We start from the raw sequence: 72,089 nt of genomic DNA, 5'->3' as shown, positions 1-72,089 counted from the left end.
TGGAGTGGCTTCTGAAGTGAGTGGGAGGGGAGAAAAGGAGATGGTCGTGTAGACGACAGTGTAGAGAAGTTTGGTTTTGAAAGGAGGTGGGGAGAGATGAGGGCATAGCTGTCATGGGAAGGAGAGAACACCAGGGCATACTGAAATGTCAGTAGAGAGAGTCCAGCGGAGAATGAACATTTCATACACATGCCCAGGCAAAAGAAGGGCTAGGTCTTGCATAGGAGGAGAGATGGCTTTTGTGAGAGGGAAAGAGGGAACAGGACGAGTGGAGTTGCATGTAGATTTGTGGGTTTAGTGGCTACGGGTCACCGGAGTTCTTGTCTGATGACTCCAGTTTCCCATTCTCAGTTAAGAGTGAGCGGGGTGGGAGGCTGTACGAGATCTGAGGAGACAGAAACATAAGGACACCTCACCACCCCTTTGAATTCCCTTGGCTTTACTTGCCTCTTATTCCAGCCACTGCTACAGCAACCAGCTCTGCCTGGACTCTGAACAGCTTCATGTGGTGGCCACCACGTAGTACCTGCCCTCAAGCCTGTGCCAGGTGCCAGGTCTGGAGTGGATTTTACCCTACTTACAAGCTCAGAAGTTAGCCTACTACTGTTTCACGGATGCTGGCAGAAGACCTGAGATTCCTGGGTCAGAGAAAAAGGACCTTATCACTCATGTCACAACAGGAAGACTGAGCATTATTATGAGGTGAGTTCTCCTTGCCAAGGAGAAAAGAAAAGAGAGCAGCAATACTTAAAATGAAGTTGTTCTTGAACATCTATGAGAATCTTCTTGGGAGACATTTTGAAGGAGGCTGAGATCCTATGTGAACAAGTGAGGGGTGACCTGCCAGTAAAATTTTGTTAAGTGCTAAGTGACCTCATTTGCACCTGCAGGCTGATAAGGCCTGCAACATTCAGGTGACACTTAATGTCTATGGTGTACAGGCGAGACAGCAAGACTAGGGTTCTTTTTCTTTTAAATTTTTTTAAAGATAGGCACCTGAGCTAACAACTGTTGCCAATCTTCTTCTTCTTTTTCCCTTCTTTTTCTCCCCAAATCACCCCAGTACATAGTTGTGTATTTTCAGTTGTGGGTCATTCTAGTTGTGGCATGTGGGATGTTGCCTCAGCATGGCCTGATGAGCAATGCCATGTCCTCGCCCAGGATCTGAACCGGTAAAACCCTGGGCCACTGAAGCGGAGCACACGAACTTAACCACTGGGCCACGGGGCCGGCTGCATAGACTAGGGGTCTAGAATCTGATAGATATGGGTTCAGATTTTGCTTCTATCTGTGTAGTCCTAACCTCTCTGAGTGTTGTCTCAATTGTAAAACAGAGGCAATAAAATCTTCCTCACAGAGCTGTTGAGAAGATTCTTCATATAGCATATGTGTGGTGGATAAGTTTTTGAAATATTAAACAATATTTTACCCTGTCCTTGAGTGATTTGCTCCTTTCCACATTTAGTCACCTGGGCTATTTGACATTTATTCCTTCAGGAAAGGTTCACCTAGGAAAAAACAGAGGAAGAATTCGGTTCTAGGCTTTTGAGGCTCAAAATCTAGCCCCCAGAGAGAACTCGACACAAGAACAATAGATTTGTAAGAATATCTGAAGTTGAGTAAAGGGGATCAGAATATGCCACCCCAAAAATAGGCCACTTAGTATAAAGATTATTTTAAGCTGAAGACATTGGGGATTCAACAGACACAGAGAAATAGCCTTCCTGGAGCTTCCCTCATGTGACCAAAAGCAACAATGTCTAGGAAATAATGCTGCTATAAATTCTTCTTCAGGAAGATCTACTCCCAGAAGGAGAACAGGAATAAAACCTACCCCAAATTCCTCCCTCAGGGAAATTTTATGGCACTGAAGGAGACAGAAAGACCACTCATACCTGTACAGACAAACGTTATTACAACTTTCTTGTCTCCTGTTTGCTGTCCTGATAACCAAAAAAACTTTTATCTTTCCAAAACGTCACTTATCTTCCTGTAAGTGCCTTTCTCACCCCTCTCCTTTGCCTATTAATATGGCATATAAGCCCCATATGCTCACCCCTCCTCTGAGTTACCCATCACTGGGTTCTCCTGCATATATGTATGTTGCATGTGTAAATAAACTCTTTTTTTTTCTCCTGTTAATCTATCGGTTTAATTTGCATGGCCCCAGCAACTGAACTAAGAGGGTAGAGGAAAAAGTTTCTTCATTCCCTACATCAGTAAGACAGGATTCCCTGTTCTCAGACAAATAAATAATCTCTGGGCTGGCAGAGAGGGAGATAAAGGAGAGGCATTACAAGTTCAGGTGCTGTATGTGTCCCTAGAGAGGGAGACCCAGTGCCCCAGACCCCTGCATGTTCAAAAACAACATGGAAACAGAGCAGACAACCTTAGAGCTTCCCTTGCCCCACTGTGGGATGGGAGCAGTGGGACATTTCCTGTATGCTCAAGGGTAAACAGACATGTAGCCCAGAGGGACTTTGGACCCAAAAGAGTCCTGCAGATGGAAACAAGGAGGGAACTCCATGGTGCTTGGGGGGCCACTAAGCACCAGAAAGACTATGCCAATATGTCAAAGATGCTGGTGTGGATAGATGACAACCAAGAACCACATACATCCCTGGCAGGGCCTAATGCAAGACCCCTAGAACTTCGCACAACTCAGATAAAGCATGAGGAAACCAACTTAAGTGAAGCTAAATTTTGCCACACCAGGTGACAGGGACTCACAGTAGAGATTAAATTGAATTATAGATGAGTAAAGCTGTTGTACAACTACTTCTGGTTCAAGATTAGTATCAGCTATTTGTGGGGTTCATCCAGGATGTCTTAGAATTCTGGGGTAGCTCATAACTTCTTGAAGATTGAATATTAACCCTAGACTAGGATTAGAGTCGAGTCATCCTGAGACCAAGGCCGTGACCCGGTTGGAAATTCAGTGCGTAGAGCTGATGTGACCCCTCAGAAGTCTCTGCTGATTCAGCAATAGCAGTGGACAGTGATGAGACCAAGCACGAAAGAGTCCTACAGAATGGTCCAATTCCCTAGACAGACACAGGGTGATGGAAACAAGAGGGTGAAGTCACTCTTGTTAGAGTTTGCATTCATGATTAAATTTACTAAATCAGAATGAGTGAGGTCATCGTAATGGATTGAATTGTGCCCCCTAAAAAAAGGTATGTTGAAGTCCTATCCCGCAGTACCTCAGAATGTGACCTTATTTGGAAATAAGGTCATTGCAAATATAATTAGTTAAGATGAGGTCATATTGAATTATGGCAGGCCCTTGGTCCAGTATCGCTGGTGTCCTTTTAAGAAGATGGCCATATGAAAACACAGAGACACATAGGAAGACAGCCACCTGATGACAGGGGCAGAGGTTGGAGTTACATAGCTGTAAACCAAGGAATGTGAAGGATTGCCCATGACACCAAAAGCTAAGAGAAAGGCAGAGGATAGATTCTCCCCTAGAAACTTCAAGAGCACATGATCCTGCTGACACCTTGCTGTTTGCCTTCTGGCCTCCAGAACTGTGAGAGAATACATTTCTGTTGTTTAAGCCACCCAGTTTGTGATAATTTGTTTCAGCAGCCCTAGGAAACTAGCACAGTCATTATAAAGCCCCTATCTCAGGGTGAATTTCTAAAAGACTGTGCCACTTTTTAGGAAAGGAAGAGTAATTTCAATGACACAAAATTCAGTTGCCAAAGTAGAGAGTTTCTCAAAACCCTTCCAAAGCTGGTGCACCTCTTAATCTGCTGTAAAAATGGTAAAAATGGCCAAGATGCGTGGGAAGAGACTGAATTTTGGAGGCTAACGCTCATCTCTACAGCACTGTCCAGCCCCCAGCGGAGGGATTATTTAGGACCTTAAGGTTGCTGCTAAGAGTTTAGGGAAATGCAAGCATTTCTCTCTCTCATTACTACTTTGTGGTAAAAATGGACAATTCCTAAATTCACAAAAAGAACTTACGACTATAAATGCAGAAGCTAAGTCAGACCTTGGGGAGGATACTGACTTTCAGAAGCCAGAAAATAACCAGAGTCCCCACAATATCTAGTTTGGTTGGTACAGATTTTCCCTCTTAGGTAGATAGCCAAGGCCTGTATTGTCTGAGACCATATGTAAACCAGCCTATATTGTCTGAGAAGGAAGATGGCAGATGGTATGGTTTAAACATTAGGCTCCTGCTGCCTTTAAACTGAATTAGTGGCTCTGCCCTTCCTTCTGGGTGTGCAAGACCCATCAGAGGATTCACCCAACACAGAGGAAGGCTGCATCCCTGGGGAGTGGAGGGAATGGAACCAATATTCCGGGAGGAAGACTCTTTAGAAGATAGCAAAGAGGTATCATCCACATGGATGCAGGTGAGCATATCACCCTGCGTCCAGGCTTACCTAAGAACCCAACTTGCCCAGAGGGAATGTGTTATCTATTGCCGCCTACAAATTACTCCAAAACTTAGTGACTTAAAATGACAATAAAATGACATTTATTATCTCACATAGCTTTTGTGGGTCAGGAATGTGGGGTGGTATAGCTATGTGGTTCTGGATAGGGCTCTCATCCAACTATAGTCAAGATATCAGTTGGGGCTGCAATCATCAAAGACTTGACTGGGACGGGCGAGTGAGTGCTGGCTGTTGGCAGGAGGCCTCAGTTCCTTGGCACAAGGGTCTCTCCACAGAACTGCTTGAGTGTCTTCATAACATGGCAGCTGGTTTCCCCCAGAGCAAGTGATCTAAGAGGGAACAAGGTGGAAGCTGCTATATCTTTTATGACCTCATCTTGGAAGTCTCATGCAGTCATGTCTACCATGTTCTTTTCCTTAGAAGCCAGTCATTAAATCTGGCTCACACTAAAAAGGAGAGGAATTAGGCACCATTTTTTGAAGGGAGACTTGTCAAATAATTTGTAGAGATTTTTTGTATTTCCATGGTATCTGTTGTAATTTTTCCTCTTTCATTTCTAATTTTATTTATTTGAGCCTTCTCTCTTTTTTTCTTAGTGAGTCTGGTTAAGGGTTTGTCAATTGTGTTTATCTTCTCATAGAACCAGCTCTTAGTTTCATTGATCCTTTCTACTGTTTTTTTGGTTTCTTTCTTTTTTTTTTTAAGGCTTCTTATCCTTAAATTCTATTTTTTTCTTAAGATTGGCCCTGAGCTAACATCTGTTGCCAATCTTTTTTTTCTTCTTCCCCACAAAGCCCCCCAGTACGTAGTTGTATATTCTAGTTGTAGGTCCTTCTGGTTCTGCTATGTTGGACGCCATCTCTGCATGGCCTGATGAGTGGTGCCATGTCTGCACCCAGGATCTGAACTGGTGAAATTCTGGGCCGCCAAAGTGGAGTGCACCAACTTAATCACTCAGCTACGGGACCAGCCCTTAAGCAAAGATTCTATCTCTTCACCTCTAGGAAAGACTTTCCACAAGGTGGGGCACCATAGACTCACATCCTATCAGCTCAGCTACCCTATCAGTACATGCCTGACTATCCTTGGACTTCTCAGTTATGTGAGCCAATGAATTCCTTTTTAGTCCCTTAAGCCAATTTGAATTTGGTTTCTGTCACTTGCAAGAAGTGTTCTAAAATTGAGTTTATCAAAGAGTTTGACACAAACAAGGATAATGATAACCAATGAGATTATCCCTTCAAAACTTTGGATGTAAGAGGAGGTAGTACAAGCAGAAGCTGAAAGAACATGCAGAGAAGGCAGCAATTCAGGCCATGATGAAAAGGAACTTACTCTTGACACACTATCTTGGCCTCTGTTCTTTACCTCTTCCATCTCTTCTCTACCTTACACCTTCTGCTTAGTCAGAGTTTCTACTTATTCACGACTTCACCTTATTCTTGGTCTCACCAGTATCATGGTGTGGATTGCTACTTGGCTACAGGGCTGGCTTCTATTTTTTTTGTTTCAATTTCATGTATTTCTGCTCTAATTTTTATTATTTACCTCCTTCTGCCGACTTTGGGCTTTGTTTGTTCTTCCTTTTCTAATTCTGTTAGGCATGGTTTAAGATTGCTTATTTGAGATTTTTCTTGTTTGTTAAGGTGGGCCTGTATTGCTATGAATTTCCCTCCTAGGACCACTTTTGCTGCATCCCATATGAGTTGGCATGGTATATTTTCATTTTCCTTTGTCTCCAGATATTCTTTGATTTCTCCTTTAATTTCTTAAATGATCCATTGGTTGTTCAGTAGCACGTTGTTTAGTCTCCACATGTTTGTCACTTTCCCAGTTATTTTCTTGTAGTTGATTTTCTAGTTTCATGGAATTATGGTTGGAAAAGACGCTTGATATGATTTCAATCTTCTTAAATTTATTGAGGCTTGGGGGCTGGCCTGGTGGCGCAGTGGTTAAGTGGCCTGGGATTCGCTGATTCGGATCCCAGGTGTGGACATGGCACTGCTTGGCAAGCCATGCTGTGATAGGCATCTCACATATAAAGTAGAGGAAGATGGGCATGGATATTAGCTCAGGGCCAGTCTTCCTCAGCAAAAAGAGGAGGATTGGCAGGAGTTAGCTCAGGGGTAATCTCCCTCAAAAAAAAAAGATTTATTGAGGCTTGCCTTGTTTCCCAACATGTGGCCTATCTTTGAGAATGTTCCATGTGCACTTGAGAAGAATGTCTATCCTGCTGATTTTGGATGGAGTGTTCTATATATATCTATTAAGTCCATCTGGTCTAGTTTTTTGTTTAATTCTACCGCTATTTCCTTGTTGACTTTCTGTCTGGTTGATCTATCCATTGATGACAGTTAAGGTCCCCTACTATTATTGTTATGCTGTTAATGTCTACTTTTATGTCAATTAATAGTTGCTTTATGTACTTTGGTGCTCCTGTGTTAGGTGCATATATATTTGTAATTGTTATTTCCTCTTGGTGGAGTGTCCCTCTTATCATTATATACTTCCCCTCTTTGTCTCTCATTGTCTTTTTTATCTTCAAGTCTACTTTGATAGAAGTATGGCAACACTTGCTTTCTTTTGTTTGCCATTAGCTTGAAGTATCATCTTCCATCCCCTCACTCTAAGCCTGTATTTGTCTTTAGAGCAGAGGTGTGTTTCCTGGGGGCAGTATGTTGTTGGGTCTTGTTTTTTAATCCATCCAGCCACTCTGTGTCTTTTGATTAGGAAATTCAATCCATTTACATTGAGAGTGATTATTGATGTATGAGGGCTTAATGCTTCCATTTTATTGTTTGTTTTCCAGTTGTTTTGTATTTCCCTTGTTTCTCATCTGATGTATTTCAGACTGCCAATTCAGTTTAGTGGCTCTCTATGATGGTTTTCTCATTACTTATCACTTGTGTCTTTGTTCTGATTTTTTGTTTAGTGATTACCATGATGCTTGTATAAAAGATCTTGTAGATGAGATAGTCCATTCTCTGATAGCCTCTAATTCCCTTAGTCTAAGCAGGTTTCATCCTTTTCCTCTTCTCTTTCTAAGTTGTTCTTGTCACACATTATTCCATTATGTGTTGTGAATTTCTGGTTAAAATGAAGTGATTATACTTATTTTTGATGTTTTTCCTTCCTTTTATCTTTAGAGTTATAATTAAGTGTTTGCTAATCTGTTCTGAGAGTTGCAATTTTCTGATTTTTGACTTCCTATTTATCTCCTTGCTGAAGTATTTGTAAACACTTTATTTTTTTTTCAGGTATGAGTGCCTTCTTTTTAATTTTTTTTGTTTGTAGCAATTATTATTATTTTTTATTTTCATAATAGTTTACATCAATGTGAGATTTCAGTTGTACATTATTTCTTGACTGTCACCACATAAGTGCTCCCCTTCACCCCCTGTGCCCACTCTCCACCCCCTTTCCCCTGGTAACCACTGAACTGTTTTCTTTCTTCACGTATTTGTTTATATTCCACATATCAGTGAAATCTTCTGGTGCTTGTCTTTCTCAGACTGGTTTATTTCGCTTAGCATAATTCCCTCCAGGTCCTTCCATGTTATTGCAAATGGGATAAACTTGTCTTTTTTTCTGGCTGAGTAGTATTCCATTGTATATATATATATATATACCACACCTTCTTCATCCAATCATCAGTCAATGGGCACTTGGGTTGCTTCCATGTCTTGGCTATTGTGAATAATGCTGCAATGAACATAGGGGTGCACATGCTATCTTGGATTGTTGATTTCAAGTTGTTTGGGTAGATATCCAGTAGTGGGATAGCTGGGTCTTATGGTAGTTCTATTTTTAGTTTTTTGAGGAATCTCCATATTGTTTTCCATAGTGGCTGCACCAGTTTGTGTTCCCACCAGCAGTGTACGAGGGTTCCCTTCTCTCCACACCCTCTCCAACATTTGTTACTTTTAGTCTTAGTGATTATAGCCATTTTAACAGGCGTAAGGTGGTATCTTAGTGTAGTTTTGATTTGCATTTCCCTGATGATTAGTGATGTTGGACATCTTTTCATGTGTTTATGGGCCATCTGTATATCTTCTTTGGAAAAATGTCTGTTCATCTCCTCCGCCCATGTTTTGATCAGGCTGTGTTATTTTTTTATTGTTCAGTTGTGTGAGTTCCTTATGTATTACAGAGATTAACCCCTTGTCAGATATATGATTTGAAAATATTTTCTCCCAATTGGTGGGTTGTCTCTTTGTTTTGATTCTAGTTTCTTTTGCCTTGCAGAAGCTCTTTACTCTGATGAATTCCCACTTGCTTATTTTTTCTTTTGTTTCCCTTGTCTGAGAGGACATGGTATTTGAAAATATCCTTTTTAGTTCAGTGTCAAAGAGTGCACTACCAATATCATCTTCCAGGAGTTTTATAGCTTCAGGATGTATCTTCAAGTCTTTGATCCATTTTGAGTTTATTTTCGTGTATGATGTGAGATAATGGTCTACCTTCATTCTTTTGCATGTGGCTGTCCAGTTTTCCCAACACCATTTCTTGAAAAGACTATCTTTTTTCCATTGTATGTTTTTGGCAACTTTATTGAAGATTAGCTGTCCGTAGATGTATGGTTTTATTTCTTGGCTTTCAGTTCTGTTCCATTGATCTGTGTGCCTGTTTTTGTACAAGTACATGCTGTTTTGACCACTATGGCTTTGTAGCACAATTCGAAGTCAGGGATTGTGATACCTCAAACTTTGTTCTTTTTTCTCAGGATTGCCTTAGAATTCGGGGTCTTTGGTTGCCCCATATGAATTTTAGTATTCTTTGCTCTATTACTGTGAAGAATGTCATTGGGATTCTGATAGGAATTGCATTGAATCTGTAGATTGCTTTGGGCAGTATGGACATTTTAACTATGTTTATTCTTCCAATCCACGAGCAAGGAATCTCTTTATGTCATTATCCATTTCATTCAATAATGTCTTATAGTTTTCATGGTATAAATCCTTCACCTCCTTGGTTAAATTTATTCCTAGGTACTTTATTCTTTTAGTTGCAATTGCAAATAGAATTGTATTCTTGAGTTCTCTTTCTCTAAGTTCATTATTGCAGTATAGAAAAGCAACTGATTTTTGTAAGTTGATTCTGTACCCTGCAACTTTACTGTAGTTGTTAATTATTTCTATTAGTTTTCTGATGGATCTTTTGGAGTTTTCTATACATAAGATCATGTCGTCTGCAAACAGTGCGAGTTTCAATTCTTTACTCCCTATTTGGATTCCTTCTATTCCTTTCTCTTGCCTGATTGCTCTGGCCAAAACCTCCAGTACTATGTTGAATAAGAGTGGTAATAGTGGGCATCCTTGTCTTGTTCCTGTTCTCATGGGTATGGCACTCAGTTTTTGCCCATTGAGTATGATGTTGGCTGTGGGTTTGTCATATATGGCCTTTATTATGTTGAGGTAATTTCCTTCTATCCCCATTTTGTTAAGGGTTTTTACCATAAATGGCTGTTGGATCTTGTCAAATGCTTTGTCTGCATCTATTGAGATGATCATATGATTTTATTCCTCAATTTGTTTATGTGGTGTATCACGTTGATAGAGTTGTGGATGTTGAACTATCCCTGTGTCTCTGGTATGAATCCCACTTGCTCATGATGTATGATCCTTTTGATGTATTGCTGAATTCCGGTTGCTAAAATTTTGTAGAGGATTTTTGCATCTATGTTCATCAGCAATATTGACCTGTAGTTCTCCTTTTTCGTGCTGTCCTTGTCAGTCTTTGGTATCAGAGTGATGCTGGCCTCATAGAATGTGTTAGGAAGTGTTTGATCCTCCCTAATTTTTTGGAATAGCTTGAAAAGGATAGGTATTAAGTCCTCTCTGAAAGTTTGGTAGAATTCCCCAGGACAGCCATCTGGTCCTGGGGTTTTATTCTTTGGGATGCTTTTGATTGCTGTTTCAATCTCTTTCCTTCTGATTAGTCTATTCAGATTGTCTGTTTGTTCTTGACTCAGCTTTGGGAGGCTGCAAGAGTCTTAAGAATTTATCCATTCCCTCTAGGTTATCCATTTTGTTGGCATATAGTTTTTTGTAGTATTCTCTTATAATCTGTTGTATTTCTGTGGAGTCTGTTGTTATTTCTCCTCTTTCATTTCTGATTTTGTTTATTTGAGCTTTCTCTCTTTTTTTCTTTGTAAGTCTTGCTAGGGGTTTGTCAATTTTATTTATCTTCTCGAAGAACCAGCTCTTTGTTTCATTGATCCTTTCTACTGCCTTTTTTGTTTCAATAGCATTTATTCCTGCTCTGATTTTTATTATTTCTCTCCTTCTGCTGACTTTGGGCTTTGTTTGTTCTTCTTTTTCTAATTCAGTTAGGTTTAATTTGAGATTACTTATTTGGGATTTTTCTTGTTTGTTAAGGTGTGCATGTATTGTGATGAATTTCCCTCAATACAGCTTTTGCTGCATCCCATATGACCTGGTATGGTATGTTATCATTTTCATTTGTCTCCAGATATTTTTTTATTTCTCCTTTAATTTCTTCAATGACCGATTGCTTGTTCAATAGAATGCTGTTTAGTCTCCATATCTCTGTCCCTTTCTCAGCTTTTTTCTTGCAATTAATTTCTAGATTTATAGCATTATGATCAGAAAAGATGCTTGTTATTATTTCAATTTTTAAAAATATTTTATAGAGGCTTGCTTTTTTTCCCAAGATATGGTCTAACCTTGAGAATGTTCTGAATTATTTTCTTCTTGATGGAGTCTCCCTTTGATCATTATATACTGCCCCTCTTTGTCTCGCTTTACCTGCCTTATCTTGAAGTCTACTTTATCTGATATAAGTATTGTTATACCTGCTTTCTTTTGTTTGCCATTAGCTTGTAGTATCGTCTTCCACCTCTTCATTCTGAGCCTGTGTTTGTCATTGGAGCTGTGTTTCCTGGAGGCAGCAAATTGTTGGATCTTGTTCTTTAATTCTTCTTGTTACTCTGTCTTTTTATTGGAGAATTCAATCCATTTACGTTTAGGGTGATTATTGATGTATGAGAGCTTAATGCTGACGTTATATCACTCATTTTCTCATTTTCCTGTATTTCCTTAGTTTCTCATCCTGTTTGTTTTGGTACACCCATTGACTTATGTAGTTTTTCATGATGTGTTTCTTTGTTTTTTCCTTATTTATTTTTTGTGTCTTTGTTGCTTTCTGGTTAGTGGTTACCCTTAGGTTGGTATTCAGAATCTTGTGTATAAGATAGTCCATTTTCTGATGGCCTCTTATTTCCTTAGTCTAAACTGATTCAGTCCCTTTCCTCCTCCCCTCCTAAGTTGTTTTTCTCTTATCTTATTCCATCCTGTATTGTGAGTTTGTGTTTAAAGTGACAAGATTGTCTTTGTTTTCGGTGTTTTCCTTCCCTTTAGCCTAATGCTATAGTTGAATATTTGCTATCCTATTCTGATTCTGTCTATCTATTTAGCTCCTTACTCTGTGTTTTGTGACCTTTTTCTCCCTTTTTCTCTTTTTTCAGGTATGAGGGCCTTCTTGAGGATTTCTTGTAGGGGGGTTCTCGTGGCTATGAAGTCCCTTAGCCTTTGTTTGTCTGAGAAAGATTTAGTTTCTCCCTCATATCTGAAGGATATTTTTGCTGGATAGAGTATTCTTGGCTGAAGATTCTTGTCTTTTAAAGTTTTGAATATGTCCTTCTATTCTCTCCTTGTTTGTAAGGTTTCTGCAGAGAAATCCACTGAAAGCCTGATAGGGGTTCCTTTGTAGGTTATTTTCTTCTGCCTTGCTGCCCTGAGTGTTCTCTCCTTCTCATTCATTTCTGCCAGTTTTATTACTATACGTTTTGCAATAGGTCTTTTTACATTGACAAATCTAGGAGATCTTCAAGGTTCTACCACACATATTTCCCTCTCTCCCTAGATTTTGGAAATTCTCTGCTATTATTTCTTTGAAGATGCTTTCTGCTCCATTCTCCTTCTCTTTACTTTCTTGAATACCTATAATTCTTATGTTGCATTTCCTCATTGAGTCGGATATTTCTTGGAGACTTTCTTCATTTCTTTTCAGTCTTAGTTCTCTCTCCTCCTCTCTCTGGAGCATTTCAACATATCTATCTTCAATTATGCTGATTTGCTCCTCTATGATGTCCACTCGAGCATTGAGGGAATTTGTATTTTGATTTATCTCTTCCATTATGTCTTGCATCTCTAATATTTCTTATTGATTCCTTTTATAGTTTCAATCTCTTCTGTGAAGTAGCTCCTGACCTCGTTGAATTGTTTCTCCATGTTCTCTTTTATCTCATTGAGTTTTTTGATGATAGCTATTTTGAATTCATTGTCATTTAGTTTACATATTTCTATGTCCTCAGGACTGAGTTCTTGGTGCTTGTCATTTTCTCTCTGGTCTGGAGATTTGATGTAGTGTCTGATCTTGGAAGGTCGGCTCTTTCTCATTCTGATATTATTTGGTTGCAGTTATAATCTGTTGCCACTGGGTGGGGGGTCAAGAGCCGCATATTCTGAGCCCCCGACCTTCAGCCGAGATGGGGTGGGGCGGGTGGGGTGAGGGGTGCTTTCTCCTGCGTGCAGTCCAGGATTTCTCAATCAGCTCTCTCTATCTGGTCTCCTGGGGTCTTGGCTTGATGAGGTCACCCCGTGCAAAAGCTTTCACCTTGTTAGAGGACTTCCCTCTAGGCTGCAAGTGCCTGTGGGAGTCCTGGGTGATCCTGCAAATGTGTGACCCCTCCCCCACTCTTTCCCTCACGGATCCTCCCACTGCAATGACTGCAGTCTTTAGGGGAGGGAGTGAGGTTCTCTCTTACCCTGTTCCAGCTTCTCCGAGTGGGGCTCCAGCCTCTCTGTCCTCTGTTGTGTGGCTGTCTGTCTCTCTGAGGTTTTTGTGTTGTTACCTTGCCGTCTGTTGGAGTATGGTTGCCCCTTTTTGTTGTATGTTGGAGGGGAGAGAGTCCTGGGCAAGTTCACTGCGTCATGATGCTGATGTCACGTGGTATGAGTGCCTTCGTGATCAAATCTTGTAGGGAGGGGTCTTGTGGCGATGAATTCCCTCAGCTTTTGTTTATCTGGGAAGGTTTTTATTTCTCCTTCATATCTGAAGGATATTTTAACTGGATAGAGTATTCTAGGCTGAAAGGTTTTGTCTTTCAGTATTTTCAATATATCATTCCACTCTCTCCTAGCCTGTAAAGTCTCTTCTGAGAAATCTGCTGAAAGCCTGATAGAGGTTCCCTTGTAGGTTATTTTATTCTGCCTTGCTGCCCTTAATATTTTTTCGTTGTCATTGACTTTTGCCAGCTTTACTAATATATGCCTTGGAGAAGGCCTTTTTACATTGCTGTAATTAGGAGTTCTATTGGCTTCATTTACATGTAATTCCAGCTCCATCTCCAGGTTTGGGAAGTTCTCAGTTATTATTTCTTTGAACAAGCTCTCTGCTTCTTTCTCCTTCTTCTCCCTCTGGAATACCTGTAATCCTTATGTTGCATTTCCTAATTGAGTTGGATATTTCTCAGAGAATTTCTTCATTTCTTTTTGTTTTAGTTCTCTCTCCTCCATCTGAAGCATTAGCGTATTCTTATCCTCTAGGTTGCTAATTCTACCCTCCATAATATCAGCTCTGTTATTTAAGGACTTGAGATTTTTCTTTATCTCATCCATTGTGTTTTTCATCTCCAGCAATACTGATTGGTTTTTCTTTATGGTTTCTATCTCTTTTGTGAAGAATTCCTTCTGTTCATTAATTTTGTTCCTGATTTCATTGAACTGTCTTTCTGAATTCTCCTGTAACTTGTTGAGTTTTTTTTTTTTTTTTTATGACGGCTGTTTTGAATTCTCTGTCATTTAGACTGTAGATTTCTGTGTCTTCAGGACTGATTTCTGGGCATTTGTCTTTCTCCTTTTGGTTTGGAGTATTAAGATATTTCTTCATACCATTTGATAGAGTGGATTTTTGCCATCGCATAATGATATTATCTTCTTGCAGGTTCCACCTGCCACCACTGGGGGGGCAGGCAGGAGCTGTGTAATCTGAACCCACCACAATCCTTGTCAGCTGTGCCTGTCCGAGCCTGGGCTACTTCTTGGGATCTCAGCAGCCCTGTGGGGTCTGCCCTGAATGGAAAAGCAATTGCACAAGAGCTAAGGGCTGCTACTGCCTGCTCCCACAGTCCTACTGAATCACACTGCCCCATTTGGGGCCCACTGTGGTACTGTGGGCATTTGTGGGAGCTGGGAGCTCATTCACCTGGGCTGCAGATGGCTGTCGTCTGCTGCTAGGTCTGCTCCTAGGTCACACCAGCTGTTGTGCTTGATGGGGGGGAGCCTCCCCACTGGGTCCAAGCCAGAGCCACCCCCTGGGACTGTGTGGGACTGTGGGCTCTCCCACTGAACCAGAGAGTGATCACGTGGGGGCTCAGATCTGCTGCTGCCTGCTGATAGTCCTGCTGAGTCATACTGCCCCCTTCAGGGCTGCAGCAGTGCTATGGGCATTTGAGGCAACTGGGAGCTTATTTGCCTAGTCTCAGCCATCTTCTCCTATGTTGCAGCAGCCTTTGTGCTTGGTGGGCAGGGCCTCCCCAATGGGTCCAACCCTGAACCACTCTCTGTGGACCATGCAGCCCTGTGGACTCTACCACCTGACAGGGAAGTGATCACATGGGGGCTCAGTGCTGCTGTCACCTGTTTCCACAGTCATGCCAAGTCATGCTCCCAAACTTGGGGCTGCACCAATGCTATGAGCGCTCCAGCTGGGAGAGCAGTTGCATGCTTGTACTGGGCTGCCTGGGGGCCGGAGAGTGCTCATCTATCTCCACAACCTCCCCAGGTGTGTAGTCCACCCACCTTCAGATGTATAGCTGCTCAGGTCTCTCAGGCATCCTCATGTGCTGTATGGGTATCCTCCGCTCATCAATGAATGTCATTTACTTGTAGTTTGAAGGGGGAGAGACAAAGGGAACAGCTCACTCCACCATGTTTCTGATGTCACTCCTTGATATTTTGTAAAACCTCTACAGATAGTGTCAGGAATGTGGCCCTGAGCTGCTCTGTAAAAGGGAGTCCCTGTCCTGTGGAATCTAATTTGGGACAAACAGCCAGGTCTCATCATCATGAAGCTCATGGACTTTTGGATGAGAAGTAATTTTCTTTGCAATTATGCCCTAAAACACAATCATGGCCAATGATAAAAATGCAGAAATCTACTGGGGGTTTCTGGGAAAGTTTTTCCTTTGCCTTTCTCCTTTCTTCCTACCTCAAATGTGGGTGTGGTGGCTGGAGCTGCATAAGCTATCTTGCAAACATGAGCAAAAGGCCAAGAGTTATCAGCCATGACTTCACTGAACCAGTGCCAGCCTGCCTACCCCTGGACATCTTGTGATGTAAGAGAAACAATTCTCTATTATTTAAGTCACTGGTATTCAAGTTTCTGTTATTGACAACCAAAACTATTCCTAACTAATGCCAGACATAGTAGAAAGCAGGATAAAGAAAAAGAGTTAATTCTTAGCTTTTGAATTTCAAATCTTAGGCCTCAGGGTGGTTAACAATAACAACAACAAAACAACCTCAGGATGAGGGTCGATAGATTTGGAAGATTAATTGATGACTACCTGACTCCTAGACTACATAAAGATTCCCTGGTCTGGAAAGAATAAAAGTTAAATTGAGTTATGGAAAAATAAAATTACATTTCTTGTTACATGAGTTCCCGCACTAAGATTTATACTTACTACATGGAAACTCTCATTTGACTGAAAATGTTATTCCTTTCTTACTTTTTGATTTTTCTCACTATCACTCTAAACAAGACTCATGGTCATTCTCTGAAAATTCACTTTTTCCTAGACTTCTTGATAGCGCCACCCTTCTCTCCTTTCCTGTGCTTGAAGACTTGAGGGTGTCCTTCACTCTTTCCTCCTCTTCATCTCCTATGTCTGATCTGTTATTTCTTGACCTTTCCCTTCTATTTCTCTTTCTCTCTCTACCCCAATTTCCCTCTCCCTCTCTCTTAGTCTCCTTTTCTCTCACTCTCTCCCTTCCCTCTTACTCCACGTGCCTCCTTCACTCCTTTCCTCTTCTCCCCTCTTCGACGGCCCTCCCTCTTTCTTTCTGAAGTCTTCCACTATTGGGACTGTTGTTGTCTTTAGTACATTAACTCCTCACCACACTAGAGCTGCAGCTTCAGCAAAGCTGATCTGTAGAGGGAGGTATTTGGATAGACTGTCCCACAAAAAACAACTAAAAATGCTGGATACTGCAGTAGTCTCCCCTTATCCATGGGGGATATGTTCCAAGACCCCCAGTGGATGCCTGAAACAGTGGATAGTACTGAACCTTATATGTCCTATGTTTTTTTCCTACACATATGTACCTGTGATAAAGTTTGATTTATAAATTAGGCAGAGTAAGAGTTTAAGAACAATAACTAATAATAAAATAGAACAACTATAACAATATACTCTAATAAAAGTTACCATAGATCTTAGAAACCTTAGCATATGATTTTTTTTCTTCTCTTATTAAGTCAAGAATTTTCACCTTTCACATAATGGGAAGCACTTTGTGGCTTTTCTTTAGCATATCTGAATTACCAGCATTGCTACTCTTGTGCTTTGGGGCCATTATTAAGTAAACTAAGGGTTGCTTGAACACAAGCACTGCAATACCATGTCAGTCGATCTGATAAGTAAGACGGCTACTAAGTGACTAACGGGCAGGTAGCGTATGCAGCATGGATATCTGGACAAAGGGAAGATTCACGTCCCAGGCGGGATGGAGCAGGATGGTGTGAGATTTTATCATGCTACTCAGAAGGGCATGCAATTTAAAACTTATGAATTATTTATTTCTGGAATTTTCCACTTAATATTTTCGAACTGGGGAAAGCAAAACTGTGGATAAGGGGAGGCTACTGTATTTTAAAAACAAACAAAACTGCTTAAAACCATTGGAGAGCTGACAAATGATAGTAAGAAATTGTTGGGCCAAAGTCAAACAGAGAGTAGATCTCAAAGAGGAAAAGGGAGTGCTGAAGTCTCCTTTCTTTGAGGGCAAATGCCAAATCTGACAAACTTGGATCACAATTGTATAGCCCCTTGGGATGTGGAGTAAAGAAGTCAAAGGCCAGGGCCACATAAAGTGGGGAGTTGTATTTATTCCACTTGGGCTGCCATAACAAAATACCACAGACTTGGCAGCTTAAACAACAGAAATTTATTGTCTCACAGTTCTGGAGGGTAGAAGTCAAAGACCAAGGTGTTGGCAGTTCTGGTTTAATTCTGAGGTCTCTCTCCTTGGCTTGGAGATGGCTGCTTTTTCCTTGCATCCTCACATGGTCTTCAGTCTGTGATGAGCATCCCTGGTGTCTCCTTTGTGTCCACATTTCCTCTCCTTACAAAACACCAGCCAGATTGGATTATGGCCCACCTTAACGGCCTCATTTTAATTTGATCACCTCTTTAAAGGCCCTATCTCCAAATTCAGGCACATTCTGATGTATTAAGGGTTAGAGCTTCAACGTATGAATTTGGCATGGAGGGGGACACAATTCAGTCCATAAAAGGAATGTAGTATGAAACATTATCCATAACACTAGGACCCCTCTGGTAAGGGAGAGAAAACTAGGAATAAATAATCCTGTCTCCATGGGGCTGCATGGAAGTTCGCCTTCATGATGGGTAATGGAGAGTGGGGGCTGTCCCTGAGAAGCTGTAGCCCCAGGCCAGCTCTCACAGGTTGACTTGCAGCCCAAATTCATATCAGCTGTGTGGTTGAGAAGGCCTCATTTTATGAATTTAGTTTAAATTGGTCCCAGTATAGTAGTGCCCCTAAATGGTTGGCAGGAACAAAGGTAAATCCCCTCTAGAAAAATGCCCCTTCATCTTAGACCTCAAAAAATTCCCATAAATAATTTTGCAAAAAATAAGTACCTTACAGTAAAAAAATAAAATAAGCACACACACAAAAATCCAGGCACCGTATATGAGAAGAGGTATAAACAATAAACAGAATGAACAGATATGAAAAGACTTTAGATATTGGAATTATCAGACATGGATTAAAAAATAGCCATGATTGGGGGCCAGCCCTGTGGTCGAGTGGTTAAGTTCGCAGGCTCCACCTTCGCAGCCCAGAGTTTCGCCAGTTTGGATTCTGGGCGTGGACATGGCACCACTCTTCAGGCCACGGTGAGGCGGCGTCCCATATGCCACAGCTAGAAGGACCCACAACTAAAAAAATATACATCTATATATTGGGGGGATTTGGGGAGAAAAAAGCAGGAAAAAATAGCTATGATTATCATATTTAAAGAAATAAAATACTAGCTTGAAAGTATCTGCAAGGAACAAAAAAATAGTTTTTTAAAAAATAACTAAGCCAGATTTGAAATATAAATAGAATTTACAGAAATGAAAAATACAATAATTAAAATTTTTTCAGCTATTTTATACAAGTTTCAAACATACAGAAAAGTTGAAAGAAGAGTGTAATGAATGCCTATATACTACTACCTAGATTCAACAGTTGTTAACATTTTATCATAGCTATTTTATATATTTTTTAATTTGCTGAAGCATTTAAAAGAAAGTTGCAGACATCGTGATATTTTATCCCTAAACACGTTGGAATGCATCTCTGAGAAATAAGAACACTTTTCATAACCACAATGTCATTATCACATCTAAGAAAATTAATAATTTCTTTATTGGGTCCATATTAAAATTTTCAGTTTCCCCAAAAATGTCTTTTATAGCTGTTTTTTGTTCTTGTTTTTTTTACAACTAGGATCCAATCAAGGCTTTGCATTTGGTTGTAATGTCTTTTTACTCTCTTTTCTTCTACAACAATCCCCCCGCCTACAAATCCCCTGCCTTCCCACCCTCCCAACCTCCCCTCACCCACTCATGACATTGACTATTTTTTTTGTGAGGAAGATTGGTCCTGAGCTAACATCTGTGCCAATCTTCCTCTATTTTGTATGTGGGAAGCCACCATAGCATAGCTTGATGAGTGGTATGTAGGTCCATGCCTGGGATCCAAACTTGTGGGCCCCAGGCTGCCAAAGCAGAGTGTGCAAACTTAACCATAATGCCACCAGGCCGACCCTGACATTGACACTTTGAATAGACCAAGACAGTTATCTTGTGAATAGCCATATTCTTGATTTGCCTGAGTGCTTCCTCATAGTGTCCTTTAACTTGTTTCTTGATCTCCTATTTCTTTTCTTTTTTTTTTTTTTTAAAGATTTTATTTTTTCCTTTTTCTCCCCAAAGCCCCCCCGGTACATAGTTGTGTATTCTTCGTTGTGGGTTCTTCTAGTTGTGGCATGTGGGACGCTGCCTCAGCGTGGTCTGATGAGCAGTGCCATGTCCGCGCCCAGGATTCGAACTAACGAAACACTGGGCCGCCTGCAGCGGAGCGCACGAACTTAACCACTCGGCCACGGGGCCAGCCCTTGATCTCCTATTTCTTGTAGTCTAGAAATTAGGCCTAGAAACTGGATTAGATTCAGGGTAACAATTTTGCCAAGAATATGTCATAAGTGATGCTGTGTACCTCCTAACACATCACATTAGGAATATAGAATATCAGGTTGTCCTATTCTTAGTAATATTAAGTTTGATCATTCAGTTAAGGTGATGATTGCCAGACATCTTCTCAATATTGAAATCTAAAAATCCCTGGACAGTTTATCAGCTTCTTATAAAGTGAAACATATATTCACCATATGACCCCAAAATTCTACAGCTAGGTATTTTCCCAAGAGACATGAAAACTTATGTTCACACAAAAACTTATACATGAGTTTATAGCAGCTTTACTCATAACTGCCCCTATCTGGAAACAACCCAAATGTCCTTCAACTGGTGAAGGGATAAACAGACTGTGGTACATCCTTACAGTGGAATCCTACTCAGCAATACAAAGGAATGAAATACTGATACATATAACAACAAGGATGAACCTTAAATGCATTATGCTAAGTGCAAGAAATAGACTCTAAAGGGTACATCCTGTATAATTCCATTTATATAACATCCTGGAAATAGCAAAACCCAAAGGAACAGAAAACTCTAACCCTAAACCAAAATACCAACTTTTAAATCTCATATTGGGAGATGTAAGTTTCCAGTGACCCACATACTCTTACACCACTTTCCTGGTATCAAGGAACCTGGAAAAATTAAATCACTCAGAAGGATTCTGGGTAACGGGAGAATCAGAAGGAAGGGAAGTGGAGGGATATTTCATCACGCTCAGAGTGAAGCTTTATGAATGGAGCAAATTCTGTTGATTGCCTGGTTAACATCCATTCCCCTCCCCCTTTCTTCCTAAAAGCACCAGACTCTAGGGAAGTATCCATCTTCCTCCACAAAGCCATATGCTTTACTCAACCAGTTATGTTTATCTCACATCGCTTGGCAGGCATCCCTTTATTAGGAAGAGAATAGTGACTCAATTTAGACGGATGAATTTTGAAGGAAAGTCTCCCAAGGGACTTCTAGAAAATGTTTCCTTTCTCGATTAAAAAAAAAAGAAGACCTGGCAGAAGCGATAAATTGGCTCTTCTTCATCTGGATGTTACTGTATCTGAATGCGATGCTTGGAACTGATGCAGCTATTTTGCTACCAGCTTAGGACAAAGCTCAGACAGATGAAGGAAAGTCCAGAGAGAAGCAGAGCTGGGGCCCTGTGGTACTGGGCACAGAGCCTGCCCTAATTCTTCTTCTTATTTAAGCCAGCTGACTTGGGGTTTTCTGATATCCACAATATCCTAAACAACTGAATGCTGGTCCCACAATGTAATATTACCTTTTTGGTGGCAATAATACTGGGCCCGCCTGAAAGAGGCTGAAAAAAATAACAGATATTTTTATCCTTTGGATTTCCTTTTTATAGTTGCTGTGCACACCACTCCTCAACCCTTTTGTCGGTTCATTTTTATTTGGGTTCAAATCCCAGTCTCAGCCCTTACGTTACAGGCATTTCTAATTTTAATGTAGTCAAATTTATTACCTTTGCCTTTATAGATTGTGATTTCATGTCTTCTTTAAGAAGTCTTTCCCATCCTTGAGCAGGACTTGCGTCATACACAATTTCAGGGCTTTCCAATCACCTTGTGTTCTACGTGAATGGCGCCCCCTGGAGCACAAAGTTCGCAGCATCCCTTCCTTAAGTTGTGCAAAGCATTTCTACCTGGAGCCGTCAGGATAAGCCCCTATATTTTCTTCTGAAAGTTATAAAATTTTGCTACTCTTATTTAAAATTTTTAATAAATCTAATTTAAAAATAAAATTAAAACATGTATCTGGTAAGGGGTTGGGATCCAATTTTATTTGGTCCCTGGGCCATTGATTGGTTAGTCCATCTGTTCCTCCCCTGATTTGTAACATCACTTCTGTCAGTGTCTATAGATGTTTGTGTCTGTTTCTGGACTCTATTCTGTACTCTATTTGTCTATCCCCCACCAATACCACACAGCCTTAGTTATTATACCTGTATAATAATTCTTGATATCTAGTAGGGCAAAACTTTCACCTCGTTCTTCTACTTCAAAAGTGTCTTGACTATTGTTGATCCTTTGTTCTTGAATTTTAAAATCATCTTATTAAAATACTTGAGAAACATTGTGGGATTTCAATTGGAATTATATTGACTTTATTCATTAATGTAAAGAAACTGGCATCTCTATAATACTGAGTCTCCTCATACATGAACATAGTAGATGTCTTCATTTAACGCCTATCAAAGTTTTATCATTTTCTTCATAAGAGCTTGTACATTTTTGTTAAATCTATGCTTAAGTACTTTACATTTTTAGTTGTTATTGGGACATTTTTTAAACAAACTATTTCCTGCTCATGTTTAGGAATATAGTTTTAAAATACATATATTGGTTTTATATCCAGAAATGTACCTGAACTCTTTTATTGGTTCTAAAATTTGTCTGTTGGTTCTCTTAGATTTTCTATGTAAATAATCACATAGTCTATAATAATATTTTTTCCTTCTTTTAAAATTCTTTTATATATTCTTTCTTGTCTTACTGCTAAGGCTAGGACTTCTAGTATATTGCTGAATAGAAATAGTGATAGAGTGCATACTTATCTTGTTCCTGACTTTAAATGTTTTATTACTAAGTAGAGTGCTGTTTACTCTGTTTTTGGTAAATATACTTTATTAGGTTAAGGAAAAATCTTTCTGTACCTAGATCATTAAGAGTTTGTTGTGGTGGTGGTGGTGGTTTTGTGAAGGAGTATTGATTTTTATGTATCTGGGCAAGTGAATCAAATGGTTTCTCTGATTTAATTTGTTCTACTATTATGAATTACATTGAAAGATCTTTCTATTGTAAAATTATGCTTGCATTCCTGAGATAAATCCAATTAAAAATAAATATATACATGTATATATGTACACATGTATGTGTGTGTCTGGATTTCTAAATTTTGGTTTAGTTTAATATTTTTGTTTCGGTAACTTTAAGTGAGGCTGAGCTTTCATTTACTGTTTTGTTTGGTTTTGATGTTAAGGTCACGCTAGCCTCACAGGAGGAGCTATTTGTCCCCTTTCTTTCTCAGGAATAATTTGTATAAGTTTGGGATCATCTATTTCTTAATTTTTTTTGGTAAAAATCACCTGTAAAATCATCTGGGTCTGCTTATTTGTGTGCTGTATTCAGTTTCACTAATCATCATAAGTCTACTCATAGTTGAGTCAGTTTTGGTAAATTACATTTTCCAGGAAACTTCCATTTATCTATTTCCTAATTCATTGGCATAAAATTGTTCATAATATTCTTTTATTTTTAAAATCACTGCTGTGTCTGCTATGTTCCTTTTTTCATTCTTAATATTGTTTGTCTTTTTTGTTGTTGTTGTTAATCTAATTTGTCAAAGGATTTAAATTTTACTTGTAATTTCAGAGAACCAGCTTTTGGTTTCATGAATCCTCTCTTTTGTATTTTGTTTTCTTTCATTGATTTCTGCATTTTCCCCTTCAAATTTTGCTCAGTTTACTCTGCTATTTCTTTATTAACTTCTTGATTAGATGTTGAGCTCCTTATTTTCTAGTCTTCTCTAAGATAACCATTTAAGATAACATATTTTTCCTTAAGGTACTGTTAAAACTGCATACACAAGTTTTGATACATATTTCCAAGACCATTCAGTTTTAAATATTTTCTACTTTCCATTTGTGCCTATCAACTTCCCTTTGCCCCTCCAGACCTGCTCACTGCCTCTTCTCTCCACCCTGCTCTCTGCCGCATAGGCTGCCTGTACAGACTACATCAATGGGCTGCTGTGCCCTCTGCTTCTGGTTGGGTGCTGCCAGTGGGGATTCCTGGCAGGAGATAGAAGAGAAGGAGGAGAGTGAGGTCAGGGTATTAATTTCCTTGGTCTCCTCTCTGTGCGATTGCCTCAGGCTGGTTACATCCCTTTACAGAAGGTCACTGCTTCTTGAAAGGTGGCCTGCTCTACAAATAGATTTGCTCTCTTCTGGGATTCCAGTAACTCCGCTCTCTCCTTGTCCCTTTGGACCTAGAGGCTGCGACTGTTCCACAGTGGCTACTCCCAGATCCTCCACTGTCCCTTGATTCCCATATGTCCTACCCACACATTTAAAATTTGTTCCTTTATAAAGCATTTTGAGTGACTGTTACCTGTTGGGACCCTGAATGATATACTATTTTAATTTTGTCTTTGGTCCCTGAGTTATTGAGAAGATTGCTTTTAACTTTCCAAGTATATGAGTCCTTTTTAAAGTTATTCTTTTTAAACTAATTTCTAATATAACTGCTTTGTATTTAGAGAATATTTTCTATATTATAATGATTCTTTGACATTTGTTGAGACTTGCTTTGTGGCCAGTTTTTATTTTGTTCCACATGTGCTTGAATAGAATGAGTACTTTCCATATCTTTACTGCTTTTGCCTGAGAGAAGGGGGCGGTATAATTGAATATTTGTCAAATTTCTTCATATACACTTCAGACCATATTATTAGGTGCAAATGGATTTAGAATTATTTTATCTTCCTGGTGATTTGTTCTTTTTGTTATCATTATTATAGTGACCCTCTTTATCTCTAATGATACGTTTTGCTTTAAAGTCTATTTTGTCGAAATTAATATAGCCACTCGAGCTTTCAATTCCTTAATACCACCTCTGTATATCTTTTTTACTTTTCCCTTCAAATTTTCTTTATCCTCATGTTTGAGATATGTCTTGTGGCAATAGCATATAGTTGGATTTTTTAAAAAACTATATTATCTAATTATCTGTTTTTTAAACAAAAGAAATATTGCCATTTTAATTTATAATCAAAGTATAGTACATTTACCTAGGGTTCAAGGCATTTGGATTCCAGGCTCTACCCTACTGTTGTGTGATGTTGAACAACTCTCTCAAACTCTCTGAATCTCAGGAGAGTCATGGTAAAATACAAGTGTTGAATCAGATTATCTTGAAGATACCTTCTAGTTCATTTACTCTGTTTTACCTTAAATTACAGTAATATGTTACAAATTGTTTTGACACAAGGAGTCTTAAAACCAGACCTAAAATTAAAAACAAAAGCCTAGCGTAATTTGGAGAAATAGTTCAAACAGTAACTCATGTCTAGCTTTGAGATGTTTACTCTTCATCATCTAAAACTTTAACTTTCCATTATTCAATGTATAATATTTTTGCAGTTTAATTTCTTTTCTGAGGATAATCCGTGTTTTCTAAAAAACATAATTTTCCATGATTTGGGGGATGTATCTAAACATATTTTCTTGTTATTCTAAAGATCTTTCATATTCTTTAATAATCCAAAAAAGCTTTTCAAGGTTGTATTATTTCCTGCCTCATTTTCTTTCTTTCTTCTTTTTTTTTTTGGTGGGGAAGAGTCACCTTGAGCTAACATCTGTTACCAATCTTCCCCTGCCCCCCCCCTTTTTATTATGTGAGCCATTGCCACAGCATGGCCACTCCCAGATGAGCAGTGTGCTTCTGCACCAGGAACTGAACCTGGACCACCGAAGAGGAGCATGCTGAACTTTAACCACTAGGCCATCAGAGCTGGCCATGCCTCATTTTCTTTTAGCTTATTTTTAAATTTCTACCAGATCTTTTCCAGAGTTGTGGATGCCACAATCTTTACCACTTTTTCACAAGATTAATCTAAACATCACATCACTCTATATGAATTCTAAGACCTTGGAAATAAACCTACAGATCTCATTGTTAGCCTCTCCATTTAGTGGAGGTGCAGTAATAACCACATCTAGTTTTTGTAGTCAATGGTGTTATAGCATTTTATTTGGAGCCCAGTTTTGCATGGTTGCCTGTAGTGACACAGTCTTCAGGATTAAGGCCTTTAGGAAGGAAGAGGTCACACTGTTTCTTGCTCTGGTTTTGCCCTCCTTTTTTGCATCTCTCTGTCATTGTGAACCAAATAGCTTCCCAAATCCATGAATGGTCCCTGGGCTTCTTCATCTCAGCCAGAGAACTGCAGCAACCTAGGAGGTGGTGCCAGGACCAATCTTTGTCATTTAACTGACAGTACTCTTGACCAGGAGTCTGCTTTCTTACACACCAATCATATCTTCCTGAAACTATAACCCCATAGTTACCTTGATTTGACTTGGTTCTTTCTTTCTTTCTGCTGAGGAAGATTTGCCCTGAGCTAACATCTGTGCCAATCTTCCTCTATTGTGTACATGGGGTGCTGCCACAGCATGGCCAACAACAAGTGGTGTAGGTTCATGCCTGGGAACTAAACCCAGGCCAGCGAAGCAGTGGGCACCAAACTTAACCACTAGGCCACAGAGCTGGCCCCTACTTGGTTATTTCCTGATTCACCCCGGTAGCACATTTATCAACTCTTAGGGTGGGTCAATTTTCCAGATGACTCACCCCATCTTTTATTGGGTCATTTTCCTATGTAGATGCAAAATATGTGAGTAGGAGGTGGGAAGTGGGAGGCTAGAACCTAAACTGAGTTTCTTTAACTTTATTCTCAAGGTGGGAGATCATCAGATTTGAGTGCATGAGAGCACCCCATAATTGTTTAAAAAATACTTAAAATTATATAAGTAACATACTAATATTATCTTAGTTTAAACATAAAGGATAAAAAATTCCTCAAAGTCTCCCTTCACCATCCTCCCTCTCACTACCCCCCTTATTTCTCACCTCTCTAGGGGTAATCGTTATCGTTCTGAGGACAACTATCCAGTGCCCTTTGTATACATTCCTTTCCTCTACTGTACATACATATAAACTTTTTTTTTTTACATAAATGACACCTCCTCGTTTTATAGGTGAGGAAATTAAGTGAGACCTTCAGGGGAGACACGAGTTGACAAATTTATTGAAGGAAAGCGGACTGAACAATCGTTTGTTAAAACCTACTATGTGTCAGACTCTGCGCCCAGCGCTTTATTGGCAGGAAGGGATTTGGTCTTTACTTCTGTTGGATGGGTCGCTGCACTAGGTTAGCTAAGCAATTAGTTTAAAGGTTGGGGAGCAGGTGCGAAAGTCGCTTCAGTGCAATGATGTAGGATTAGTACTTTGATGGGAGCTGCACGAAATCCAGCAGAGGGCTGTGGAGCTGCAAAAAAAAAAAGAAAAAAACTCGTGTCATCTGCATTTGGGTCTGGCAATAAAGCTTGTGAAGCTAAGACGCGAAAAGCCTACTACCTGCCGAGCCCGAAGCCTCCTTCGGAAACCAGGAATCGATACCGTGTCTACAAGACTGGCCTTAGAGCTTGGAAAGGAGGGCACCAGAGGTTGCAAAGAAGGATGCGGCGGGCGGCAGCAACCGAACAGCCATCCCGGAGAGCAGAGCGAGCGCTCTTGGACCTGTCTAGAAGTGCGCCTGCGCCAACCGCGGCGGGGGGGGCGGGGCGGGAGGGGCGGAGCTTGGGGGCGGTCAATGAGCCTGCGCAGACCGCGCGGCGAGGTGGGGGAGGGCGGTCCGTGTGTGTCTGTGTTGTTGTTCGGCGGCAGCGGCGGCGGCGGTAAGATGGCTGCCCACGGGGGCTCCGCGGCGTCGTCGGCGCTGAAGGGGTTAATTCAGCAGTTCACCGCCATCACCGGTAAGAGACGCGGTTACCGGAAGGTGGAGAGTGGGGTCTGGAGCGGGCGGCCAGTCCGCCCCGGGCTTCCCCTCACCTTCATGCATTCCTCCCTCGGGCTTTACCCACAGCTCCCGTCCTCCCTCCTGAGGAAGAGGCGACGACGGCGTCGGGTCTGCGGGTTCAGGCGGGAGACAGCCCCCCCAAGCACCCCATACCCTCGTTCTCGGTCTCCTCATAGTGTGGAGGGAGACCCCCCCGACCCCATGTCAGCCCAGCCCCGGGGAATGGGCCGAGCCCATCCGCCCCCGCCGGCCCGGGGACCTGGGGGCGGGAGAGGTTGGGGGCCGCACCCGGGCCACCGCCCTCCTCCTCCTCCATCATCTTCTCCTCCTCTCTGTGCAGCCCTGGGGTGCAGTGCATCCCCTCGCCTCCTTTCTCCATTCTTCCTCGGCCAGGTCATTCTCCCCCCGTCCCTGGCCTGCCCTTCCCCTTTCTGGGCCCCTCGGAGCCATCGCTGTGGCCCTGGCGTGTTCGGGCCCTCCCGCCTTAACGGCGAGGCCGGTGGGTTCGACAGCGCCTTTACCGATCCCGGGGGATAGGCCGCCAGAAAGGGGGGGTGCTGAGGAGTACCTTCAAGACTGAGCTTTTAAGAGAAGAATAAGGGGGGACCCCCCGCCCCCCTTAATAGAGAAGGCCTGGAGGAATCCTGGGTGGCGTTTCCCACCTCCCCATAATAAAATCATAAAGACCGAGACGATGGCGCCGGGGCCTCCTGCTGATAAAATAGGGATGGCGGCAGAAACTTCTTTGAGAGAAAATCAGTTTCTGGGTGTCAGTATCCCCTAAACCCTCGGATTTTCTTTTCCTTTGGACCCCTGCGAAGGGCACACGCAGATCCTCTTACCGCCTGGAGGAAAGGCCCTAAGCCATTCTATGAATTCTCTCTGTCTTGTTTCTGATGGTGCTGAACTTTTTTTGCATGAGTTATTAGAGGGCGGAGCAAATGATGAAGTTCTCTGTGGAGTGATTTGAGAGAAGAGTACTCCATGTGCTTGAGTGTAATTTTGCCGTTCTAGTTTGTCATTTTGGAAGGAGGTCAGAATGTTAGTTCCCTCCCTTAGCAGATCTGTACTTTATCTGGCAATTTGTTAGATGCAGAGACATTTCCACTGATAAGGTACATAGAGTTTGACGTGCAAGATCTGGTTAAGTAAAATTTTATATTGTTTTAACCACTACTGGTTGTATGCACGTTGCCGTTTCGTAATTAAAGCTAGTTTTGTTTTTTGCTCTGCAATGATAACTAGACGTTTGATGCTGTATCTAGTTTGTGGGCATGAAACAAAATGTCAAAGTTGGTAAAGTACAATTTGTAATAAAATTGGGACAAGGAATGGAATGATAACTTTTCTTAATATTGTAAAACTTTTGTTTTTGGACTATTATATTAAAGGTGTAATGCATTTCCCAGTGTCTAAGCAGATCATCATTAGTAGGAAAATTAGAAAATAACTGTATATAAATTAATATTGCTACTTATTTTTACGTGGAAAAGTCTTTGTAGTGAGTCAGATGTAGAAGTGATTATCATTATTAATCTTTTCTTTAGATTTTCTAGAGGTAGTTTAAAATGCCACCTGTTTAATTTCAGTTTTTTCTGCTAACTACCACCCCTTCAGTAACCCAGATTGTTTTAATCTCACATTATTTTTTCCAATGCAACATTTTTGTTAGATATAGTCAGAGTCCAAAGTGTGGTGAGATGAAGAGATTCACTTAATTGCTTTAATTCTGTCCTTTATCTATTAGTCTGCATGGCTTGTTTCCTAGTTACAGGGCTTTCTATTCCTGAATCAAGTTGCAGACCCTCAGTAGTCAGTGGTATCTAGAAGTCTGTAAAAGGGAAAAATACCTTAGATTTTTCTTAATGTATTATGAATTTCTATTAATAATTTTTTTTGATAGTGTTAACTATTAGAAACACATGATTTGCCCCTTCAATCTTCTTCACATATCTTAAAAAAATTTGGGGGTCTGTCTACATATTTCTTAAATTGTAGTATTTATGATTAAAAAGGTACTATTTGATATTTATTCATTGCTGGATGAATTAAACTGACCTTAAGAGCTTGTGCTCTGATTTCAAAAAGGTTTTACTTATCTGGAAGCTCAGCATTCTGGTAAAAGCAGTACTTTTTTTTTTTTTTTTTTTTTGAATAATGAGGTTAGAGAGAAGACATACAGCTATTTTATTTTATTTTATTTATTTATTTAATTTTTTTTTGAGGAAGATTAGCCCTGAGCTAACATTTGCCGCCAGTCCTCCTCTTTTTGCTGAGGAAGACTGGCCCTGAGCTAACATCTGTGCCTGTCTTCCTCTACTTTATATGTGGGACGCCTACCACAGCATCGCTTGCCCAGTGGTACCATGTCCACACCTGGCATCCGAACTGGCAAACCCCGGGCTGCCGAACCCCAGGCTGCCAAAGCGGAACGTGCAAACTTAACTGCCACGCCACCAGCCCAGCCCTGCCCCAGCAATGCATTTTAAAAAATACAAGTCTTACGTTTCCTGTGGCATTTAGAAGTAGGACAGAAAATTGAAAGAATTTTAAGTCTTATTTCTCATTAAATAGAACAAATCTTGTTTTATATATATATTATGTCAGTATGAAGTAATGACTGAGTTTTTAAAAAATTGTTAAAAGGGTATCACAGGGGCCAGCCCTGTGGCCTAGTGGTTAAGTTTGGTGTGTTCCACTTTGATTGCCCAGGTTTGGTTTCTGGGGACCAACCTATAGCACTTGTTGGTAGCCATGCTGTGGTGGTGACCCACATATAAAATGAAGGAAGATTGGTACAGATGTTTGCACAGGGCAAATCTTCCTCAAGCAGAAGGAGGAAGATTGACAACAGATGTTAGCTCAGGACAAATCTTCCTTAGCAAAAGAACAAAACAAAGCAAAACGCCAATATCACAGCTACATGAAATAATTTTGAGAAAAGGAGAAACTAATCCACTCTCACAACAGCAATATTATTCATTTCACATTTTCTTCCAATTCTTGTTTAAATATTTATTTTTAAATTTTATTCTTTTTTTTACATTGTGTGTCATGGTATATGGAGTTTAGAATTCTGAAATTTTCAATTAGCATTACATCATAAATATTTTTTCCATGATCAAACTCTTTGATAAGCAAGTAGCCAAGGGAAATGGTGGTCTTTGAGGTAATCATATTGGGAAGCTGTGTACATTTACCATTGATGCCATTAAAAATCATTTGAAGCTACATAGAAAACCAGTCCTGTTACTTTATAGTCTACCACATTTTACAATATTATTAAGTTTGATCTCCCTTGATATTCATCATACATGGCTTTGAATGACTGGCTGACTGCTTTCAGGAGTCATATCAGTTCTCAAAACATGAGGAAAGAATGTGCTGCTGGACCAGAAGGTAGTTCCAAAAGAACAATTTTTTAAAATGTTTTGAACCGTGGCAGTATCCTGTTAACATCAACTTGGGCTGACATCCAGCCACATATATACAAAATGCACAGATGTAATCAGAATAATTCATGGGATGAGGGATACATAGACACTATAGAAAAGGTAAAAATAAACAGGCAATCAGAACGTAAGGACAAAATGTGAGGGAATAGAAAATGGAAGCTGAGGAGAGTACAAGAGGTTGCTAGTACGTATAGAATTCCATAAGGTTTTGTGCATAGTAGGAATTCATGTACTTAATGAAATTATAGAACCTCAGTTGTAGAAGAGACCTTAGTTTAATCTCTCTCTAAAGTTATTGAATGAATGCATATTTGTTATAGAAATTAGAAACGTGTGTGTAGTATTGGCTTTGTGGCCAATTTCCGGTTATATTCTTTTCTGCAGTTCATTTCTTTTGGGTTAGTATTAAAATATGTTTAAGTTCTCTGTGTCAGGAAAGGTAGTTGCAAGTGTTCCAGAAATCAAAAGAAAACTCTTATGGAATTTTAAGAACTATTTCAAAAGGTGATAATATTTGAGCAGATATTTAAGAAGTAATAAATTTTGAATTGTGAATGGAATCTTACTGATAATTCAGTATTTATTGATAGACTACTCTTTGCCAGGCGTGGTTCAGATCCTGAGGATACTATGGTGAGCAAGACATGGTGTCTGTCCTCAGAAAGCTTAAAGGTTAAAGGTTAACAGGAAGACAGACACATGAATAGGTAGTAATACAGTGGGAGAGGGGTAAGGAGCTGTTTGGGGGGCACAAAAGAGGGAGGTCAAGAAAGGCTTCCCAGAAGAAATAATTTCTTGGCTAAAACCTAGGGAGATATTTCTGGCAGGAGGAACATATGCAAAGGCCTGGAGGAGAGAGGGACAGACATATATGCATACAGAGATAAGAAAAGAGAGGTAGCAGGTTTAGGGAATTGATGATTATTCCAAATGGATAGAGCATAGCTGGTGGGAGATGCAAAAAAATGCAGCTGAAGAGATAAGTGGGTGCCAGATTAGGAATGCCTTGTAACCCGTGTTAAGAAATCTTGGCTTTATTCTGAGTGTAGTGGGGAGTCAATGAGAAATTTTAATTAGAGGAGTGATATAATCACATTTTGGTTTTTTAGAAAGAGCTACTTGGCTATAGTGGAGAAGAGGTGGGCACAGAGATCAATAGAAGACTGTTGAATTAGTCCAAGAAAGACACTCGTGTCCTAAAATAAGTTAGTGGGCAGAGAAGTGGACTCTGAAAGATGTGGGAAGAAGTCAGAGGAGTCAGGATGAAGCTTAGGATTCTGTTTTGGACATCTAGGTCTGTAATAGTGCTGTTTGTGAAGGCATGGATAATAGAAGAGGTTTGGGGAGATGATTAGTTCAGTTTTAGAAAAGTTGCTGCGTGTGGGACTTCCAAGTGGAACTGTTTAATAAGCAAATGAGTATTTAGGTGTAGAAAGAGGAGTGACATCTGAGGAGTCATATTGATGGCAGTTGAAGCTATAAAAGTGGGTGGCGTCTTGTAGGGGAGAGTGTAGTGTGAGAAAAAAGGCTCCAGGATACAAAGCCGAAGGGACACTAACGCCTGACAGACTGCAAAGAAAAAAGTACAGAGAAGACTTGGGAGAAACCAAAGATGTAGGAGGAAAACCAGGGAGAGTGTGATGCTACTCCCAACATCAGGAGTACAGTAATACCTCAAATATTATGTAAACACTTTAGGAAACCAGAAATCATTGAATATTCATAGGTCTTTTTGGTTAGGGCTGGAAGATATTTTAGAAAGCATCTTGACCCATTTCTGAGTTAATCAAACAAGAAATTGAAGGCCTGAAGTAAAATGACTTAGGGTTATGTCTAGGTCAGTGCTTGTTAAACTTATTTGTAGGAAAGGACCTTTTTAAAAAAATTTCCAATCTTTATGGATCATTACTTTTGTAAAATACAATAAAAATAATTGCTTGAAAAACTAAATAAAAATAACACTTAAAAAAAAGTAAGCCCAGATTCTTTTAAAAATTGAAGTGTAATTTGCGTATGGTAAAATCTACCCTTTTTAGTGTGTAGTTGTGACTTTTGATAAGTGCATACCATTGTGTAGCCACAATTAAGATGCAAAACAGTTCCTGTCATCCTACGAAAATTTCTCCTGCCCTGCTGTAGTCAACCCCTCCCCCCACCTGTAGCCTAATCTTTTTGACTATTGTTTTTCTTTTCCAGAATGTCATGTAAATAGAGTCAGAGTATGTAGCCTTTTGAGTCTGGCTTCTTTCACTTAGCATACTGCTTTTGAGGTTCATTTATGTCGTTGTAGTATGAGTAGTTACTTTTTATTGATGAATAGTATACCGTTGTATGGACATACTACAGTTTGTTTATGCATTCATTAAGTGAATGGATAAGTGTTGTTTTCAGTTTGGGAGATTATAAATAAAGCTGCTAAAAATGTTAGTATACAGATGTACAAATGTGTGAATATAAGTTTTCATTTCCCTTGGATAAATAGCTAGGAGTGGGATTATTAGGGCATATGATAAAGGTATAATTTTAGGAAATTACCAGACTTTTCCAAAGTCACTATACCATTTTGCATTCCCATCAGCAATGTATGAGAGTTCCAGTTGCCCATTTATTACTTTTAATTTTCTGTAGTCATTTTAGTAGGTGTGTGATGGTATGGCATTTGGTTTTAATTTACATTTTACTAATGACTGTTGATATTGGGCATTTTCCATATGATAATTTGTTGTCCATAAATCTTTCAAGCCCCAACTTTTAATTATTAGATTCAACAGACATAAAATTACTCTATCAAATTGCTATAAAAGTTTCTAATACTTACACTGGAATTTCTGTTCTTATCTTTCATAGACTGGTAATAGATAGCTGGTGTGAGGACCACAGTTTGAGTAGCACTGGTCTAGGTAATGGCAGAACAGGGACTAGAACTCTGGTGTCTTTACTCCAAGCCCTGAGTATTTTCCACTGTATTACTACTTTCCTCGGTATAGTTTCCTTTTGTTGATCTGACGAAAGTTAGCTGTGTTTATCTATCCCCTAACTTAATCATTTCATTTCTCTTGCACTTAGTAAACTTAGTTTTCTGTGTACAAATTCTTTTTTAATGTTTTCTATTCCTGAACACTTAAAAACTCCAGAGTGGAAGACCGATGAGGTCAATAGTTAAACTTTCACCTATTTCTTGCAACTATCACCCACTCCCATGTCCTTGGTGAACAGTCTAGCTTACTTTGTTATTTCTGGGGGAAATATAGAACCAAAAAGTAACCTCTTTGTTTCCCTCTCATTTCTGTGCTCTGTCCCTCTGGGTCTATAGAGGGAATGTTTCTTTGTTTTAAATCTTTATGACTGCTATATTTTGGTTCCTTGATAGTAGTGAAGAGACTATCCTTCTTTTGGCACTGAAAGTAGTGTAGAGACTAGGTATAAGGGACTGCTCAAGTTTGAAATATCTCTTGCTTCTTCCTTCCAGCTGTGGTGGAGACATGGACTGCATTACACGTTTGGGTCTATTTCCTATATCAAGTCATTAATGGAGAGAGAGTGTGAACTAAGATGTAGCAGCAAGGAAATGGCCACTGATAAATTGTGTGCCACAAGCTGGGTTAAATAATGCCCATTGGTGCCATTAGCAAGCTTAAAACAGATGGAAGAAAGAAGTGATAAGGGAAAAATAAAAAGGGTGTATATGGTGAGAAACCAAGTGGGACTCCTGCCACAGAGTATGGATTAAATATTAGTGTTGCCTCCCCTGCCCTTCCCCAGCCAAAATTCATGTTGAAATCCTAACCCCCAATGTGATGGTGTGGGGCCTTTGGGAGGTGATTAGGCTGCAAGGATGGAGCCCTCATGAATAGGATTAGTGTCCTTAAAAAAGAGACACCAGAGAGCGCTCTTGCCCCTTCCACCGTGTGAGAACACAGTGAGAAGACGATTGTGAACCAGGAAGCAGGCCTGTACGACACACTGGATCTGCTGGAGCCTCCAGAATGTGAGGAATAGATGTTTGTTGTTTAAGCCACCCATTCTCTAGTGTTTTGTTATAGCAGCCTGAACAAACTGAGACACTGGGTTAGATTAAGCTGTCCTGCTGCTACCTATAATATTGGACCTCAAAATGAGCTCGTTTAAATAAGTTTACAGATAGTTTAACTCTGTAAGGTTTTTATTAGCCCCCCCACTTTTAAAAAAGGTATGTTCTTTATTCTGAATGTAAGATAGAAGTTCAAATTTTTTACAGCTCACCCATCAAAAATTGTTATTACCTCTGAGTATATAGGTAAAACTTGTAACTTGATTAAACTTGTTATCACTGTTTGTTTCCCCTATATCATTTAGCCCCCCCTTACCTTTCCTCTGCCCTTTCAGTTAACCTTCACTTCCTCATATTCCTCTGTTTAGCCCAGTGGCAGTGTTATTCCCATTTTGGCTAGGACAGTTTTTGTTGTGTAGGACTATTCCATCCATTGCAGAAGATGTAGCACTTGTATTAGTTTCTTGTGGATGCTGTAACAAATTACCACAAACCACATGGCCTAAGACACATTTTCTCACAGTTCTGGAGACCAGAAGTCTGAAATGAAGGTGTGAGCATTCTTTGGGGGAGAAGGGCTGTTTTTCAACCTACTATAGCAACCCTGGCTTCTCTCTGTTAAATGCCAGTAGTGCCCCCTCATCCCCTAGTTATGAAACACCAAAAATAGTCTGTCACATTACTAAAAGCCTCTATTATGTTGGAATCTTTAATTATCTTTCAGTTATCCTCTGTTTCTAAAATGATACACTAAGTGATACACTAAGAATGACTGATTATACAAGCACGGATGTCTCAGATAATTTGGCTTTATTTAAGAAAGTGACTGGTATACTTTGCTTCTGGGGCCCCTCTCTAATACTACTTTATTCAGTCTTGCCATGATTTAGCATGTGCTTCCTTTTAAAAAATCTACATATGTAGAGGCCCCTTTTTTTGAAAGCTCTTACAGGTCACTATCCTGATAAGCTCCAATGATGGAAGTTATCTGTTACATTGTCAAGAGAGATGTTAAAGAGCCATCTCCAGGATATGCTGCCTACAGCTTAGATTCCAGCATTAAATGGTTAAGCGAGGATTATAGATAGGATGGCAATTCTGGACCTCAAATGTTGACACCATCTGCCCCCAAAATATCACAGTTGTTATTTCCTTTATTGTAGCTTTATTTTTGTGTCTTAAAGTCATTCCCTGTAGAATCTCTTTTAATAAATTCTATTTTAATCTATAGTTCAATAGACCCATGGACCTTGGAAATTTTGGAATACTTATCTATACTTTTATAAAGTTTTTTTATTGCCTCTACAGCAGCTCTAGATGTTTCTCCCTAGTCACACTGGAATACTGCTTAGTTGTTACAAATTTCTTTGGAGGAGATGCCTTTCATGTATCATTTTATTCTTTATCTATAACATTCACTTTATTCTAGAGTAGTATTTTTTGCTTTCTTCATTGTACTTCTGCTTTTTAAAAAAGATGAGTGTTTAATGTGAGTGAAACATTTTCATAGCATGAGATGAGGGAGGGAAAGAAAACTGTGAGCTGTCTTACTCTGCCTGTTTACTATCTGACAAAATGTCGTTCTCCATGAGCTATATATAAATATTCACACTTCATACTTCTAATATTTTTCATGTGTCATTGATGGATAGCTTGAGTACCATATAACTTGGGACAGTCTTTTTATTAATAGCCAGTTATTTGTCAATAAGGAGCTGTGCCAGGTTCTTTAACGTGAATTTTCTTAATCCACACAAGCATTTCATGAACTTGGTAATATCCCCATTTTATAACTGAGGAAACTGAGACTAGCTCGGTGTCACACAACTAGTGAATGACAAAATTAGGATTCAAACTCAGGTTTATCTCAGTAGTATCTGGGCTCTTAGTGTCTCTTCTATACCATTAGCTTGAGAACAGAAGGGAATATGAAATATGTGTTCTCTGCATCACTGGGTATAGGACTGGCCAGAGGAAAAATTTTGATACCTTCATTCCGACTGTTTAGTGTCTCTATTCCCAGATAGCCAGGGTTGTTTTGGTGCTCTGAGTTACCTCCCATGTGACACTTCATTTAGGCCTTTCTTGTGTCTGCCCCAAAAGGCACTTGGGATGCTAAAGCTACTGACACCTCAGTTTATTGTTACTGAGTTTTAGGGGGGAAGCAATATGATTGAGTTAGTTTACATTGTGAAATAATTGCTACATCCTTAACTCTTCAGTAAGTGTTTATGGCTTTACCAAGGATGTTTCCCCCCAAATTAATCTCTTAAGTGGTAGCAATTTTAGGCATCATAATAAAACAAAGTGAAAAAAAATTGAGGCAGTTAGGAAAAGACTTTGGGGACAGGCAGACCGTATTGTTAACAGGCCAGCTTGCCTGAGGATTGGCTTAACAAGTCTTCCTGATGTTCATAGCATCTTTTATTTTACTTCAGAACCAGCAGATTCTCTAAATGGTTCCCCTGTCAGTGGCGCTGGAGTTCTGTTAGTTGGAGGGTGGTGGAAAGGATGACAACAACTATTTGTATGTAGTGGTCCTTTTTAAGTTGAATTTCCTTATGAACAAATAAATTTCAAAAGGAATGAAAGCAGCCAACATTGGTTGCTATTATGGAAGAAGGGAGTGTCACTTGCCCATCAGCATGTTCTTTGTGGTGCTTTAGTGCAATGTGAGCACCTAGAGAGACAAGAGCCAAAATGGTATGAACTCAACCATTTAATTCTCTGAGAAGAAAAAGATCAGTAGATATCTTGAGAAGCTAGTTTAGGGTTCATTGTGAGGCAAATGTAACAGTTCATGCGTCTGTCTCCCAGAACAAACAGCCAGAGTAGTCTACCTATAGGAACCTTTTAACTTTCAGAAGCTGCTATGTAGATAAGTAAATTAAAATGGCAGAGTACAGTAGACACTGAACTTTTAGACTATCATTTAAGAAGTATAAGAATACAACACAATATAATTGGACACAGTGTGAAAATATTAGCTGAACAGAGCCTCAGGTTTTGAGAGAAATAATATGGAAGCATGAGTCTTGAAATTGTTCATCAAACTTGTGCTGGTTTTGCCCCAAGAGTTTGAGTTTGATTACCTAACATGAGGTTGGCTATTGGGATATTTTAATTCCTTCCTCTCCAAAAGTTGCATTTGTTTTTGTTTTGAGATTTCCTTTGTTTTTGGTGAGAAACATCTGTGCCAATCTTCCTCTGTTTTGTATGTGGGACACCTCCGCAGTGGGTGCTGGGGATACCATGACAAAAGAAGCTTCTGCTCTTGGAGGAGCCAGAAAGTAAACCACCATTTACTGCTTAGTAGTGTTATCTATCTATATAATAGAAGAGTATCACAGGGATGGAAGTGGGGAGGTAGTGTCCACAAATGGGCAGAATAACACTTAGGGTGATTTTTGAGCATACATGAACTAGATGAAGGGGAAGATGAGGAGGATAAGGAGATGCAAGCGTGTAATTCAGTATGACTATACTGAATTGTGTAAGATGGGGAAGAGGAGAGCCAAAGCCAGAGAGAGAAGCTGAGGCCTGATCACAAAGGAGTTTCCAGATCATAAGGACTTTGGAATTTATACTGTAGGTGTCAGCCATTAAAGAATTTTAAACCAGTGGAGGATATTATCAGACTTGTATTTTGGAACATAACCTCAACAGCAAAGTAGAAGATAGAATAATGATCAGTTAGGAGTCTTTTGTAGTAGTCCAGGTGAGAAGTATTAAGGGCTTGATTTAAAGCCTTACAGATAGTAGTGGAAAAGAGAAAACAAATGAGAGATTTTATGAGTAGAGTCAGCACTTTCATTTGTGGCAGTAGGGCTAAACTAGAGCAATATCATGAATAATCCTCCCGCTGAGAAAAAATCCTGAATAAAATGTGTATTTAAAAAATTTTTTCAAAAGGCATCATTGGGCTAACAAGAAAGTAAAGAATGCTCAGAGGCTAAAAAATGAAATTAAAATGCAGATGTTAGCTAGATTTAAAGCAAGCCTTCACCCTGATGGAATCTGCCTAAACTGAATGGCTTTGAACTTCTCTTTTGATAGCCTCATAGGGCACAGGAAACAGGAAACAAAGCCTGCTGCCTTCCCAAGGAGAGGAGTCTGAAAGGAGACCTCTCCCCTTCATGAAGCTGAGACTTTATTGTTTCAACCTTGACAGTTGGCGAGTGGCAGGAGATATCTTCCCTGAGAATTTAGAACAAGTGTCCTTGCAGAGTCACATTTCCCATGTGGTCTTGTAAAACTTCAAGTCAAGAATGTATTTAAAGTGGTCCCACAAGGTAGTGCCCACATGGTGCCTTACAAAATCTTGTCAAATCAGATCCTCTTAGGAGGAATGTACCTTCAACTCAGGCTTCAAAAATCTACAAATTAAAATTCCAGGGCACAGGAGATCACAATTTAAAAAATCACAAAATACACAAAAACCATGGCATAATGAGCAAGAGCCAGCAGAAAGAAGAGACAGTGACCCCTAGAGACTGCAGAAAGTTTGTTGTGTCTTAGTAACTCCAATAAGTTTGATTAATATGTTTGAAGAAAGGAAGAGATTGAAATATGAGTATGAAGTAAGGATCTCTGAAACATGACCAAGCAGATTAGGAAAAAACCAAAAACAGGACTTCCAGTTATAAAAAATTAACTGAAATTAAAAGCTCAGTGAATAGGTAAAAAACAGATTGGTACAGCATAGAGCAAAGAGTTCTAACACACATCTAATAGGAGTTCCAGAATGTGATAAGTGTGAATGGAGGAGTAAGGTAATTGTTAAATAGAAATGTCTGAGAAATTTTCAGAATTGATAAAAGATAATCCTTATGTGGTGGGAGTCCAGTGAACCTCAAGGAGGATAAATAAAATCAGCCGCAATAAATCAAAGTGAAACTGCGGAAGACTAAAGGCGGAGATGATCTTAAAAGCAACTAGAGAGAAACAACAGATTGCTGTAAAAATGTTTTTCTTTAGTTTGGCAACTGATTTCCCAGCAGCAACAACAGAAGCCAGAGGACATTGGAATGCTGTCTTCGATGTACTGAGAGAAAATAGCTGTCAGCCTTAAAATAGAATATGCAGTAAAACTGTCTTTCAGGAATGACAGCAAAATAGAGACATTTTTAGAACACGAAAAGACACCCCCCCTCCCCAAACATACCCGTTAGAAGGAGATTCTAAGGGACATAATTCAGGTAGAAGGAAAGTTACCCCAGAGGGAAAGCCTGAGATTCTTTTTAATAGCCACAAAATGTTCCATCAAATAGATTGTACAATTTTGACTCTACTACTATGGGATATTTATGTTTCCAGTTTTTCAATATTAGCTGAAGCTGTACTGGACCTGTATATGGACATGCTTATGCATGTAGTATTTTATGTAGAATAAATAAAAGAATAAGTCATCTTTTGACTAGAAGCCCAAATTACTGGGTCAAAGAAGGAATGAGTATTTTTATGTTTCTTGATGCAGGTATAAAATTATTATTATTTTTTTTTTAAAGATTGGCACCTGGGCTAACGACTGTTGCCAATCTTTTTTTTTTTTTTTCCCCTGCTTTATCTCCCCAAATCCCCCCTGTACATAGTTGTATATCTTAGTTGCAGGTCCTTCTAGTTGTCGGATGTGAGACGCCACCTCAAAGTGGCCTGATGAGCGGTGCCATGTCTGGGCCCAGGATCAGAACCCTGGGCCGCCACAGTGGAGCGCACGAACTTAACCACTCAGCCACGGAGCTGACCCCTAAAATTATTTTCTTAAAGGGCGCTACCAATTTACATTGCATCTTAACAGACTATACTGGCTTTACTTTACAAATGAGTAAGTGTGTGATAGGGCCAGTTTCAAATGATGAAGATTGACATTTCTTACCAGATTTTGACTGACTTATATCTTTGACAAGAATGTCCCATCTCACTTCTCTCCCATTGTCATTAAAAAATGCTACCTTTTTAATAGAAAGAGAAATGTTAACTGAAATGCATTCTTTCTAACAGAAAGTATTTCTAACTTTCTAGAATGTAGTCTTTCATTTTTCTTTACCTTTTTTCAGTTCATTAACAAATATATATTGGTCCGTTTAAGGAAGTGGCAAATAAATGCTTTATTTAGTTTTGGTTTTATTACGAAGGAAGACTACTATTTTAATGCTGCTACTTTCTTTGCTAGCTCTATATATCAGCCAACAGTGTAGAAGTAAATGAACAGGTTTTTTAAAAAAAAGTCAGTTATTCTAAAAGGGGAAAAGTACTATTAATTTGCTTGGGAATTCTGTATTCTAATATGAACTGAAAGTAAGATGGTCTTTTTAAAACTTTTTTCCTGTCTTTTTGCTATTTCAGGTGCAAGTGAAAGTGTAGGGAAACATATGCTTGAAGCCTGCAACAATAATCTGGAGATGGCAGTCACTATGTTTCTGGATGGTGGAGGAATCGCTGAAGAGCCCAGTACCAGTTCAGCAAGTGTCTCCACTGTCAGACCACACACAGAGTATGAATTTATTATTTATTGTTAGGAGCTACCCCCTGTCTAAATTGAGCAGTAGCATTTTTATCAGTTATATTGATTCTCTGTTTTTGAATAAATTACAAATTGAAAGCATCTGAAAAAGTGTCAAGTGGAAATTTTTATATTTATATACTTTAAATTTTCTAGAACACTGTCATGTCTATTATTTAATCCTCAGAAGAACCTTATAGGATGGCATTATTAGCCACATTTTACAGATGAGAAAGCAGAGGCATAGCCATTTTTCCAAGCTACGCGGCAATTAAGTAGCAGATATGGAAGTAAAGCCCAATAAAGCTCAGATTCCCCAATTCTAAATTTTCCTACATTGTCCCAGTAAAGTTTTGAGTTACCATGAAAAATTTTTGAAAAATAATTTTACTCATTTATACCTTAAATAGTTAGATGTGGTTAATCATTACAAGCACCTTCATCATATGAAAGTTGTGCCATGTAGAGAATAGTAATAAATGGTGAACAGATTTGGTGGTTTTTTGCCCTTAGCGTTTGATACCAATGAGAGTTTCAATGAATACCTTTTGGGCAAAATTCCAGTAGTCTTTGGAAAATATTAGAGATGAATGACACTCAAAGGAAACCCACTGATTTTTTTTTATACAAAATTAAAAAGATCCTTAAATAAGACTTTAATACTTATAGTCCTTTATAACTCTCAGTGTTTACAACATGAAATACTAAACAAGAGAAATCCCGTTTTTAAAGAATAGGCAAAAGACGGATTTTATTTTTACAATGTTAGAGATAGGTTTAAAAAGCCAAAAAACATTCAGGCCATAATTACCTCTTTTGTTGATCTAGTTCCAGAATCTAGAGTAATATTGTTTCCACATGAAGTGTGAACTTTATAGACCATTATTAATATATTACAAATTTTTTTCGTGTCACTGTTGGCTGTGTATTTCAGATGTGATATCCCATTCTCCTCCAACATAGCTCAAATTTTTAAAGGAAATCAGTATGAAAAATGATTTAGTTTATAGAAACTGGAATAACAAGTGTTCACAGCTGATTTAGGGGAACATATTTGTCTTCACTGTATAAAACGTATTTTCTTAATTATGTTTAAAAGTAGTTTTAATCAATGAATGTCATTTCTTACTGAATTACATTATAATTTGACTTAGATTATTTGTATTGCTGATTAATTAACATTTGATAGTGGCTTCTAATTCCTAAAGTGTAATTTTTGCTCTTTACTGTTCACCTTTTTCTGTTCCATTCTTCCATTTTATTAGGTAGCTGACAATCTTGGAACAGATACCCTCAAATAGGTAGTAATCAGTCTTTTTATATAGGGACTACTACTTAATCCATCCCCCTAATTGATATATATACTATAAATTGAGGTATACCAATAATGGAAAGATTTAGTTAGGTAGAAGATATCTTTTAAGTTCTTAGTTTTCTTAAAATAATGGCCTATTTCTCTTTGATGAAAGAGGGTTAATAGAGCTTCCTTTTAAATGGATGTGTTGTCTGTTCCTTTAGATTATTGAAATTCTGTGTGGTAGCAGTGATTGGTGTCTAGTGGGAAAGAGTACTTAACATAATTTTGAATTATCCTTTATCCTTCAATCATTTGACTTATTGTAGATTTCTTTGTCCAGCTAGTTTTTCTTTGATTACAGGATGTTCTTGTTGATGAATGAGTGTTCATACTTTATTTCATAAAGCATGTTTTGGAGTTTGAACTCTTAGAAATCAAAAACAGTGCTTTAAGCTCAGTTATTATTATTAGAAACACCTGAGTGAAAAACATTAGGCCTAACTTAAATTAACATTTATTATAAGCGAGAAGATAATATATTTGGAATTTACTATTACTTATTATGAACATTAATCAGCAGAGTTTAATATTTGAATTAAAACCCTAAAATAATTAAACTGATATTTAAAGGAACATACACCATTTTTACAGTATATCTAAATGAGTATTTTTTACTGGAAGAGATGTATTATTAGTAAACTCTCTGGAGGTAAACTTCGAAGAGTTTGTTGGCCTTTAAAAGATGAGTAATTACTTTCTCTGTATATGTTAGGGTCTATTTAATAAATAATCCAAGGTAATACCTGTGTTAGCCATCTTCATAACTAGCATAAAATTCCCTGCATGTTTGTTTATGCTTATTTTATTTTATTTTTTTGAGGAAGATTAGCCCTGAGCTAACTACTGCCAGTCCTCCTGTTTTTGCTGAGGAAGACTGGCCCTGAGCTAAGATCCGTGCCCATCTTCCTCTACTTTATAGGTGGGACGCCTACCACAGCATAGCTTTTGCCAGGCGGTGCCATGTCTGCACCCGGGATCCGAACTGGCAAACCCCAGGCCACTGAGAAGCGGAACGTGTGCACTTAACCACTGCACCACGGGGCTGGCCCTGTTTATGCTTATTTTAATATATCTGATTTAATTATTTCATATAGTGGTAATGTGATATTGCTTAATAAGCCTGTATTTTTCCATTAACTTTTGTCATTTTTCTTTTTGTGTAAATTTTTTTTTCTTTTTTCTCTCTGAGAGAATTTAGGGTAGAGCACTTGAGAGGAAAGTGGAAATATTTTTTATTTTTCAGTTTGTTCTCTTTGTAAACCATTTGAGCTATCTGTGCCAGGTACTTTATTCTGATTGATCTCTATATGGAAACCATCTAACAATCATTTGTCATTGTGGTTCCTAAAAATCACTAAGTCTGGTGTTCATTTTACTTGTTAATTTGAATGCATTCGCAATAGTTACAGAGAGAACAGGTAGCAGAAAACTTCCTTTTGATATTTTCCCCCCTTTTATAATAGAGAAGAAGTTCGTGCTCCAATTCCTCAAAAGCAGGAAATATTGGTGGAACCAGAACCTTTGTTTGGTGGTAAGTTCAACTTTTTTCCTTGGCTTTACTTGACTTTATTGTTGTCTTTAGGATTTTAGTGAAACTATCAAAAGATGTGAAGCCCTGCTCAGAGGTTGTTATCTCTAGAGTTAATTCTTATCTTGTAATTCTGTAATTTCCCCTCAAGAAAGTCACATAGTTGGTTCTTTCTAAAGAGTGAACAAGATTAAAATGTTGATATTTGTTGCAGAATGCCAAAAGGAGGAAAATTAGCGAAAAGAACTGCTGCCTTATAATGGAAACGAATCTATCATTAGATAAAAGACTGATTATTTTTTGTTTTCTAGATACCTACTTGACTGCCATATCTTTACTGTCTTGATATTCTTTGCCTTCGCTCTTGCTTAATTTCTAGAAGTGCGATTCATATTTTGAACAAAGAAAATGTAATACCTAATCCATGCAAAAAAATTGTAATACCAGTCAGGGTGTATAGAAAAGATGGTGGTAAATGGGACACTTAATCAGATTTGAAGAAAGTTTATAGTTTCAGTTTAATAAGCACTTATTTATCTTTTGTGAGCCAAATATTTTAGGCATTAATAGGTATATTATAGAAGATAAAATATAATCTGGTTGGACAAAGACATAGGAATGTGTATTATACATATTGAGAACAATAATGCAGAGAAATAGGCCTATAAAAAGTTTTGCAGGTATACTAGAATAAAGGAGAAGAAATAAATTGTAAGGAAAGGATGCAGAAAATTATGTAAACCATCTCTTTCGATTTGAAAAAGCACCTCAGTTGCGAGTTTTTTTAAGATTGATGTTTAACTTGTCAGCTTTGGAGTTTACTGTAGTGAGAAATAAAGAATATACTGTCTAAGATTCAGAATTAAAGATGGGAGGGAGAAAACTGTAAGATCTGAATATTGAAGTATAATTACTTTTTGGACTGTTCGATTCAGCTAGTCACTGTGCTATTAATGTACCAGAAGTAATAAAGAGTTATTCATAATTTTTTTTCATGTAGATATTATGAATAGATTTTGGAGCTGAGGAGTAATGCCCTTGGAAACTTTACAGGATCTTTGAGTGGGGAAGACTACAGGAAATAGATTCTGTGCTGTTTTACTGTTGAGCAGAGACAAAAGAATTCCCATTTGAAACCCCCCCTTTGTTCCTTTACCTCTGCTTTGATATACATAAGGGAGAGGGATGAGAGTGATATTATACAGTTAACAAGTCAATCCTAACTTTCATTATTAGACCATATTATAACTTGAAAAAGTTCTTTGGAGAACTGTTTTCTTCTTAGGACAGTATTGATTTAAAGCATGATTGTCAAAGTATGGTATAGGGGGTGTGGTCCCTGATACCCTTTCAGGGGGTCTGTAAGATCAAAACTACTTTCATAATAATATTAAGAAGTTATTTGCCTTTTTCACTGTGTTGACATTGGACTGGCGGTTCAAAAGCAATGATGGGTCAAACTGCTGCATCTTAATTGAATCAGGGCAGTGGCACCAAACTGTACTATTATGCATTGAGTTCTTCACTGCCACATACTCGCAGTTTAATTTAATATAATTTTTTTTTTTTTAAAGATTGGCACCTGGGCTAACAACTGTTGCCAATCTTTTTTTTTTTTTTTTTCTGCTTTATCTCCCCAAACCCCACCGTAAACAGTTGCATATCTTAGTTGCAGGTCCTCCTAGTTGTGGGATGTGGGATACCGCCTCAACGTGGCCTGACAAGCAGTGCCATGTCCACGCCCAGGATCTGAACCCTGGGCCCCTGCAGCGGAGCGCACGAACTTAACCGCTCAGCCACGGAGCCAGCCCCCTCGCAGTTTAATTTTAAAAAAAACCAATTTTGGGGCCGGCCCCATGGCCAAGTGGTTAAGTTCGCGTGCTCCGCTTTGGCGGCCCAGGGTTTCACAAGTTTGGATCCTGGGCGTGGACATGGCACTGCTTATTAGGCCATGCTGAGGCGGCATCCCACATGCCACAACTGGAAGAACCCACGACTAAAATATACAACTATGTACTGGGGGGGGGTTTGGGGAGAAAAAGCAGAAAAAAAAAAAAAAGCCAATTTTATTTAATAGTGTTCTTGATGAAGCAGTAAAAATTAATTTCATTAAATCTTGACCTCTGAGTACACATTTTTAAACTATTCTGTTTGATGAAGTAGAATGTGTGTAAAGCACTTCTGCATACTGAAGTACTGTGGTTACTTTAAGGAAAAGCACTTGTACAGTTGTTTGAGTTGTGAGCTAAACTAGCTGCTTTTCTTAATGGAACATTATTTTTACTTGAAAGATTGCTGACAAACTATAGTTATTTAGTCTTAGGCGTTTGGCAAACATTTTCTTCAATATGAACAAAAGCCTGTTGCTTCCTCAAGGCAAAGAACTGACGTTATTTGTTACCAGTGATTAAAAGAAAAAAGCTTTCAGGTAGAAATTAGAATTTTAGAAAGTTTATATCCACAATTGTGAGCTTGGTAGCTTCCTGATACTTAAAGGGTTTCTGATGAGATTAGTGTGACATTAACGGATGGTGATTTTTTTTTATATATTGTATAATGAGATGGTCAATATTTGGAATGTTTGCATAACTCAGTGAATAAATACTTTCAAATGACCAATGTACGATATTATAAAATCATGCATAGGTAAAAGATCTGTTCAGATTGTAAGATGGATTGCATAGATAGATAGATTTAGATATCTGTTGCTGTGTAACAGATTGCTCTAAGATTTAGCTTCCTGAAACAGTAGACATTTGTTATCTCACATTTTCTTTGGGTCAGGAATCCTGGTGTGGCTTAGCTGAGTGTGTTTGGTTTGGGTCTTTCAGAAGGGTGTAGTCAAGGTGTCACCTAGTGCTACAATCATCTCAAAGCTTGAATAGAGGAGGATCTCCTTCTAAGCTCACTGTTGAGACTATTGGTTGGCTAGAGACATCATTTCCTTACTACAGAACAAATGAGAGAGCCGGAGAGGGCAGCCCATGATGGAACCCACCATCTTTTTGTAATCTAATCTCGGAAGTGACATCCCATCACGTCACTTTTGCCACATTCCATTTAAACCTGCCCATACTCAAGATATTCACACAGAGGTTATGAATATCGGGAGATAGGGATAATTGGGGGTCATCTTAGAGACTGCCCACCACATAGACCAATGGATTTTAATGGAGCAGAGTATGAAAAGTTCATTGTTAAGATTTCAGATTCTATGTTGCAGCTAACCTTTAAGAAACTACCACTGGTTGAGTTTTGGTGTAGTATGAAAGGAGACTATTCACAGTTATCTTAAAACTATAAAATACTCTCCTCCCTTTTACAACTGTATGTCTGTGTGAAGTTGAATTTTAATTTTCTTCATATGCTTGAACTAAAGGAATAGCAGCAGATTGAATGCAGATGCAGATCTGAAAACCCAGGTTTCTTCTCTTAAACCTGTTATTAACAGAGATTTGTGAAACAGTGCCATTCTTCTCACTAAATTTTTTCCTCCACTTGTCCCACTCCCGTATTCTGACTATGAAGCTCCTTTTGAATCTCTTAGCTCTTTGTAGCTTAGCCTGTTTGATCTGAGTGATCAGCACTCATGTGGGCAGTAGGGAGTATGGAGTGATGTTTGCTCTATAGCACATGGTTTGGAGGAATCAGGAAGCCACATATTGAAGAGGCAGGCAGGAATAATAATGGTCCTAGGGCTTTAGAGGTGTTGTGGCCTGAGGAGGGGTTCTTGGTTACACTTAGAATAAATAAGGGGGAAAAAATGGGAGCAGGTTATGAACCAAGAAATAAAAGAGGTTGGGTAGAAAGTTAGCAGTAAGAGAAACTGGTGAGAATCACGAGGAGATCAAGTGCCTAATACAGAAGAGCTAAACTGGGAAAAGAAGGGGGGGAGAGTGTGTGTGTGTGTGTGTGTGTGTGTGTGTGTGTGTGTCTGTGTGTGTGTGTACCGATGTAGAATATTGACTGGCCTGCCTTTGGCAATTTAAAAGTAAAAGAAAACTACCTTTTGTGTACTACTTTCCCAGTAGTTAATATCCTTTCTCAGACAGCTGTTCTATGTCTTATCCTAAGATACCCTTACTTTCTTAATTGTTATGGTTAAAAAGTGTCTGATAATGATTTTTCAAGAAGGCATTATTTGAGAAGCTGTACTGTTCCTGCAAGAAACAGATATATTTGAAATAGGAACTCTTGATCAAAAGTTCCAAGATTGAAAAGAATAACATTCCTTGATTCTTACTTATAAAGGGAGGGAGGGAAAGGGAAATAATACAATATTTAAATTTTTTAAAATTTAATTTAGATAAATTCAATACCAATAAAATTCAATTTAAATTTAAAAATTCAATACAAAGCTAAAACATGGAAGTGTCTTTTTTTTGGAGGAAGATTAGCCCTGAATTTAACATCTACCACCAATCCTCCTCTTTTTTTTCTTTTGCTGAGGAAGACAGGCCCTGAGCTAATATCCCTGCCCATCTTCCTCTACTTTATATGTGGGACGCCTGCTACAGCATGGCTTGACAAACACCCAGAATCCAAACCATAGAACCCCTGGCCACCGAAGTGGAATGTGCAAAATTAACCACTGTGCCACCAGGCCAGACCCCCTTTTTGTTTTTGAAAAAACCAAATCCCTTTTCCTAGAGATGATATCATGATCCTGATTTTTTACATGTTCTGCATTTTTTGGTATTTTTGTTTTGTTTTGCTTTTTACTCATTAGTTCTTGGATAGAAAAAATTATCCCATATAATGGATAATAAAAAATTATCCCCAAATTATCCCACAGGCTGTTGGAAAAGATGGTTTGTCATGGTCTAGGAGACTTTTTTATACTTTCTATCTAAGCTTACTACTAATCATCATTTATTAACATGGAGCATTGTTCTGGTTACATGCTGGCCAGGCGTGCCATAAGCCAACTTAATAACTGTTACTCTTACTGAAAGAATCATTAAATGCCCTTATTTATTGTAATGTATATAAAGGATCTTATAAATTTTGGGGGGGTTAAGAACATATACATATAGGAAGATAACATTTTGATTATTGCTTTCTACACTTCATCTGTAAAATACTTAAGGACTGGGTGATAGACACTATAGAGGGATACCAAAAGACCTTGGTTCTCTTCACTTTTCTGCTACTAAACCATTACATGTAACTGTGGGAAAAATTTTTCTTCCAGAATTAAAAATTTCTTTGGTGTTTATACATCTACATGTGTATCTACTCACTAAGAAGTAGTTCTTAAATATTATGGGTTAGAACTTTCTTACTTACTCAAGTGTTATACCAAAGGTTAGTCAGATCCCTTAGGCTAACCTGAATTAGATATTTGCAGCATGTGTGTAGCTTCATCTCCACGGGGAGTCATCCTCAAAATCTTATCTTTTACACAAGTTTGGTCAAGTCTCCTAAGTGGGGCAGAATTACAGATTTTCTCATTTGTAAAACAAAATGGTTGGGCTTAAGAGGTTAAGGTAATTAACCATCATCAATCATTCATATGGTTGACTTGAAGGTTTTTATGAATGGTTCCTGTGAATGATTTGAAAGTTTTAAAAATTTTTGTTTTTTGAAGGATGGTACCGTTATGAATCTGAGTGTTTTAAAACAAGAAATACTTATAGATAGGGAAGTTTTTAGAATTGTTTCAAAATTAATGTTTAAATTTTTATATTACTTCTGTCTTTTCCCCCCTAAAGCTCCTAAAAGACGACGACCTGCACGTTCAATATTTGATGGTTTCCGGGATTTTCAAACTGAAACTAGTAGGTATCTATGGACCAGTTTATCATCCCTCTCTCTCAATTCTTTCCTCTCCCCTACCTCCTTGTCTTTCTCCTTCCTCAATTCCCCTCTCTCTCTCCGCATATAAAACCATCAAGTAGAAAAGCACCCATATGCTCCCCTATAGGTCAAGATCCTAGTTTGTTTTATATATGTTGTTCTTAAAAAAAAAAGATAATTAATATTAGGCCTAATTACTTTGAGGAATCACCTTATTTAAAAAGTGAAATTATGAATTCAGTCTCTGATTGTTATTAACTCCTCCTTGAGCTGAATTATTCCAAATTATTCCAAATTCCAAAATGATAGAAGAATAATAAGAGAAATGGAGATAGTGTCAGAAATCTGGTAATTTACAAACTTAATCAGCTTCTGAATGAACTCTTAAATGCTGACTATAATAAAAAACTGATTTCCCTTAAGATCCTGATATCTGTTAATTAAAGGAATGACCAAAATGAAAAATGGGTTATTGTAGGGGATTGAAAAATAGAAGAAAAAGCCATACCACCCAAAGCAGCCACTATTAACATTTTGGCCATAGTTGTTTGGAATAGGTTTATATATTTCTGTGGAGCAAATTAGAATGAGAATCTTGGCCTTATACTTTTAGAGGGTTTAGTACTGATTTAGCAGTGAAATCCTAAAGAGAGGGACAGTTATGTTCAGACAATACATGAGAAACTCATGGACCATGGTTGATTTTGTAGTTGACTTACAATGAGCTCACTGAGGCACAGGTAGGTCTTCTAACTTTGGAGAGAATTGAAGGGGAACCCAAACTAACTCAGATCATCCAGGGAATCTTGTGCCCTCTCAGAAGAAGGTGACAATAGAGGTCGTTCTCTCTCACTGTAAGAATCTTTGAAGATTGAGAATGTCGCTAGAAACAACAGATGTTAGGATCACTTTCGGATCTAGATTAATGGAGGTGGAAGTTTTCTCCTGTGCTAAAGTTAGTTTTGAATATGTGAAGGAAATATTTTGTTTGGGTGACTCTAAAATAATTTTCTGCTTTTATCTTTACCTTTGGATAGAGAGCATCACCAAGTTTTAAGACTCTCCCCACCTCACTTTGTATCTTTTTTTCGGTCAGTGTTAGATACTTGCATTTGCATTTGCAGTCAAGCATATTGTTTAGTAATTCTTGCAACCGATACATGTTTTTTTATATTGCCAGATTCATGACTTATTTTATGGCTGATTGAAACTTTCTCATCCTTCTGTGTTGCAGTTCGGCAAGAACAAGAGTTAAGAAATGGAGGAGCAATAGATAAGAAACTAACTACCCTTGCAGATCTATTCCGGCCACCCATTGATTTGATGCATAAAGGCAGCTTTGAAACAGTAAGTTGTTGGAGATTCTAAGCCTTAGCTATGAATCCTTTTGCATTTTCAGTGCCATTTCTTTTCTTTCCAAGAGCAAAAAAAGTTTTGAGCATATAGAGAATTGGCACCTTAATAAATGTAAGTATGAGATACATAAAAGGTTACATTGATTTATGTTTCTACCAGCAGTATATGAGATTGCTTGATAAAGTCCTTTTATTAGCCTTATGTGGTATCACTTTAGAATCATTGCCATTTTGATGAAATTTTAAAAAAAATCTTACCTTTTTTAGTTTATCTATCTTTGATTACTGCTGAGAATCATGTACATGTGTTTTGGGCCATTTTTGAGTTGTTTATAGGTATCTTTTGGCCATATTTTTATAGGGAACCTAATGCATTTAAAAAAAAATACCTCTGTAGTTGCAGAATACATTCTCTCTCAGTTCTTAGGTTTAACTTGGCTAAAGCCAAAGAAAAACTTTCCAGAGCAAGTTTATTTGATTGTCTGCTAAATTAGAAGCTTAATGAGGGCAGAGGAAACATGTTTCTTTTTATTTTGATAGTTCTTGGGACCCAGTCTCTGGCATTTAATAGGAACATAGTATTTGTTAAACAAATGAGTATAGTTAGGATTTTATTTATTTTATTTTATGTTTTTAAAAATTGGCACCTGAACTAACATCGTTGCCAGTCTTTTTTTTTTTTCTTCTTCTGCTGCTTCCCCCCAAAGCCCACCAATACATAGTTGTATATTCTAGTTGTAGGTCCTTCTGGTTGTGGCACTGTGGGACACCGCCTCAGCATGGGCTGATGAGCGGTGCCATGTCCACGGCCAGGATCCAAACCTGCGAAACTCTGTGCTGCTGCAGTGGAGCGGAGGGCAGGAACTTAACCACTAGGCCACAGGGCCAGCCCCTATAGTTAGGATTTTAAATACTCTTCTGTTGAGGTGTTCAGACAGCTTACTTGTGTATGTTGATTAGCTTGTTAATGCTCTTTTGAATCAGAATAGCATTTTCATAGAAATCACTTAAATTTTGGGTAAATCTTATCTGTTAGGATAAAGTAGGCCAAACAATAACCAAAAAAATGATGTTAGTAGCTACATACAGTCATGCACCACGTAACAACCTTTCAGTCAACAACGGACTGCATATGCACTGATGGTCCCGTAAGGTTAGTACCATATAGCCTAGGTGTGTAGTAGGCTATACCATCTAGGTTTATGTTAGTACACTCTGATTTCACACAACAATGAAATCAGCTAACAACACATTTCTCAGAACGTATCCCTGTTAAGCAATGCATAACTATTTTAAAGTGAATTACTGTTTTCTAAAATTTTGTCCTTTGAAATACTCTTCTGGTAGCCTAAATGAAATATTTAGGATTAGAAATTTAACTGTAAGCTTGTTCTTCAGTTTTAATTTTTTGAATTCTAAAACTTGAAAGTGTTTGGCTGCGTGTAACAGAAAATCCAAATTATGGTGATTTGACCAAACAAGGGTTTCTCTTTGTCATGTAAATAAGTCTAGAGTTGAGGGAATCTTTGGAGTTCCATAGGCAGCTCATAGATATCAGATCAGAGGTCTCCTCAGTTTTCTTCATCTTTCCCTCATGATCTTAATATGGCAGTGCCTATCCTTTTTAGTGTTCCAGGCAGCTTTTCTGCGTGTCCTTCCCTGGTTCTGGTGATAATACAGCCATTGAGAGAGAATAGCAGCAATATGAAAGACGAAAAGGATCTGAATTTGTTTTGACATGTTTTCTATTTTTATTAGCTTCTGAGTTGCTCTAGGGCATAATGAAATAACTCTGAGCTTGATTTAATTTGGTCACTTTGGGCTCATAAAAGGCAGTTAATCTGCTGCTTGATCTTGAGGGAAAATGTGAATCATTTTGGTATTGTCCTCTGAACTTTGATTCATTTTGTTAAGTTATATCACCTTTTTTTCTTTGTATTTCATGACCTATATTGTTTGTAACAATCTATTGATTTTTTCAATGATAATACTAACCTTTATCATTTGCAAGACTTTAAATGACATAAACACTCCCAGAAAAAGCAGACATTTCATTATGACTAATGATATATCCATTCGTTTTATAAAAATTAGGTATGTAATATTCAAAATTAAGTCATTGAAGCTTAGAGAGGTGAATGTTAAAAATTGGAGGGATGCTCTGGCTGCTCAGGCAGGGCCCATAGGTTTAGAAATTAGACTTTCTTAATGTAACTACAGGTAGACTATGTTCTAGGGTCTGGCTCGTGCTAACCAAATGAGAGACTGAGTAAGTCACTTGTTCCTTGAATAAATACCAAGACCTCCTATTGCAAGGCCTTGTTCTAGGTGTGGGGGTTATATTGTGGAATAAAGATTTCGCTGCATGTGATAGAGACTAGGAAGAGAATAAACAGTAGCTTAAACAAGATAGAAGTCCGGGCCATTGAGATGGTTCTGCTATATGAAGTTATTAGGAGAGCAGTTTTCTGTCTTGTTCTGCTATTCCCTAGGTCTTGCCTGCCCTTGTCCACATGTTTTAAGGCGGCTTACCACCGTGTTTGCTTTCCAGCCAGCAGGAAAGAGGGCTGAGAAGGGTATACCTTTTCCCTTTAAAGGCACAACCTAGAAGTTGTATACATACTTCTGCTCACATGCCATTGACCAGAACTTGGCAACATGGCCACACCGAGCTGCAAGAAACACTAGGAAGTCTAGATGCTTAGCTAAAAATTGGAGGTTCTGTTACTAGGAGGAAGAAGGGGAAAATGGGTATTTGGTGCGTATAAGCAGTTTCTGCCACAGGAAGATAGTGGTAAACAAATTATACAAAGTCCTTGCCATCCAAGAATTTATAATCTAGAAGGGGAAACAGACTAGATACAATAAAAAACAAAAACAAATATATATAACATATATTTAGTGTATATGTATTTTATATATATGTTTGACAGAGAGCGAGTGTTATTTCAGGTTATAATAGTTGCTGGGTGAAAAAATAAAATAGAATAAGGGAAGAAGAGAGGAGGGCTATTTTTTGTTTGCTTTGGGGCATTAAGGTGCATGTGTTCTTTACAGGGAATTGAAAGCAAGATTGATTTTGTAGGTTTCACATATGCTTGTAATTGTGAGGAGAGAGGACTATTTTAGATAGGAAGATCAGGGAAGATTCTGAAAGGATGAGATTTGGGCAGAAACGTAAATGAAGTGAGGAAATGTGAACCATAGAAAGGTCCAGGGGAAGAACACATAAAATATTAAGTGTAAAGGTACTGATGTTGGAAAGAACTTGGCATATTTCTGATATAGCCAGGAAAGCCAGTGAAGCTGAAACTGAGTGAGCAAGGCACTTAGGATGAATGGTCTGACCTCGGCGAGAGAACATTTCTTGGGTTTTGTTCTTCCCCCACTAGCCTGTAAGTTCCATGAACACAAGGACTTTGTTTATTTACTGTCGTGTATCCACAGTGCCTAGAAGAGTTTCTGGCACATGATTAGCCTTCATTAAATCTTTGTTAAATAATTGAATGGCATAATGTGGAGTATATTATACAGAAAGAATCAGAACAATTTCCGTAGTATTTCTTGTTTCATAAGAAAAGCATATTTATTTGTTAAAGTTGCCAAAGTATTTTGTTAATTTCAAAAGTACTTGCTATAAATGCAAGTAGAAATATATTAGATCAATACTATTCAATACAAAATATATAAGATAAAGTTTTTCTGAAACTTTCTTATATTCCCTCCAACCATTATTGCTTTGTGTGAAGTTCATGTCTTCTTTGGGTACTTCTTTCTAGCAGTAATTTCTTAACAGCAGCTTCAGTTTCTTTTGCTGATATGAGATTTCTCCCTAACATATGCTTCATGAAGGCAGGGATTTTTGTGTTTTGGTAACTGCTATAACTCCAGCATCTATAACTGTACCAGAAACATGGTAGGTACTCAGTAAGTATTTGTTGAGTGAGTGAATCTGAATTAATGAAAGGATGAACATGAATAAGTGAATTTTTTAAAACAAAAACAAATGACTCTCCATCATTTTTAAACTTTGGACTTTTATTAGTGTTATACATTTTTTTTCTTCTTGGTGTTGTAGATGAGGCAGACTTACATAAATTTACCCTCTTATCGGGACATATACTCTCAAATGTCTAGAATGTGTGTTGATTTTTTTCTTTATTCTCAAATACTTTTTAGTCAATAAAGACAATATAATTACTCATTCATCACCCATTTATTAAATCTCTGTGCATGCTGTAGGTAAGAAAGTAAGTGGAACAGTGTTACTTCCTAGGAGCAAGGAGTTATTTTCCTATATTTATATACTTTAAGATAAGCCTTTGACCAGTTAAATACAGCTTCCTGCCTCAATAGAGGGATGCTTACTTTTAGAATTTCACCCGTGGAATCAGTAGTAAATATTAGAAAATGATTTTCTCTGGGGAGATTCATACCAAAAAGAGGATAACAGTATTTGTAAGATTGTGTAATCCTTTTTAAAACAGAAGATATTCCTAGTCTTACATTTTCCAGTACCTTCAAAATGATATATGTTCTTCAGTTGTTATAATGAGTTAATTGATTCTTGAGATTTTTTTCTCATTTCAAACTGATTAGGAAATGAATATTGTTCCAGGACAATATTATTCAAAACTATGGCTTTTTTCATTTTTCCTGTGCAAAAATTTGAGGAAGTATTTGCTCATTTACGTTTCTGCCATCTTTTCTTATTCAACAACATTTCTTAGGTCTTTATAGTGACGAGGAACTGTGAGGCAAAAAGTACACACTGATGATTGATATTTGTGCTGTAAATTGGAGTCTTTTGGAGATTATTCTAAAACATTCTTTGATTGTGTAATGTCATTTTTTGAAATCCACTCCTAGGAAAATAACCCTAAAAGAAAAACCCCTCAGCAGCTTGTACTGAATGTTTAGGGTGATTCTGTAAAATAGCACATGCCTAATAATATGATATTTAGAAATATGTATAGAAAATGATGTTGAAGAAAATAAAATAACATAAAGTAATATACACACACTGGTTACATCTACTGAAAAGGAGAGGTATGTTTCTGGATAGGAATTGAAAGAGACAATACAGTAGAATTATGTGACTTTTTGATGTTGTTTGTGGAATCATTTTCAGGTAAAGATATTTAAATGTACAGTAAAAATCTAGCCATCATAACAGATAACAATGGATAAAAGAAAAGCAGTTTATTTAAATTTGAAAAATGCTTTAAAATGGGCAGTATAAATATATACAAGTATGCCAATTAATGTAAATAATGTATAGATACTGAAAACTCTAGATATCATACGTGAGGAAAAAAACTTAGTATTTAAATGAAAAGAGGACAGCTTCTGAATGCTGAAACATATTAGTTACCAAGTAGAAATTGTTTCTAACAAGTTTTGTGTAACTTTATTCTTACAGGCCAAAGAGTGTGGCCAGATGCAGAATAAGTGGCTGATGATAAACATTCAAAATGTACAAGACTTTGCGTGCCAGTGCCTCAACCGTGATGTATGGAGCAATGAAGCTGTGAAGAATATTATCCGGGAACATTTCATTTTCTGGCAGGTGAGGAGAGTTAATCAAATTTTTTGTAGTATGGGATGTTGGGGAGGATGAATTAGGTTTAAACTGGAAAAAAAATTAAGAACTGAGTTAAATTATGACATATGAAAAAGTAAAACCACCCATAATAGCTGGAATAGTAAGGACAAGTGAAAGTTAGGGCAGCAATGAGAACTCCCAAGGGAAGGAGGAAAAAAAAAAGAACCAAGCCATATAATTTTCATATCTCAGAAGAGTTTAAATGTCTTGATAGATTATAACACTGTACTATTCAAGTAGAAATATAATGTGAGCCACATATATAAATAAGATTTTCTAGTAGCCACATTTAAAAAGTTCAAAAGAAATAAGTGAAATTAATTTTAATATATTTTTAATCAATGTATCTAATATAAAACTAATATTTAAATATTAAAGAGATGTTTTGATTTTTTTATGTTTGTTAAACTTTCAAGATCTGATGTGTATTTTACACTTACAGTACAACTCAGTTCCGACCAGCCACATTTCAAATGCTTCAATAGCACATCTTGTAATGACTACTGTAATTGACATTGTGGGTGAAGATCTTGGAGTAAAGGGAAAACATTTGACTGAGACTTTGATTTCAGCTTGAGTTCGATACTCTTTAACTGTATGTCCTTAGATGTGTCGCTTAGTCTTTCTGCTTTAGTTTCTGTTTATATACAGTCATGTGCCACATAACGGCGTTTCAGTCAACGATGGACCGCATATATGATGGTGGTCCAATAAGATTAGTACCATATAGCCTAGGTGCATAGTAGGCTATAGCGTCTAGGTTTGTGTAAGTACATTCTATGATCTTTGCCAAATGGTGGAATTGCCTGATGACACATTTCTCAGAACATATCCCTGTTGTTAAAGGACGCTTGATGGTAAATTAGCTAGCTAAGGTTAGATGATCTTGCTCTAATTTTTTATTTTATGAAAAATTACAGAAAATAAAAACTTCTGAATCAACTTAATTTTTTTCCCACTACAAGAGATGCCATTCATGTTTTACAGGATCCTCATTTGGCTGTTCATGTTTTACAGGCCCCTAAATTCAGTATAGCTTTTTTCTGAATGGTAAACTTTTATTCAGTGACTGTTGATTCATATCTCTTTGCTTAGCACTATGCTAAGCACTCCAGCTTATAATCTTAATATATTGTGATTTATAAAGATGTATATGGTTGAGAGTCAGGAATGACATAGGTGGACAGAAACTTGGAAAGGAAGAGTAATACCTCTTCTGGGAAGAGAGGAAGAATGGATTGATATGTTTATGTAAGATTCCAGAAAGAACTGAGGGCAGGAAGTTGAGGGAGTTCACACCAGTTAACCTTCATTTTCTCTTGAATGTAGGAGTGAGATCCTAACATGTACCAGAAGTATATTTGGAGAATTAATTGTTGTTGGTATATAACAAGGATATAGTTGGTACTTTTTTTAGAGGCTGACTGTTTTCTTTTTTAATATCAATGATTTAACAGGTTTATCATGACAGTGAGGAAGGTCAGAGATACATACAGTTTTATAAGCTAGGGGATTTCCCCTATGTTTCCATCTTGGATCCACGGACAGGTAAGATTTATATCAACTTATAGCCTTTAATCTATCTTTTATCTTTCAGTTACCTAAATAATTGACTTTTAATATTTGACTGAATATAGTTTCAGAATTGTAATAATTTACGTGATGGTTCTTGTTCATGCCCTTTAGAATTATTTAAATAACTATTGAAATGTGTATTTAGGGACTGTTTCTGACAACTTTGGGAGATGGTAATTTATATTTGTGCAGTTCTGTTCTTTCAAAAAATAGCTGTTTATCTTTCTTTTTATTTTATAAGGGGTCCCTTTAGGTTTTCTGTCATTAAAATATAAAGATTGTAGGGGCTGGCCCCATGGCATAGTGGTTAAGTTCAGTGCGCTCTGCTTTGGTGGCCCAGGTTCATGGGTTCACATCTCAGGCATGGACCTACACTACTTGTCAGCCATGCTGAGGCAGTGGCCCACATACAAAATAGAGGAAGATTGGCACAGATGTTAGCTCAGGGCTGGTCTTCCCCAAGCAAAAAAAGAGGAAGGTAGGCAACAGATGTTAGCTCAGGGTGAATTTTCCTCACCAAAAAAACAAATAATAATAAGATTGTTCAAGTACTGGTTGTAATCCCACTGGAGAGGCAGAGGATAGCGCTGACTTTATTATTAATTGCTTGAGTTTTATATAGATACTGCTTTGTCTGAATCTCTTCTTCCTAAATGACAGGAAGTGATATCAGCGGATAAAGTAGTTGCCCTATCTTGATGGCTGGGAATCTCTTAGGTGGTTGTAATTAATGTATCCTCTATGCTATACAGATACCATGTAATTTAAGCTGGTGATGGGTGGGGATATGTGTTCCCAGTAAATTTTAATTATTCATATGCCAAAAGAAATACTTAATGACAAAGTTCAGAAAGAGTGTTGTTTTCATCATATTTATATATACTGGTTTTTAATCTTTAGGTCAGAAGCTAGTAGAGTGGCACCAGTTAGACGTATCTTCTTTCTTGGACCAAGTGACAGGATTTCTGGGTGAACATGGGCAACTGGATGGACTTTCTAGCAGTCCCCCCAAAAAATGTGCCCGTTCAGTAAGTATGGCTAAGAAGTAGTGATGGGCAATTAAGTGTAATTGTATATAAGTGTTTTGTGTAAAATGTCTGAGGTTAAGATGGTAAAGATAATAATGTAAGTAGTGGACAGTTACAATTTGTGGCTGTACAACGTCTTAGATGCCCTCCTTAGATTCTAATAATTTCCCCATATGGGTTCTGTCTTCTTAAGGAAATCTTAAGATTCATATTTCCAGCTTCCCTTGCAGCTAAGATACAGGCATGTGACCTCACACCTGGATTTAGAAGTAAACAATGTGAATGTGTGAGCAAGAGGTGTGATCTGACAAGCCTGGTGACAGAGGAATCCCCTTTTTCGGGGGCTTTTGGTATCCAGATCTAAGTATTTTGCTAGAACAACTCATGGTACAGTTGGTGTTATTACTGGTTATATAGCTTTAGGGCCTGACTCTCTGGCCCAGCCAGAGATTATTTCTATACTTAATTTCTATTACATCTATTACTAGGCAGACCTATTTGATAATGGGTATCAAGATTAGTTGTAAGTAAGAGACCTTCAGAGATATGGGAATCTCACATTGGTTGTAGGAGCTGTTTGGGTTTGATGGCAGTGAGGATAAAATTAGTTTTAGGATGTCACTTTAACAGTCCATATCATACAGTGATGAAACAGTTCCTTAAGTTATCACCTAGAATAGAGTGTCTGTTTAAGAAAAGGCTATGGGTGCTTGCCAAGGGTGGTATGGAATTGTTTTTTCTATTACTCAGAGAAGTTTTATTTAGGTGGACAACTAAAACATTGTTTCACCTTTATCTATAGACACTGGGTATTTTTTTTTTTTATTGCTAAGAGAAGTTTTACTTAGATAGAATTTTAAGGCATTAAAAAACCCGCAGAGTTTCTATAATTGCCCTAAGAGAGTTTCTTATCTTTTGCAGTCATAAGGCTGATATTGTCAAAAACCAGGGCCTGAGCTTGTGAGTTGCTGAATTAAAACATAAATTGAGTTTACACCCTCCCCAGATCTCTTATAAAAGTTCAGGCACTTAGTGGGAAAGAGTGGGACCATAAAATGAGACAAATACATAGGGATGGTTTGGGTGACTGGTACCTCAGACCCCACTTCTGATAGTAAATTCTCTGAGTGTGAGAAATTTTGATCACCTCTGTGCAAGAGAAACACCGACAAATAATGGCTTAAGCAAGAAAGACATGTACTTTTCTCAACAAGAAATCCAAAGTCAAGCAGTTTAGGGCTTGATTCCTATGTATGTCATTGAGGAACCAGATTCCTCCCCGTTTTTAACCTCCATCCTTAGTATTGGCTTTTGTCCTTGTGATCACAGTATAGATTCTGCACTCCCAGGTATCATATCCAAGCATAGACAAGGAGGAAGGGGGTGGTGCCTCTTTTACAAAGGTGAATAGCCACAGATAAGAATTCTCCTTATTTCAGTTGGACACATTTTCTTGCACAAACACAATTGAGGTTTACTAATAAGAAAGCAAAGAAGACTGGATGTGAGATAGGAAACTAGCAGTGTCTATCATAGTGTCATTCTTTAAAATCAACCTACGTGGTACACAGTATAATTACCTGCAGTTAGCTAAGCCATTGCATGTCATGTAGGCACACCTCTTTGCTTGTGTGTGTATGTATGATAAATTGGCTTTGTTTATTTTATTTTTAAAAATTTTATAGCTTTATTGAAGTATAATTAATGTGCAGGAAGCTGAACACATTTAAAATTTACAGTTTGATGAGTTTTGATATGAATATCTTTTGATGTACTTTTTTGCTGTCTTTTTTGGTGAAGTGTCTGTGTAGATCTCTGGCTCATTTTTTTTATAGAGTTGTATATTTTCTTATTGAATTGTAAGGTTCTTTTTATATTGTAGATATAAGTTCTTTGTTGGATATATGGTTTGCAGATATTTTCTCCCAAGCTGTTGCATGCTTATTCATTTCCTACTAGTGTCTTTTGAAGAGCACATTTTAAACTTTTGATGAAATCCAATTTGTCAACTTTTCTTTTATACTTTGTGCTTTTTTTGTCTTATCTTGGAAATATTAGCCTAAGCTAAGATGTTGTCCCATGTTTTCTTACAGTTTTAACTCTTAAGTCAGTGATCCGCTTTGAATTAATTTTTTTTTTCTTTTTGAGGAAGATTAGCCCTGAGCTAACTGCTGCCAATCCTCCTCTTTTTTTGCTGAGGAAGACTGGCCCTGAGCTAACATCCGTGCCCATCTTCCTCTACTTTATATGTGGGACACATACCACAGCATGGCGTGCTAAGTGGTGCCATGTCTGCACCTGGGACCAAACTGGCGAACCCCAGGCCGCTGAAGCGGAACGTGTGCACTTAACCGCTGTGCCACTGGGCCAGCCCCTGAATTAATTTTTGTATGTGGTGTTAGGATAGGGTTGAGTTGGGTTTTTTGTTTGCATGTGGCTATGTACTTGTTCCAGCATCATTTGTTGAAAAGATTATCCTTTTGCCATTGAATTGCCTTTGCTCCTTTGTCAAAAATTGTTCATATATATGTGGGTTTATGGACTCTGTTCTTTCCAATGATTAACGTCTTTCTTTACACCAGTATTTCGCTGTCTTAATGATTACTGTAGCTTTATTATAAGTCTTAAAATCGCATGGTGTAAATCCTCTAACTTTGTCCTAATCTTTATAGTTCTTTTGGTTATTTCAGGTCCTTTGCATTTCCATATAAGTTTTAGAATCAGCTTTTTACTTTCTATAAAGAAAGCTACTGGGACTTTGATTGGAATTGTATTAGCTCTATGGATCATTTTGGAGAGAATTGACATCTTTTCAGATCCATGAACATGGCATATATATCTCCATTTATTGAAGTCTTGAATTTCTCTCAGCAGTGTTTTGTAGTTTTTGTTTATTGACCTTGTAGCCTACAGCCTTGCTGAAACTCGCTTATTAGTTCTAGTAGCTTTTCCGTAGATTCCTTAGAATTTTCTATATAGACGATCATGTTGTCAGCAAAGTCAGACTTATTTTACTTCTTCCTTTCTAAACTCTGTGCCTTTTATTTCTTTCTTAGCTAGCACCTCCAATACAAAGTTAAATAGACATAATGGGATTAGACATCCCCAACTAGTTTCTGTTGTTGGGGTGAAAGTATTCAGTTTTTCACTAAGTTTGATGTTAGCTACGTGTTTCTTATAGATATACTTTATCAGGTTGATGAAGTTTCCTTCTATTCCTATTTTGATGAGTTTTTATCATGAGGGGATTTTTGTCATGTGATTTTTTTACATCTATTGAGAGGATCATATGGTTTTCTTTTTTAGTAAATTCTGTTGATTGGTTTTTTTAATGTTACAACAACCTTGTGTTCCTAGGCTGAAACTGACTTGGTTATGATGTATTACTTTTTAGTATAATTTTGGGTTTAATTTGCTAAAATTTTGTCAAGAATTTTTGTGTGTATGTTCATAAGAGATACTGGTTTATAGTTTTTTTGTATTTTGTTTTCCTCCTAATATCCTTTAATGCCTTTGTCTGGTTTTGGTATCAGGTAAATGCTGGCTTCACAATATTGGGAAGTGTTTCCTCCTCTTCTGTTTTCTGGAAGGGTTTCCATAGGATTGATATTATTTCTTCGTTAATATTTGATGACATTCACCAGGGAAGCCACCTAGGCCTAGATTTTTCTTTGTGGGAAGTTTTAAACTACAAATCAATTTTATTAATAGATATAGGACTCCTCAGGTATCTGTTTCTTCTTTAATGAGTTTCAGTACGTTCTGTCTTTTTGTAAAGGTGTTTGTCCATTTCACCTGAGGAGTCAATATATTGCCATAAAGTTGTTCATTATGTTTCCTTGTTATTCCTTTAGTGATTATAGTGTCTATAGTGATGTCTCCTCTCTTGATCCTGTTATTGGTAATTTGTGGTTTCTTTTTTCCTGACAGTCTGGCTAGAGGCTTATCAGTTTTATTGATGTTAAAGAATCAGCTTTTGGTTTCATTGATTTTTCATCTGTTTTCCAGGTTACTAAGTAATTTCTGTCCTTTCTCTTTTCCCTTCTGCTTAGTTGGGTTTAATTTTATTTTCTGTTTCTATATGGGTACTTTTTTATTTAAGATGGAAACTTAATGATTACTTCGAGATTTTTCTTTTCTAATACAGACATTTAGTTCTATAATTTTTCCATTAAATGCTTCTTCAGTTTCATACCACAAACGTTTTCTAGCTGCAAGGGAAACTGATAAATGGAATTTTTTGGCTTGCCGTGTTTTCTTTTGTAAACATGATTAGAATTTTGTAAGTAACAAATCAGAGGAGAATGGATATTGGATAGGAAGCCAGCAGTGTCTGCCATGGTGTCAGTCTTTAAATGATCAAGCTATGTGCTGTGCAATGTTGTTGTTATAAACCTATAGTTGACCTAAGCCATTGCAGGTCTCATGAGCACATCTGCTTGCTTTTTTTGGTGATAAATTAGCCTTAAGTTTACTTAGATTTTTTTCTTTAATTTTTTGCTGTATGATTGGCAGATAGTGAAAGCCAGAATGAGGTTCCTTTAGTTTTTTGTTAGTAATCCATACAATTTTTACCTTTTTATTTTGGAAATTTTTAAGCATATTCAGCAGTAGAAGGAATTTATTGAGCCTCTCTGTATCCATTAACTAATTCAGTAGTTTTCAACATGTGGCCAGTCTTGTTTTATCTCTTACCCCATCCTGTTCTCATTATTTTGAAGCATATCTCAGAATTCATTGTTTCATTCATTAATACTTTGGCATGTATCTTTAGAAGATAAATTCTGTTTTTATTTTTTTTTAAACACAATCACAATACCGTTAACACACCCTTAAAAAATTAACAGTAATTCCTTAATATTATGAGATAAGACAGTCTTCAACTTTTGGTTATCTTACACATTTTTTTGTGTGTAGTTTGTTTGAGATAGGATCTAAATAAATTCCACTCAAACAACCCACATTTTGTGACTCACTAAGTTTAGTGAAATCTGTTATGTTAGAACTTAACCAAGGGGAAAACTATTGAAATCTGCTTTTCTCATGATCAGAATGAAAACTTTCATTGTAATTGAGTTTGGGGAAATATAGTTGTTGTTTTTCGCTATTGATTATATGGTATTTTGTTTTGTTTTGAATGTTAGAGTTCTGACTTTCAGATTTTTTTGCAAAATGATAATTACTGAATTATTTATTGATATTCTTCTCTGTACCAAAGCAGTGCTAGTTGAAGCATACAGTGGTGAGCAAGGTAGATGTGCTTCTCTGTGTTTAGTCATTTTAAAGGCTAATGTTTTGGCTTTATATTTAAAAACCTCGATTCTTGTCTTTTTCTGGGCAGAGAAGAAACTGTTTTCTTGACTATTCATTTTGATGCAGAAAAATCCTATGCTTGCAACATCATTATGCCAGGTGATGTGACAGTTTTCAGACTCTTCATTCCAACTTGGCTGTGTAAGACAAAGTTGTTGGCCTCAGATAGCTTAAAATTTAGTAGAAGAGATAAATTCAACAGAAAATAATAATGGCAAGCTATTATATTTTTTATGCCCTGTTTGACTCGACTGTTTTTTGGTTTAACTGTTTTCTTTTTCTTTCCACCCATGTTTTATGACTGCATCTTGCAGGAGAGCCTTATAGATGCAAGTGAAGACAGCCAGCTAGAAGCTGCCATCAGAGCCTCCTTGCAAGAGACACATTTTGATTCAACACAGACAAAACAGGATAGCCGCTCAGATGAAGAATCTGAATCTGAACTTTTTTCTGGCAGTGAGGAGTTCATATCTGTTTGTGGCTCTGATGAAGAAGAGGAGATAGAGAATCTTGCCAAGTCCAGAAAGTCTCCCCACAAAGATTTGGGGCATAGAAAAGAAGAAAACAGAAGGCCACTAACTGAGCCCCCAGCCAGAACTGAGCCTGGAACAGCCACAAACCACCAAGGATTGCCAGGTGTAGATTCAGAAATATTGGAGATATCACCTGAAAAATCAGATGGAATAGTGGAGGGCATAGATGTAAATGGTGAGTTACATTCTATACTTGCTGCAGTTAAAACTTGAATATTACGGAAGAGATATATTTATTTGTTTAAATTAGTCTTCTATCTTAAGCTGCTGTGTCTTTTTTTTTTTTAACCTTTCCTGTAGGACCAAAAGCACAGCTGATGTTGCGGTATCCAGATGGAAAAAGGGAACAGATCACTCTTCCAGAGCAAGCTAAACTGCTAGTAAGTATATCTAATTGAAAGCGTTTGCTTGAGGCAGAGAAACTAATCAATTGGTATAATTGGCTTGATGATTCTTTAAAATAGGCGTTAGAGATTGTCTGACCTCTAACTGGAAACTTAATGGTGTTGAACCTTAATTCTAATTACTTTATTCTCTTGCTGTATTATCTTAGGCAAGTCACACAGGGTCTATTCCAGTCAAAGCTTTTCTGTTCCATGGCTGCATGGAATAGAAACTCAACTGAATTACCTGGAAAAGGGTAGTAGGATTATTTGAAGACTGTAGTGGGTTTTATGGCTTTCCTAGTAGCTAGAACTGCAAAGTGGTTAAGAACCAAGGCTGTTTTTCTCTGTGTTTCTCTCATGGGGCCTGTTTGGTCCCCCCTTGTGATTCTCACCATTCTTCTCTCTATATACTGGTGGCTTTTGTTTACCTCTCAGCTTGTGCATGGTCCATCATAAATGATGCTGAGGGCTTTTTTCTCTAAAGTCCACAGCTGATGGGCCTTTCGTCTGTGTTTTCAACTCCTAGAAAAGAGAATGAGTCTGACTAGCTTAGCCTAGCCTCTGAATGAATCCTCCTTAGGTCAGGATTCCATACTTGGCCATTTGCTGTGACTGGAGATAATCAGTCTGATTCTTAAAGAATCAATGCTGGAATGCAAGTAAGATCTGGCTGCTGGTGCTGGTACCCGGACTTTGTTCCAGGTCTAGTATTTGGAAGGGAATGGGAGACGAGGCAATGGATGGAGCAAGCATAGACCTCTTTTTTGAAAAGTTTGGTTGTGAAGCTAGAGGGGGGAGTAGGCAGTAATCAGAGGGAAAAAGATGATTGAAGGAGAGACTGACCATGTTTTAGTCTGATGGGAACATCTGTAGAAAGGGAGATACAAAAGAGGGGATCTTCTTTGGGGGCATGGTTTCTGAGAAGGCAGGAAGAGACAGGTGCTAAGATTGGCTAGAGGTAGAATGAAGGACATATCTTCCCTGATAAAAAGAAGGAAGGATCACTGATAAAATGTTTAAAAATGAGGACAATAATTTTATAAATAGAAATTGAGTTTGTTTATTGAGGAGATAGTAAAAATCGTGTATATTTCAGTGTCATTTAATGACCCTGAGTTATTGGGTACAGGTTTATTGTTTCCCCATTTAAGGGGCTATATTGGCTCTTCTACAAGGGTAAGTTTTGGTTATCTGATAGAATAACTTAAACTTCGTATCTCATCTGATAACATGAAAGTGAATGTTATATGTTTAATTCTTTAATGTGCTTTTTCTTTTTATTTCCATCTGACAGCCTTATCTTTCTTTTATTTTTCATAGGCTTTGGTGAAACATGTCCAGTCTAAAGGATATCCAAATGAACGTTTTGAACTTCTCACCAACTTCCCTCGAAGGAAACTCTCTCATCTGGACTATGACATTACATTACAAGAGGCAGGCCTTTGTCCTCAAGAGACTGTCTTTGTACAGGAAAGAAATTAACATCATGGCCTGACCTCTCTCAGCTCACCCCTTTTTTTCCCTTTTCCTGTGAGATACCATGTCACTGAGTATGCATTTTGGCTCATAGGACCATAGAGCCAAAGTTGGGCAAGCAAGTCACCTGCCTTCTCTTTTTATTTCTTGCTCTCTCTCCCCACCCCCACCTTTTCTCTCCTCTTCAATTTTCTTCTTTTTCCTGCTTTTCTTTCTTTCTTACCTAATCTGGTGACCAAATGGAAGTGTAAGGATAAGACCTCCTAGTACTGGCAGCAGGAAATGTGTGTTCCAACAAGTGGTCTCTTGCACGGCACTTTTTCGGGATCAAATAATGTTACTCCTCCGACTCCTTTGTGAAAGGAATGGCTAGTTTCAGAATAAGAACAACCTCCCTTTTTTGTAAGCCCCATTTTTAGTAGGGAGAAGAAATTCTCTAACACATGTTTCATTTTGTTTTGTTGTTCATGTAGGAAATACCACGTAACAAAATATCCAGACTTTTGTTTTACATGGAAAAAGCATCCCTTATAATTGTTGCTCATGGTACTTAAAATTTTTTTTCAAAAGATTCTTCCCAGCTAGAGTTATTTCCATCATATGTGTTGTAGGCAGAATGAGTGTTAAATGTAGAGTGAGTAGCATGGGTGGCTTTCAATATCCTAGCCCGAGACAGCTTTCTTCGTTATTACTCTTTAAACTGTATTGATCCTGCTAGTCCCAGAATGGACATTTAGTGAGTACATTGTGTGACTGGGATAGGAAGGTGCTTGCTGTTTTTGCCAGTACAGCATATTAGTTCCTTTGGCCCTTCCATTGTTTGGGTCCAGAAGTGATCTATAGGAAGGCAGCTGTTCAATAATCATGCAGTACAATGGCTTGTAGTTGGAACCATATGGTTATTGATTGTCCTATGTGCTTTAAGGCATACTTATGTATGTCCCGGGGGAAAAAGAAAAAGATGCAGCTGAGAGTTGCTAACCATGTTCCTTTGGTTAGAAGTAAATGATTCATTTTTTACCCCTGATTGGAACAGTCTCTAAAAGGCTCTGGTGATTGAATGAGCTTAATTCCTCATGCTGTTTTCTTGTAAAAGGTATCGAAACTGAAAGCCTCTCTAAGGGGAAAAACTTTAAATTCAGCTCATAAGACAACATTTAGTAAGGGAGGTAGGAAAGATTACCAGTAATCTTCAGATGTTGTGGGTATTTTCTGCCAACAAAAGCCACATTCAAATTGTAGTTGGTGAAAGCTTCTTTCAGTATTATTTAGAAAAGACCATCTTGAATCTATCTAATACAGTTTGACTTATCAGCTTCACTATATGCTCAGGTCTTATTTTGAGCATTAAGTAGAGTCCTCTGAAGGGGTAATAGTGATTCTGGTGGCAAAATCAGAACTTTAACTTGTTATAAAACCATAATGTAGAATGAACCTATTTTGTCAATTGGGGATTCTTCTACTTGAGGAACATAAATTGCTATTGCACAGAGACCTTTAAATTCCCATATACTTTAGGATCACTCTGTTGGCAACTAGGGGATTAAAAAAAAAAGATGCTTATGCATTGCTAGTACACAATTAGAGAATATTTCTAACGGTTGGATTTTGAGGGACCCTCCCTAAAGAATGAGTTATGTATCTCCTCAAGGAAATCATGGAAAATTCTGTTTCTTCTTCAGTGAGTCCTTTTGAATTAATGTTCTTACATTTTTTCCTAAGTCTGTGTAAGTGCTTATGTATAAGTATATAATTGTATAAATATTTATAAATATATTTATATAATTACAATTTCATTTATACCTTGAGTCAAAGTTCTGTCTTTAGATTGGTGACTGAGTAATACCACTTTGGTGTTTTTTCAAAGGCTCTCAAGGCTAACTAGCAGGTTCTGATTTATGGAGGAAACATGGTTTTCATGTTAATTCCTCATTTGTATCTCTGAACTTGGATAATATACTTACTATCTGAGGAATAGAGCTGTATACTATTAAAGGTGCGTTAGAGGGTAAAAAAATTGTTGATAGTAGACGAGGTCAGAAATCTGAAAATTCAGGGAGGCACAGGGTAATAAATGAGGATATGCCCAGCTTTGGTGCTATGATGGCACCCATCTCTATTCTCAGTAAAGTGACAGCTAAAGCCCAAATCTGTCAAAAATGTGAAGTCGAGAATTTTCCCAATAGGACTCTGTTTCATTCTTTTGCCTACTAGCTTCTCTTTATGAAACATATTTAGAGAACTTGAGACAACATGTTTATTAATGATAGGATGTAGTTCTTTTAGATAAGCTCGGCCCTGGCATATCCATTTATGAGAAACCAAAGTGACTTTTTCAACTTGGATTTCTGTGAGATGACCAAGTATATATAAAGTGATTTAAATCAGCATATCAAAGAGGGCATGAGATATTGATCCAACTGGATACAGCTGGGGTGTTTAGAGTACAAGATGTGGAGGATTGTATTTTATTTCAAGGCAGGAGTGTAATTATCCTGGGCTTGATATAGAGGCTCATGGGGGAGGGATTATGGATTTTACTACTTGGGAAGAGTAAATAAGGAGTATTGCTTTGCTCAAGAACTTAATCCTCTTAGGGAGTATGCTTCCTCCTGTTTGTCTTATTTCCTCTGCAAATTCCTTTGCTCTTTGGAGGAGAGGTTTTATTGAATAGATTAAATGAAGTTAGTAAAATAGTTAAAAATAGTCATTCCTTATAGGTATTGGAAACAGCTTGAAAGAGAGTTTAAAAGGTAGAGAGGAAAAGAACAAGATACACTTTGAGAGTAAGTGATGAGACAAATACAGGGAGATGAAGTGAAAACTAGTGGGGAAAAAGTGACAGGAAGCCTTGAATTTGACTTAGCAAGGAACCAGAGAAGAGAAAGAACAGCCAAATGAGAGAACAGGGAACTAATTTTGAGTGACTAGCATGTGCTAGGTGCTTTATGTACATTTTCTCCAATCTTGCTAAGAACTCTACAAAATGCGTATTTTCCCCATTTTATAGATAAGGAAGAAAATTGAAGTTCAGAGAACTTGTTCAGGATGTCACAGCTAGTAAGTGGCAAAATAAAAATTGGCATCCAGAGTCCCTGCTGTTTTCATTCCCATGTTGTAGTCTTCTACGACAGTTTGCCCAAAAGAGTATCTTCCCATCGTTCGGCTCTGTAAATTATCATTTGGTTGTGTTTCCTTAAAGCTTGTGGGATTTGTGCTTTGCCTATACGTTCTTATTTACACCATTATTTTGAGGGGCTGATTATTCATTGCTTTTGTAAAATGATGCACTGATGAAAATGTGAAAGGAAAATATGTGGCATTATTTGCCAAGAATAAATGGAAAGGATAAAAAAGATTTTACCTTTTTTAACCATTTTTCAGAAAAGATGCAATTATCTTTTCTATGTCCCATCCATATCAGATTATTGAACCCTCTGTGTATGTTTTAAAATAGTCTATAAAATTCTACTTCCTTGACTCTATAAGTCAACAATTATTTATTGAATCCTTAATGAAAGTTGGAAATATCTTGAAATCTAAGCTCTGGTTCCTACCTGTTTTATCAAGTTGGAGAGACACACTACACATAAGATAATTAGAGAACATGTAAATGCTTACATTTGTGGGACCGAACTATAATTACAATAGAAGTTCAGAAAGGGGAAAGAATAGTGTAGGCTTTAGTTAGAAGTCTTCACAAAAAATAAAACTGAAAAGTGGCAAACACTGTAGCTCAAATTTTCTTTTGACTCATCTGTATTCTTTAGTTCCCGTTTTATCCCTACGAGACTTAGGGCATGTTTACCAGTGAAGCGTGTCCAGTACCTACATAAGAAGGAATTACTGATCCCAGGACTAAAGATTTTAGCTAGCAGGATCTCACTTGGACACTTAGGAAAATACTAGAAGGAACCACTAGCAACTGAAAAGTGAAAGAAAGATTTAATTTCTCTACCCAGGTACAAATTAAATGTATAGTATATCATATATGATATGCAGAAGGAGCACTATATACAGGCGTAAGTGGACTTGGGTAACAGCTCTGCTACTAATTAACAGAGAATTGGACTAGGTCAATAGTTCTCAGTCTGTTCAAGTAAAAAGACTTGTAATCTTAAAAATTTGATGGGGTGGGGAATTCTGGAGTTAAATATTAATATTATTAATTCCATCAATGGAGAAAATGTAAATGTGCATATGAGATTGCAGAAACTCTAGGAACCCACAGATTGTTGACCACTGAATTAGATTATCTCTGAAGTCCTTTCCACTCCAAAATTTTATGCTTCTAGCCTCTCCCCTTTATTATTTATTATCCCTAGGCTAATTAAAAGTATGTTTGTCAATCACTTCCTTTGCTTTTTTCCCTGTGTTGAGGTTTCATTTGCCCATACTTGATCTAACCTCATTGTGATGACTGAAATCTCCAAAAAGGAGAGTGTGATAGTTACAAATGTAGTAATGATCTTTTAAACACAATTCATTAATTTTAAAATTTAATACTGTGTTCCTAGTCAGTGTTGAGTATGACTAAAATGTAATTAATGAGAACTAAACATTTCACTGACATCAGAGTTAAATTTTATTTTACCTGTGTGCTTAAAAAAAGCACTTTGCTGGCT

The 72,089-nt window shown here is 37.9% G+C and overlaps 1 protein-coding gene and 1 long non-coding RNA gene across 3 annotated transcripts; one reads left to right on the top strand and one right to left on the bottom strand.

Moving 5' to 3' along the window:
* Positions 1-26,726: 26,726 nt before the first annotated feature.
* LOC123286042 (uncharacterized) lies at positions 26,727-28,489 on the bottom strand. Of its 2 annotated transcripts, none has more exons than XR_006528244.2 (3): positions 28,365-28,489; positions 27,081-27,603; positions 26,727-26,991 (listed from the first exon to the last, which is right to left on the bottom strand). It is a non-coding gene; the product is annotated as an uncharacterized lncRNA (long non-coding RNA). The 2 variants fall into 2 exon arrangements; XR_011503209.1 differs by having other exon boundaries at positions 27,081-27,632; positions 28,365-28,458.
* UBXN7 (UBX domain protein 7) lies at positions 27,316-69,260 on the top strand. The gene is made up of 11 exons (XM_014868126.3): positions 27,316-27,478; positions 41,353-41,500; positions 44,330-44,397; positions 50,109-50,174; positions 51,428-51,540; positions 56,971-57,117; positions 58,611-58,701; positions 59,629-59,756; positions 65,384-65,777; positions 65,903-65,982; positions 67,309-69,260. The coding sequence occupies exons 1-11, from the start codon at positions 27,316-27,318 to the stop codon at positions 67,468-67,470; spliced, it is 1,560 nt and encodes a 519-aa protein (XP_014723612.2). The 3' UTR covers positions 67,471-69,260.
* The last annotated feature ends 2,829 nt before the right edge of the window (positions 69,261-72,089 follow it).

Source organism: Equus asinus, chromosome 5 (assembly GCF_041296235.1).
Source record: "Equus asinus isolate D_3611 breed Donkey chromosome 5, EquAss-T2T_v2, whole genome shotgun sequence".
NCBI lineage: Eukaryota > Metazoa > Chordata > Mammalia > Perissodactyla > Equidae > Equus > Equus asinus.
Note: the sequence above shows the minus strand (reverse complement) of the source record. Positions and strands in the feature narration are given on the sequence as shown.

What these genes read in the sequence shown, in the direction of transcription:
- UBXN7 (XM_014868126.3), top strand. Translation starts at nt 27,316, where the DNA reads ATGAGCCTGCGCAGACCGCGCGGCGAGGTGGGGGAGGGCGGTCCGTGT. An exon ending in GGATTTTCAAACTGAAACTA is followed by an intron (nt 50,175 to 51,427) that starts GTAGGTATCTAT and finishes TCTGTGTTGCAG; the next exon opens with TTCGGCAAGAACAAGAGTTA. An exon ending in CATCTTGGATCCACGGACAG is followed by an intron (nt 58,702 to 59,628) that starts GTAAGATTTATA and finishes TTTAATCTTTAG; the next exon opens with GTCAGAAGCTAGTAGAGTGG.